The sequence below is a fragment of the Alosa pseudoharengus genome, unplaced genomic scaffold (assembly GCF_046254945.1).
Source record: "Alosa pseudoharengus isolate Yale_2024_CS ecotype anadromous, Long Island Sound unplaced genomic scaffold, YU_APseudo_1.1 YU_APseudo_1.1_scf_15, whole genome shotgun sequence".
Taxonomy (NCBI): domain Eukaryota; kingdom Metazoa; phylum Chordata; class Actinopteri; order Clupeiformes; family Clupeidae; genus Alosa; species Alosa pseudoharengus.
Genome location: NW_027468620.1, coordinates 26050013 through 26121886, shown reverse-complemented (window position 1 = coordinate 26121886; position 71874 = coordinate 26050013). Strand labels below are relative to the sequence as shown.

The window sequence follows — 71874 nt, the reverse complement described above, 5'->3', positions numbered from 1 at the left end:
GCAGTTTGACCAAGTTAATTCAGTGAATAATCAAAGAAATTAAAAGCAAATGTTTGAAATAAAGTCAAAAGTTAAGTATTTGAGAAACTACTTTATGAGGTTCTCATTAACAGAATTTTTTTTTTTTTTCAAGCAAGATTTCACAATTTCCAGTCAAAGGCTTGTCTATTTTTTGTAGACGGTAGGGCTGCAGGTGCTCAGTCTTCTAAAATGATTTACATACATATATACTTTTCCAATATACTTCTGTATATGAAACACACCATTAATTAATATTTGAATATAGTCTCTGTGCCTTTATTGCCTAATGGTGCACTGGACTTGAGAGGATGAGTTCTATAGAAGAGAGAGAGAGATTGAGAGAGAGAGAGATAAAAAGAGAGAGAGAGAGAGAGAGAGAGAGAGAGAGATAGAGATAGAGAGACTTTCTTACAGTTTCCTCATTGCAGGATGAAATTATTTATGTTTTAACAGGGACGACACTGTAGGTGTTGGTGGTCACCATGGAAACTTTACCTGACAGCCTTCTGGAGCAGGGCCCAGCAGTCTTTCACCTCTCCCTGCTTCTGGGTGACCCTGGCTGCCAGGGAAGGGTGGAGATTTGACAGCTGAGAGACAGTCACGTCAAGCATCTGGCGTAAATGAATATGCAGGAGGTCATTGGCAGCACAGTACAGGAACACAACAGGAACACAACATTACATTTCAGAACGCATTTCACAAATGACAACCTGTTACACAAAGTGAAAGCTGATCTTGTCGACTCACCATAATCTGACTGGCTATGTCTCGGATCTCTCCATCTCCACCGCTTGCTTGACCAGGACTTGCGGAAATGCTTCTCCGCTAGGGAATGCATGAGTTGTTAAATCAGTTCCAGGCATGTAATATGCTTTCAAAATGTATACTATTAAAAACATGGCTAACAGCCTGAATTACCATGTTATTGATGGCACACATAATGTTATCTGCCTGTTGATAAAAGGAGGAGACATCCAGTGCAAGCTGCAGGTTTTCATGATAGTCCTTGAGGAGAGACTGGACCTTCAACCACCTAGAATACAAACGTAGGTGGTGAGCTGTGCTGTGACCTAGATAGGAGTGCTTAGCCTGCCATGTGTTTCATGAGGGACTTTCATTACATTACTAACATTTTATTAATGTGCTTCCTTCGAGAAGAGATGTTTCTTCCCTCAGTCTTCCCTTGTTTCTCCAGCTTCAGAGCCAAGTGATTGATTTCTTCATGAAGATTGCGATACAACTGCTCATCCTTGAAAGGGGTTCAAATAAACAGAGCCATATCATTGCTTTGAATCAATTTCACAGTCAGTTATCACGTCATGCTAAAACCATTCTCCCCCAAAGCCTATGAACTCCAGTAGGAAGGTCCTTCCCCTGAGTTTGTGTGTGTGTGTGTGTGTGGGTGTGTGTGTGTCTGTGTAAGTGTTTTTGGAAGCACTCACCTGTTTCAAATCTAAGATCCTCCTCGTCAGCTGCATTTTGTCAATGTTCTCCCCGAGGAGGTTGGCCAGCGACTGCTCCTCTTCCTGCTGACACGTACAGAAAGTTGACGCTTAATAGCTTCCCGTTGTTCTAACAAACCATTGTTTTTCTTTAAGCGCCGCTACTGTTGTTCTAAATTAGCCCGGCTACCATGGGACGATGAAAAACAGATAGATCTCGTTAAACAACATTATCTACTTTGAATTTAATCCCATGACACATGATTCACAGCCACGGTTCACAAAATACAAGTATGTGGCTAAATCAAGGGAAACCATGCCCAATGGCATTTACAGACAAAAGAAACCACATTGCATCCTACATATACTTTAGGGTGGTCCTTATTTTTAAAGTCTCCAATTGTCATGCTCTTAACCCTTCAAATTGTTCCTTTATATAAGAAAATACAGCATGCCAATTTTTATGGCAGTAACATAACTAGATGTACCGCATAGCGGTACAAAATATGACCGCCGCTCAGTCCTGCACATCCATTCCGCGAAAATAAATCATATTAATGAATTTGTCTCCATCTTCTACTCCATCCCCCACTCTTGAAACTTTTGTGTATGCTTGTTTGGAATGTGTGTTTGCACACATTCCGCACACAAAGTAGCCTACTGGCGCTGCAAAGGTGAATAGATTTGTTTCTGGGCCAAAAAATCTGTAACATTGTTATAAAACCTTTAAAATCTCTAAACAATCACAAGTAGGGCAGTTCATCATAGTCCATCCATTGCAACTGGACTGATGAAAGGTACACCTGTAGGCTACATTGTATTTGGGAAAAGCAGAAGGTAGCAGCATAATGTATTTATTTATTTATTATTAAACTAAAACAATCCCTGTCAGTTCCATGCAGTTTTCAACAGCTATCAAGAAGAGAGGTCATGTCATGGATTTTTGTGAATGTTTCTTCTTCTACATATGCATAGGTTTAGTCATCTAGTTCAAATTATATTCAGCTTTATTGTCAATGCACAAATTAAATACCAGTAGTCTAAAACAAAATGCCGTTTTACCCAGTGGTGCAAATAACTGACATGTCCAAAAGGGCCTTCATGAAATGCGTTGCGAGACTGTTAATACACATTTTAACGGGCAAAGTTGAAGAGCTACTCTCCGTTATTGTTTGTGCAAATAATATGCTGATTCATGTTCCCTTGCATTTTGCAACCATGAGGTCCATGGTTAAGCTCAATCTTTTGACGCAATCTTTTGATTTTCACCCAGCCTAGTCCATGGTTGTTTAATTTTGCGATTGAGATATCCACGCACTGGCGCCCCCCCTGCGACGTGTTCGCCCCCCGGTTTTAGAGCTATTCTAAATGCAAAAATGCATAGACATTGCATGCCAAAACCGTGACTGTTAACAAACTATAAGCTATATAAGGTAGGCCCTATGCTAGGCCTATTACACAACACAAATTGTCACCAGGCTATGCTGGCGACCCAAATAAAATCTCCGTTGGAACCAAAAAGTTAATAGTTTTGCATATCAGTAGTAATACATTTCACGTAGCTGTGAATCACGGAAAGGGCGAATGAAGTGGACACTTCTAAATGGAACCCAACCCACTGTACAGTAACTCAAGGTCTGTGGCTAAAGCAGCCATAATGAAAGCGTTATCATTGTTTGGATACTTCACACACACGTGTTTTTTAATCGCATAGACTACAACTACCAAGCTGGAATCAAAGCACATCGACTCCCCTCTCACACCCTAAACACGCACTTCGAACAAACAAAAAGCGCCTCAGTCTCACGGAATAGCCATAGGCAAAACTGTATCTGACCGGTGTAACGTTGGTATTAAATCATCCATCGCAAAGAATGATTTTTGTAGCACGTGCAACAAATATGTGTAGGTACAGCCCTGCCCTGAATACATCTCAACGTGCGCTCTAAAACATCTGGTTTAAATGGAGATGTAGATCATCACGGGATCATAGACAGGTTATCTTTCAGGTAGCCTAGGCCTATATATTTTCCATTTAAAAACCATCACGTAGCGAACGTGTTGTGGCTAACTCACTTAGCTCCTGTTAGTAGCCTAGGTTATGGTCATAAGCAAATGAGATGACAGTCGAAAGATACAATTAGTGCTGTTATCGATTTGCTTGGTAGCCTATAAACGCATTTATGGTTTTCTACAAATACATCAATAATCAAATTGGCCTCCATCACTCAACCATGCTAACGGTAAAATTATTTTACCTACGTTCTGCTATTGATAGGATTAACGTAGCCTACCTGCAGTAAAAAACAAGCATGTCCGATAAACATTCTCAGATTTATTTCGGCTTCAAGAGGAAATGGGAATTACATTTCATGCAGAAATCATCCTACCCTTAGACGTTCTCTGCGGTAAACTACTGTAGCCTACAGTCTTGTCCTTGTAGGAAGCATAGTGTCTTTCTAACCCACTTTAGATTAACTTCCAACAAAATTACGTCTCACTGCAACGATGCGCCATCTAGTGGACAAACGACTACTTATCGCCAATACTGGAAATGCAGCCATGATGATGATGATGAATATTTATTTTGGCTTTCTTTTAATCCTACTGAATTTGTAATTATGTATCAGCCGTTCTAATACCGATAGTATGTGGGTGCCTGTGTGTGTGTGTGCATGTGTATATGTGTGCACCACCATCTACAGGCCAATGAGTGTAGAGTCACTAAATGTACACATAACTTAATTTTTTAGACCCCCCCATGGATGAAATTCTACGAAACTTGGCATACCCCCAGAGAATGTCAGGTTAATCATACACATAAACTTTGGTGCAGTTCTGAACGTCTTTACTGAAGAGAGGGGCGATTAAAGCAGAATGATATTGCATTTTCATTTTTTACCGGGGGGGTGCAAATCACAAATGAGTGATTATGGGCTAAGTTGATGTGGGCCCTTGAGACCAACATACCATAAAAATTTCTTCATCCTCGGTGCCACGGTTCAGGTAGTTATTTAGGAAAAACTGCATTTTTTGGGTTTCGGGGGGCCCAGCGCGGAGGGGGAGTGGCCCCCGGGGACCAAACGAAATTTTTCCGTAAAAGTCTAGTGGGGCTACATACCCACCAAATTTCATGTGCCCCGGTGTTTCGGTGCCCCGGGTATCGTTGACCAAAATTTCAGGAAGTAGATGACGGGAAAAAAAAAAAAAAAAAAAAAAAAAAAAAAAAAAAAAAAAAACTTTGACAATCCCTATATGACCGCTTCGCTAGCTTCGCTAGCGGCGGTCATAATAATTACTGGTAGGTCAATAGCTTTAAACTTTCAGATGATTTTCTGTTTGATGATTTTCATAAAAACAGATAATTTGAATTGGTATTGTAACTGGCTAGTAAAATTCCAAAACAATCTCCATAAAAGCATCTAATGCACCATATATTCCTGAATATGTATTTTAGATACATATTTTACATACACATCTCAGTTTACTTATTGTAGAAACTAAATCCAAATTAATCCATCCATGACCCGGTTTAGCAGATTTACCTTTCCTGGTGGAATCAATACATATTTCTATTGATGATCACCTTGGTTATTGTTTGGGTTTAGAGCACATTTTTTGGTCTTCATTAAAACATTCAAACAATTGTATCCACGGAACCCCAAATATGTGCTACAAAACTGTATGAGGAAAAGGCATCTTCACCATTACTTGCTCAGCTTTGCTTGCAGTTGTGTTGTGTACCAAGAGCAAAATCATGGCAAAAACAAGAAGTGAAGTTTATTTGATTGGTTCCACCATACCAGAATTAGTTGGATCAAATCTGCCATCTATGAATGGAAGATCACTGACGGATCTATCCAGACTGCAAAAAGTCAACACTGGCTACTGAGCATCAGAAATGAGGGATTGTTGAAAACGTTGTGCTTTTTTGGAGATTGTTGTCATTGTTTTGATTGTCTGATTTCAATAAAATGTAGTTCATTTGCAGCAACTTTTAATATTACTTGCATATCACAATAACGCAGCACAGCTTAACATAGGCAATCTTCCACATGATTGAGCTACCTCTAAATAAAAACCTCATTTTTGCATATTTCTAATTTTGAAGTTAAAAGGAACAGTTTAAGAGGTTAAGACACTAACATTTTGCAAAAAAAAAAAAGGACTTGATAAGGACCACCCTAATATACTTGTCAATGCAATGCATAGACATGTCATGTCTATACTGTCCCCACAGTAGCCTACATCTAACTACAAGACTGGAAGAAGAAAAGCCAATGAGAATTGTAATAATGTAAGACAATGTGAGGAACTCAACACAGCAACACAGCAATGGGGAAGAGATGGTGTGAAACCATGGAGTCTACCTTTTCTTTGATCCAGGCCTCTAGACGCTCAACTTTTCTGTTGAATTCGTGCAGGTTCTTGGCGCCTCCCAGAGCTTTGGTCTGATTGGCCGCCGTCTGTTTGAGGGTCTGCCATTGGTCCCTCACCTGACTCAGCTGTTTCTTCACTAGGTCAGAGGTAGGGTTGGTCTTACACATCAACTGCTCGCCCATCTGTCCAAAGAGAATTGATGAGTTCATGAGTTACATGAAAAGATAGACTAGTGTCAGGAATAATTTTGGTGTATGTCACCGACTGACAATCGGTCGACTCAGGTTCGATTCCCGCCGCTGTGAGTCTGTGTCGCTTTGAATAAAATCATCTGCTGTATCAGTCAACTTAACTTAGATTGTGTTTTGAGCCAGCAAATATATACTACAAACCCAAACTTTATTGTTGAGTCATCAGTTGACTGATTTTCTTTTGTAAAAATAAGAATCACACAGATATGTGCACTTCAAAGGCATTATTTTGCATCACTGAAGTCAGTCACAATCCAGTCAGCTAGATAATAATAAGGCTACAGTGGACTAGCATGTTGCAGGGGCTGCTAAAAACACAGAGAAACAACACACTGAAAACTCGGCCAATCACAGCCCTTGCCGTCGAACGCTCCGTCTGGTTCGACCGCGGAACGCCAGAGCGGACTTATGCTGCCCCCAAGCGGCTGCAGTTGTACTTACATTTCACCCAGCTGCGTGAATCACGTTGTTCGTGAATGAAGTGTCCATTCTTAACTACTACCCACTGTACAGTAGCTACACAAACTTAAGATAACATATTTAGTACATAATATTCTCATTTTTCTATCACCACCATGTGAATACAATGAAACAATAGACAGAGGGAGTTTTTAGACCCTAAGAAAGTAATGCAGAAGGTCATGTTAACGAGACAGATGCTGGCAGTCCTCCACCTCTCCTCACACGCATCTGAATCAGTGCAGAGTTCCGGCGTGGCCCTCACAAGCACTCCGGAGTCAAAGAAGGTTAATTATTAGTAATGTACCATTTCCAAATAACCTCTCCAGAGACTACAAGAATAAACAGTGTCCTGGTGATGGAGGCTGGCTGGGAAGAGAGCCTTCTCACTCTCCTCCACTCTTTTGCTCTCTCTCTCTCTCTCCCTCCCTCTCTCTCTCTCTCTCTCTCCCTCTCTCTCTCTCCCTCTCTCTCTCTCCCTCTCTCTCTTTGCCCTCTGAACTTCTTACATTGTGATTGTGCAAGGGACAACAGCTTTACTGAACGCCATACAAACTTTTATTCCAAAACAGAAGATAGCACAAACTGTTCCAGCATACTGGACGTAACTGGTTTGCGACACAGCGTAAACGTTACAAGATGTTTTAACACTCTCTTTCCATCGATTCTTACACTGTGAAGGAACCCCCAGGGCACACTGTAATCCGACTATTAAAATAAGGAACTGTCCAATGTTTTTCCAGGTCTCTTAAGGTGGGTTCAGCTTCTGTGACCACTTGTTCAGGATGATATCCGCAATGTTACATGTTTTGGGACCTTGTGAAAATAGAGCGCTTCTCACCTGGTTCAGCTGAATGAGGGTATTCTCAAAGTCCTTGAGGTCTCTTTGGAGGGTTTGAGACACCTCCTCCCAGTCTGTGAGGGGGGATCTCTGAATATTACACCCATCCTTCAAGTCCCTCAGCTTCCCTTTGATCCACGCTTCAGCCTGAAGGCAAACCAAAGGTGTATCTCAGTAAACGAGAGTCTAATTGAGGTGTACTGAATCTGGCTGGTTGATATGGTGACTGACACAGTTCAACAACAGACAAGCTGTTGTTCATTTGCATATCTTTTTTTTAATCATCGTAGATATTAATATCTCTGAAGTTGAATTACTTTGTGCCTGTTTGGAGGCATGTGAATGGGTTTTTCATTCAAAGATCTTGCAAGATCACTTTCCTACAATATCTTTTATTCAATATCTTATGCTAATTTGCTATGTCAATGTTTTTGTTAAACTTACTTATTCCTTTTTATTAAACTGACTTTTATCTTGTTTAGAGAAATGTACTTTTCTTTATTTCTACAGCCAAAAATGTCCTGAAGTGGAAGTTTTGTTAGAGTGTGTGTCAGATTTCTCTGTTAACTTCTGCTGTACCACTCTCTTCCAGCCTCTGGACACGATTCATAGTTTCCCTCTGTGGACTACTCACTGGAAACATTATATTACCCAAACAGTTTAGGTAAAGCTTTGCTGACTACATCTGAGGTAGCTGCTGCTGCTATGAGACTATGAGCCCACATCACTGGTGTGTGTGTATGTGTGTGCGGGTGTGTGTGTGTGTGTGTGCGTGTGTGTGTGTGTGTGTGTGCGGGTGTGTGTGTGTGTGTGTGTCTGTGTGTGGGAGATAGAGGGAGAGGGAGAGAGGGAGAGAGAGAGATTCAGGCTCTCTGCATTGCCATGCAGGGCAAGAGTATGACTGTCATTTCTCTGTTTATGTGGAGCAACACTTCAGAATCACGCACCACAGAGGTCACCTTTCTTTCCAGTGTCATGCTATCCAAGGCAGAGGTTTCTTTTGGCAAGTCTGCCAAGACGGTTGCATAAGTCTCTAAAACAGCCCTTTTCTGGCTGCATCGGCATGGTGTGAATCGAAAACAAGTGGCAAGACTGGAGGATCAGTGCGTGTTTATTTGGTATGAATACAATGTATGACTGGTCTGTACAGATAGAAGCCCACCCAAGTCAAAATGTCTGTGAGTGCTGCAACGCTGCAGTTGTACATCAAGCAGCCGTTCGCCTGTAAATAGTACAATATCCCTCAATGAAAAATTCCTGTTACTTTAGGTAATGGGACAGAACAGAGAAGATTGTTTTGGTCTTTCTTTTGCGGTTAGGTGAATTTATTCCCTGTCCTTAAATCTGATTTAGTTTTTTTCGGATCATGGCCACAGTTGCAAGGCCAGATATTTTTGTCATTAGTTCAGTAATGTTGCTTTAGATGTGCTGAGACTAGGGAGCACAGTTCAACTTCTGTCGAAAAAAAATCATAGCATAGCTTGGCAACCACACTTGAGTTTTTGCATGAAATTAAAATATGATGTCACCTCTCTAAAGAGAACAGTCATTAACTTTAATAGCTCCCTTGGGCCTCGAAGGTATTTCTGTTTTCAAAGCTTGAGAAAACATGGCCGCCCCTATCACATCACAGTAGTTCCCATGGCGATTTTTGCTGCAAAAAATGACTTCATCCAGGAAGTGAAATGCCTTTGTTTTCTTCCACTTTCCACTAAAACAATGGTGCATTTTTTTTTCCAGAAATGCCATCACTTTCACCATCTTTTGAGGCGCTTAAATAGCTGAACCACTGTCTCCTCCTGGGGCATGTTTGTTTTCATGCAAGGTTCTCAGACTACCATTTATAAAAAAAAAATTTGTTGCTTTGAACATCACAGCCTGAGCATGCTGGAAAACAAATTCCAGGGACCCAACCAACCCAAACTGTGTCTAGGTATCAATTAACTAAACGCAAATACTTTCTGTTGACCATGTGCACTATGATTTGGACTGGACACATAGGCCACGAAAACCATCTTCACTCCTCCAATTCAGCCCAGTCATTTATCTCTTTTTTGGTGAGATATATAATTGAAAAAAAAATGTGAAGAAGACAAGCTGCTTTACAGGATGATCCTCAACTATTTCCACAGAGGAATTTTATCAATGGCTATGTTAGGCGTTGTGGTGGCCTCACTCTCTCTCTGTGTTTCTCTCTGTTTCATTTTTGGAAACCTAGCAGACACTTACATGTCTCCAGTTCAGAGTTTGTACTCGTACAGTTTTTGCACAGCCATGCAAGGCTGCAATAAACAAATTCATCAAAAGCTGCCACTGGACTGCATCACTGCACTGCACCAACAGAGTGCCAGTGGCTGAAAAAAAAACAAACACACTTGCCGAGACGCTTTCCGTGAAAACGCGCAGCAGCTCTGTAAAAACCAATGGTGCTTCAGTTTATTAACACCGACAGCAAGTTATACATCCTCTCCGCACGCATACATCCCTGCAAAGTTATTTCCCCTACTTGCTGTTATTGCAGCTCAATTATCTTGCGCTGGATTGGCTGGTGGAGCAGGCAGACAAGGGCTCCCGCCAGCTGGGCCTGGTGGCCCAGAGCCGAACCCACAGAAAAATGTCCATGTAGGTTGGAGCCCGCATGGCGATGAGATAACACGAGTGCGAGTGCTGCCTTGGTTGGTCTCCGCGGGCCAAAGGCGTGAAGGGATGAAGCCAAACAATGATCTCATCCTCAAATAATTGCTCCTCTTGTGACTATTCCCCCTTTCTCCTCCCTCTGCTCTCAATCGCCTGCTTGCTTGCCTGCTCTGCCTGCTCTCATGCACTGCAACTTAAAAGAACAGAGGCGGAACAAAAGAAAAACAAAAAAGAGAAGGATAACCTTTACACAAGGTCAACGGACAGGGATAGTCTGTTTCCATGTGCGTTTGTGTGTCTGTGTTATTGCGTGTGTGTGTGTGTGTGTGTGTGTGTGTGTGTGTGTGTGTGTGTATGTGAGAGAGCATGACTGTGTGTGTTTTGTTTCCACAGCCAAGCCCTGGTCAACCTCACACAAGACCCCAAAGGACTCTGTGCCAGGAGTCTCATCATGTTAAAATAATGAGTGCTTCACACAAAGGCTTGGCTGGAGGAACTTCCCCTTGTTCTTTTTTTAATTTTATTTTCCACTTAGTCTTTGTTTTCATGTTCAGTCCAAATCTTGGTACAAATAGACTCAGTGGCATGACAGAAAACAAATTCTTCATTACTTGTGAAAATGTACCATGAACATCACTGAGCTAATGCTAAGGCATACACTTTGGGCAGAGAGGAAATATATATAAATAATGCATTAATCATTTTAGTCTGTTTGGGTGTTTTCATATTTATATGGAAGTAATTATACTATGGCTTACCTGAGATATCTCCTTGTTAAAGAGGGCATTGCGCTGGGCGAAACAGTGATCGTTCTGGATTGCTGTGCCTTTACAACTTGGTGGCGTGTCCTTGTTCTCACTCAGTGGACTCTCCCCCTTTGGAAGATCTCTTTTCAGTGACAGGGCCTTAAAGATTGGCGTCTGTGAGAACATCAAAACAGGCACAATGAAGTCATCTGAACCAACCGCTCACAGCACTTTAGAGACATCAATAAAAGTGAATGTTCTGTATATGTCTCGGGTTGCCATTGTATCAGCGAGAGCCTCAGTGCTGCCTTGGGTGAAGTCATGTTGTGTGGTGTGATGAAAACTGATGTGATGGACAGATATGTTAACAAACATTCCAAAGCAAAACTTCAGGGAACATTTGGAAGGGCAGGCTATGCCGGAGACAAAGCCACAAACCACACGGCTAAAACAGAATCAGATTACATCACTGGTGATGACTAAGGTGTGCTAGCCTAGCCTGCTGCACAGCCTTGGTAACCCAGTTATAGCATGCCACCAAAGCCAAGGCATGTCTGAGTCTGTAGCCAGTCACATTGCGGTGACAAAGTATGTTTGGTTTGATTCACAGTATAAAAATCTGTGAAATTCCACCACTTTCATCATTCATACTATGTATATTGATATGTTTGTTTGTTTGTTTTTTTTAAGAAAAAGCTGCTGCAAATATTTAAATAAATGTACATAATACAGTATGTTTTGTGTCCACTAGCATACAATGTACTTTATATATTAAAAGTACTGTTTAAAACTCTGATTATTAAATCCTGAGTAACTGATTGGGGTGTGTGGGGTGTGACATGCATTATCTCTCGTCTCATGCATCCTAGAGCAGAAAAATTGTACTCCCTGTGTCAGCCCTAAAAATGTTAACCTGCCAATTAAATCCGTTGAAACAATAGGACGCTATGGCAACCATGTGTTCATTACCTCAGGCCTCACAATGTCACCCAAAAGTGCACAATCAGCGCTATGCCCTATGGTAATGACATCAGGGACGGATTGAAATGGCGCAGAGGACTTGTGGTAATATGGTTTATTCAGCCAGGAAACATCTGGGAGAACAGGAGGGGACTCGACACCTCTTGGACTCTATCACCTCTCTGCATACAGACCCCACATCAAGCAGAGCCATGCTCCTCCAGAAAATCTTTACATATTTTTAGCAAAATTATTATTATTACTGTAACTATTCCGGGAGAGACACTCCAGTGGAATAAAACACAAATTTTGATGTTTATTTGGCTTTGCTCCTCCTGAGAGAATATCACCTGGTGTTCTCTGCGGCCCACTGTGTGTCCAGTCCTGTCCTGTCATGTCCTGTCCTCCACACTCTGACTTCATGTTTTCCACACGCGGTAAGCTAAACCCAAGGCCCTCTGTGTGTGTTTGAGGCTGATGTAGGCCAGGAGGAGCAGTCCCCATTCCCTCCCTCGCTCTCTCATTCCCTCGCTGACTGCTCCTCGGGATGACTCAAGACTTGGAGAAGCGGCAGTGCATCCAGTTCCACTCCCCCCCACCACACACACACACACACCACCCCCCCACCCCCACCCCAGTCCGAAAAGGCCACAGCATCACATAAATAAACACAGGCCTCACGGCTCAGCCTTATTCGGATACCTCCGACCATACAGGTGGTCGAACCGCAGGAAGGTCCCATTAAAGGGTTGCCCTTCTGTCTGAGGCTTTCAACCCATGCTGACTCTAAAACTCTTATAAAAATTTCACCACTTCTTTCCCCTCCTATTGTAAAACAATAAGCCTAAGCTTGGCGGCTGTGGCTATGACATCACATCCTAAATTCCAAAAGACCATTATCATATGTACATCTGGATCAGGCTAAGCACACGCCACTCTTAAAGTGACTCATGGTGAATATTTAATTTCATTCATCTAAGAGAGAGACTGTGTGTGTGTGTGTGTGTGTGTGTGTGTGCGCACACGTCTCTCTCTCTCTATCTATCTGTGATGTGTGTGTGTGTGTGTGTGTATATGGATGTATGATGGATGAGTGTAAGAGAGAGAGAGAGAGAGAGAGAGAACAGCCCTGCCTTTGAGCAATGCCTGTGGATATAGGAATTATACAGTACTGACATTGTGCATGAATAATTTATCTCTACACTATCGCACAGGTTATCCAGTCTAACAGGGTTATAAAGTTTGAAAAAAGAAAGAAAGAAAAGAAAGAAAAATCTTTGTTAATGTTAGCACTAAAACTACCCTGGAATAGAATGGTTCAGAAAGTCACCTGCTGAACACACTGGTATTTCCCTCTCGTTTCTTGAACACTGTTCTGTTTGTCTTCATCAGAATCTTTCCGAAGCAAAACCTAAGACAGAAAGATAGCCAACTTAAAACTGCAAAATGACAATGCTAACTTAACCTACAATGGAGTAGCTATGTCCAGTGCCAAAATAAATGTAGGCTATCGTGTCAATCGCGTTTTAATTGGACTCACTGATGCTTCTGAAAGTCTTCAGATGCCTATTTGAAAAGAGAGTATTTAACATTTCATATCATCTAACTTGCACCACAATGTACTAACATTTTCCTGTTGCAAGCGCTGACACAAACTTGGATGATGAGCAGAAAAAAACTGAGAATGTGATACAGTCTTATGCAATGCTGCCTTGCATAAGTCAAGTTTAAATGGGATGGGGATGAAGGAATATGAGCTCATCCTTATTACCAAGGAATTTCTCAATAATGCACTCTTCCTGTTCATCATTTAGTAAGCACACATTTCAGAGAATAGTACAATGTGGCCATTGTCCTCTTGACAACTGTTTTGCTCTGCTGTATTTTGAACACAATGGATCTTCAGTTATACATTTTTTAAGATTTAGGACAATTTATGACATCAGCTAAAGCAATAAAAAATAAGCCTATACGGAAAAGTGGATTAACTTTGGTCACGAAATGGTCTGCCATCAGGAAATGTGTATGGCTATGCTTTATGGTGACATCAACCAGCAACGACAAAACAAGTTGATATAAGAAACAACAACCAATTCAATTGACACCGCGTTTATTATCTGATTTATAGTATTTTCCTTTACTCTTACTGGTAGGAGTAAAGAAAACTGGTAGGTAAGAGTGGTAGCCGAGCATGATATTGCTAACAATCAGGTGCAGGAGTGTTGTCAAAACTGCCGACGGAAAGTCCTGACCCGCACGCACTACCTGGGACGTTGAGGGTTTACTTGTTCTGTACCCCACTGTAAGTAGCAAGAACGCACCGTGTTTTATCCATTAGCCTAAACTGTATACACTGTGATTCCAGCACAGCGGTCACTGTTTCCATAGGCGGGTGATTTATCTTGTGATTGTAATACATCTGTTGAGATTAATATGCGCAATACATTTGAGAAACCATGCGGTTACATGCAGTTGCATCACACGTGCATTTGTCTGTTAACAATGGCAACAGTTTGAAAAGCACTGTTTTTACGTAATATAATTACTGTAATATCTATCAAATTGTTATTAATATTAACAACTACTCCCTTTTGTGCCCATTTAATCCAATATCTCAATGTGTTAAAATACAGTCTAGTACATGCACTAGACTCCAAATTTCATTAATGAATTTCTTAACCACAGCAACCTAGATATTCAAGACATAGTTTTCAAGTTGTGATATTATAAACATGACATAAGACACTGGTTATATTGCCAAGTTGTGCTCAGTACCTTGAAATGAGAGCTGGGTTTATTTTCACAGCTCACTCCAACTATCCGAGGCAGTTGTGGGTTGGAGGTGGAGGTTGTGATGTTGTTGTTGTTATTGTTGTTTTCTACCTGGGGGTTGACTCTCACCCGTGGGATGCCTAGTCCATGGTCTGGCCGGGGTGTGTTGCTCTCTGGGCTGCTTGAGATAGCGATCTTCCGGATGGACCTGGAGGCTGCTGAGCCTGGGCTGATGGCGTTTCTGTTCAGATTATCCTCCTCAGCCATGTTTTGCTGCTGGTGTTTTGCCGGAATAACCTGAGTTGTTGTTGTTGTTGTTGTTGTTGTGTGTGGTGAAGTTGTTGTGGGCAATGAAGATGTTGTTAATGATGATGATGGTTGTGGTGGTACTAGCCGTGAGTTCCCAGAGTGCACTTGAGCTCGTCCCAGGAAAAGAGACACATGGTTGTTAAGATTGTGCCGCAGCTTGCAGTTGTCCAGTGCCTGACTGGGCAAGTAGCCCTCTGTAAAGTCTGGACACTTTGGTACGGATGGCACTGAGAGCTTGGTCCCGATAGTGAATGGTTGGACTTTCCTTACAATACTTTCAGACATTGTTCCCCCTCAAACAAATTATTCTTCATGTGTACACAAATATTAAAAACAAAAAACAAGAATATATTATTAATCATAACAGAAGTCCACTCACTTTCATCCTCTCTCTTTTCCGCTGTTTTCTTCCAAAAAATTAAAATATAAACTTCAAAGAGATAGAGGGAAGAAGGTGAGATGTGTCCAAAAATAGAGCCCTCAGTTGTCCACTTTCTTGTGCATGTTGAGAATGCAGAGCACGCAGCCGAGGATGGCTTCCTTGGACTCCTGCGAGCGCACCCGGTCCCAGATGTGACGCAGCGCTGTGCCGAGGTGGGACACGGCCGCGGAGAGGCTTCTGCGGAGGAACTGCGCCGCCGAGCCCGCTAATTTGCTACTGAGGAGCCTGATAACCAGGGAGCGCAGGAGGAGGAAAACGGCTGGCATGCTGCCTGGCTTTACCGTTAGAGAGAGAGAGAGAGAGAGAGAGAGAGAGAGAGAGAGAGAGGGAGGGAGGGAAAAAAAGAAAGGAGGAAAAAAAGAGCTTGGTGGAAGGAGGAGGTTTCGTGAATGAGGGATGAAGTCACCAGGGCTCTCTGTCTGTCAGAGCATGTGCAGAGGGAGCGGAGAGGAGGTTGTAAAATCTGGCTGTCAAAACTTCCTCCCTGAACAAGAACAGAGGGGCTGGGGGAGATAAGAGAAAAGAGTGGCAGAGACAGTGAGAGACCCCGCAGTGACCCTCTCGATCAGAGAGCCTCTATTGAATGAGGTAATGCTCCCAGACAAAAACAGTAAAAAGAAGAAAAGGAAAACACACCATGCGGAACTCACCTCAGTTGTTCTGATGTCCTCAGAATGGTGCTTGTCTGTAAAATGGTCAATGAAGCGACACGTTCGGAGTGTGTTTTTCAGAGATTCATAACCGCCACCAGAAAAAAAAAAACAATCGCAAGCCCCCTAGAGCAACGTCTTTCACACAGCTTCACAGAAATCACAAATAAAAACAAAAAAGCTTTGTGGTCCCTACATGGCTGTTTGCTTCTTTCATCCGAAGCTTCAAACAAAATCTCCCTCGATGATGTAGCTGTAGGATCAATAGGAAAAAAGAAAAAGCCCTTAGGAGTGGAGAGTCAGTGAAGTTAAGCAGCGCTCTGGGATGCAGCTCGCTTCAGAGTGAAACACCCCTCTCCCCAGCCTTGCACCCAGCCTCTGCCCACCACAAACAGCTGTCAGGTACTGGCTCAGGAACAGTTGTCGCCGAGCTTTCTGGGGGCCAAATGCACAAGCTAAGCCCGTAACACATGCGGCTTTTTGGAGAGAAAGCTTGCTTACCCGGGCAAATGTGTTGTGGGTGTTTGATGGCTGTAAGTCTGACCTTTGACCCAGAGATGGCGATGGTGGACCCGTGTGGCTCTGAGCGCAGGGGGGTCAGATGGGAAAGTGTGGAAGAGGAAGGAGCAGCAGGGAAAACAACATGACACAGGGCTGCCACCACCACACCAGAGAAGTCTTGCCCTAAAAAGGAGCCTCAGCTTTCCCAGGAGTGCACTTACAGGGCTGTTTGCTGCCCTTTGACATCAGCTGAACACCTGGTGATGGTATATTGAGCTTTAACAAGGGCTGGTTGTAAATCTATGGTGGGAAAACATTAAGGGGAAAAGATAAGGGCTGTTTTTTAACATATAGAAGACTATATGTAGACATTTTAATTGTATGCTTTGTTTGTCAAAAACAGGATCAAAGCTACAAATCTTTATTTTGTGTTTTATTTTCTTCTTTGCAAAAAAGTATGTCTAGACAGATGTGTGAGTGACAGAGCTGTAATAGAAGATCACTGGTGAAATCTTTCCTTACCTAAACAGTGGGCTTTTGCCAATTGCCTAGCCTTCTCTGGTGACATGCTTTTATCTTACCAAAGATCAGTCAGCAGCAGAGCATGTGGTTCAGTCTTGGTTAAGACACGGTTAATGACGCTGTAAAAAAGAAGCTCTAGTTTCATGATGAAGTCATCCAGGCAAGACGTTTAATGTGTTGCAGCTTGAAATTAGAGATAAATACTGTATGTAACAATAGGGTATGGAGGGTGTGTGCGAGTGTGTGTGTTTGTGTTGGGTGTGTGTGTGTGTGGGGGGGGGGGGGTGGTAGAGAACGGGAGGGTATGGTATTGGACATGGGTGGAGCCTGGAAGAGTCTGAAACATTTTCCTTTTTACAGACATTTGGCCTGACGTGATTGTCCTGCAGCAAAGTCTTCGCAGGAGCTCAGATATGAAAAACACATACTGTGACATTTTAAAAAATCAGACAGACTGGACAGAGTGTTTGTTTACAGAAGTTTGCATACACGTGTGTGCAGATATACATATTGCACATACACTGTGACACACACACACACACACACACACACACACACACACACACACACACACACACACACACACGTAAAGTTTCTTGGGAGACAACCTAATTAGCCAGATATGTCCTATCACGCAGCTGGGGGGAGACAGTCTAGACTTTTATCTCTTGGATAGTCTTGCTTGCAGCATTTTTATTTAATGAGTGAATAAGCATAATTTCAAAGATAAAGACTGGATTTAGCAAGTAGCTTAGTTGATTTAATGAGCTTTAGAATTTCTTTTTCAAACAATATTTTATCCAAACTAAATACCTAAAATAACAAACTTGAAAAGTGCCTTAAAAACACACATACTCATAAAACCTTGACAAATTACAAAAGGAAACATCAAAGGCTATGCTCTCACAGAGATTTTATCTACGCTTTCAGGAAATTAGAAGGCCATTACATATTTTTAAAAATATGAGCTGGGGATTACGTTAATCATCTGATATAACTATTACCACGAGTAAGAGTTAGTCAAAGTCAAAGATTATACAACTCACCACATGTACAAACCTGATAGACAGTATCTGCTGTACACATGGCACGATACGAGTCCAAAAGAAGAAAAGCTGAAAAACTTAATAATGCCTGTCCACCACCCACTTGCCCATAACTGTGCCTTTGATTTCTACATCTTGTTAAAATGCTATTAATGGTATTTTTATTTTTATAGCTATGAGTGTCTCTAACGTCTCTTACCCTCTTCCTCCCTCCAAGCAAAATACAAAAGGCGGACAGGGCAGCTTTAGACACTCGTTGCTGTTGACTGTTCGGGGACGAGTCGGAGAGCCAAATTGTTGTTTGCTTTCAAAGACCCTGTCACACTTGATTTGAACCAGGTGTGATGGGAAGCTTTAAGTGAATGAGGCCATTGCTACCCCTGCTTTTTATTCCTCTCCTCTGGCATACGTGTTTGGTACAACTATCTATCAAGTGCTCCTGCAGGAGTGTCCAACATGATCTAAGCCACTGGAGACTCTGGTAATTGTTAAATCATTAGATAAAGGCAGCATATGGTGTGAGTGGAAACATTAAACCATATTTGCGTATCATATGCATCCAACCACATGACATATCTTAGTAGCCAATAAAACGTTTTCATATTGCAGATTTTATCCATGAGTGCAGACATGATCTAATAAAGTCTGTGTAAAAGTAATGTGGTGACCACACTTCTAAAGGACTTTTTAGACAGAATTTTTGTGTTAAACCGCGTTGCATCTTTAGTGTTGATATTAATGCTTTCAGATGGATTTTTGCAGCAAGCTGTAGGTGGTATGCATGATATCATGCCCTCCCAAGACGATGGGAGGAAATGGGCTTGGGTATACTTTATTAGGCACGCCAAATACACAGTCCTGTGCAGAGAAGGACTGATGGGGTCTTTATAGGATAACCTCACTAAAGAGAATTGTGGTGATCGTGGTGGTTGGAACACAGTTTTCATTTCCTTCAGTTATCAGCACTGAGGTTTTTTTAATTTGTTTTAATTGAGCTCTTTTGCTTCCTCTTTACTTTGTTATTTACAGAGTTCTAAGTCAGTAATTATTTAACAAGCAGTTTTGTTCATAATATATGTTTTGTGCAAGTTTTATCAAACACTATGAAACAAACAATGGTACATGGTCTGAAGTTAAACCAGGCTTATTATATTGTGAGAACTGGGCACAATGTTACTTGACCATAATATTCATAAATCATCACATGTTCTTAACCAGAGGGAACACATTGTGCTGTGAAAGGAAATGACATCACCATGAAACATCAAACCTACACTTACTCTGTAGGAGAAGAAAAGTGGCCTGGTCCTCTGTGACCCAGATGTATCGCAAAACACATTGTCAGAAAACATCAAAAGACTAACTGTAACAAATAATTACGTGTGAGTTTATTTGAAGGACTAAATCTGGCCACAGTTTAGATTTAACAAAATCCAGAAGCTGCACTATGTTCTGTAACCAAGTCATCTCTATTTGACTTGTTTATTTTCTGAAGGGAGAGTTAACACATGTAACGAAGGTATACTTTGCATGTGTAGTCATGTCACATTTTTAGCTTGAATTGGCTGAATCTAGATGACCGGTTTACTTTGCTCAACCTTGCCCACTCACTACATTGTTTAAATGGTCAGGAACTGACAGTACAGTTTAAGTGTTGCCTGCCAACAGCAAGTGCTAACACAACATAGACGAAAAGGGGCGACTGTTTGACTTGTCAAGCTTGTGAATGGTGAAAGCCAGTGAAAGTCTGAAAAAGAAAAAACAAAAGCATGAGCAAACTGAGAAAGCAAAAGGAATACATTGGCGGAGAAACAGCAGAGCCATAAAATTTGTTGAGCAAGTGTCTTGTTTATCTTGAATTCCAGTGTTGTGAGATCATCACAGCATGTCCTTGTCATGACACTCAGCGTGTAGAGGGTTTCAGTTCTCGCCTTTCCTATCCTATAGCACTCCGCCAGGAGGTTTTGTTGCAGAACCATTCATGTGAAAGTGGGGTTATTTTGTATTCACACACTAATGGTTTGTTGTAATAGTTTACATTCAGCGACCTGTGACTTTAGGAGGGATGTTTACTTGTTGTTGTTTTGTGTTTGTGGGTATTTTAAAAATCATACACGACAGCCACTGTCGACACTCCATGAGACTCACACCACATTCCCAGAGTCCCATCCATCCAATCAGAAAACACCAAAGGCACACATGAACACACCCATGATGCACACACACACACACACACACGCGCACACACACACACACACACACACACAAGCACACACACATACCCAAAGCAAACACAAACTGACAAAGCTGTGCTTCTGTGACTGGCTCTGGCCTGCAGGCATGACATCATCCTTTTATCGTTGATTTAATACCCTCAGAAACGTGCAGCAGATATGTGCCATGTGACGCTCCCAAAGCGGAGAGGCATGCCACACGCCTGACGTTTTCACACACACCTGGACCACCGTAGCCGAGGGTCCTGTTTCACCAAGAAGATAGTAAGAAGAGCAGAGGACAGAGAAAGAGAGGGAGACGGAGGGAAAGGAAGGGAAGAGAGGGAGAGAAAGAGAGAATGATGAGGAAGAGAGAGAGAGAGATGATCTCATCTACCACATAATAGCATTGCTGTCAGTCATTGGTTTCTGTTCAAAGGGACTTGATAACAAGAAAAAGGGAATGATAATCAAGGTAACAAATATAGCACTGGCAACCAACGGGGCACAAACTGTGCATATGTCAGTACCGTGGAGGAAACATTCCGCGTATGTGAGAACACACCAAGATCATCTCACTGTGCAATGTGTTCGCAAGAGAACATTTTTCTATGGCGTATGAAAAATCACTGTTTGGTTTACAGATGACATTCCTCCCTGTCAAACTAAACCTGCAAGCAAGCCTCAGCCACATTCACAGTCAGATATTCACTAACTGAAGCGATGCAGGTTGCTTGTATTATCCATGCTTTTATTATGTGCTCATACCATAAACAGAACCTGTAACACAGAAGTCCGTCAGGATAGCTTGAAGTCATGAGGATAATATGTAGTACAACCAGTTTCATTGCATTGCAGTGTTTCTTATTACTCGGTCAGAGAAGACAAGCTGAATTGCTTAGAATCAAATGCCTGCAACCATAGGCTATACTGTAGACCAGTGGTTCTTAAACTGGGGGTCGCCAAAAATGTTGGAAGGGTCGCAGAATGATTTGCATTAAAGACATTTTTCTAAATGTGTTTTAGTCAAAGGTTGCCATTGACATAATGCCTTAGGCGTTGACATGGCTTATCTATGAGAGAAGACATTTTCTGCCTCTGCTTCCAATGCCCATCTCACAAAATTTCGAAAACCAAATTTCGCCAGTTAGAGAGACGGGGGTCGTGAGACTTGGCCCATGTTTTTTGGGGGGTCGCCAGACAAAATTTTAAGAACCACTGTATTAGACTTCCCTTCTAAACACAGTAGGCTTACTCTCTCCACCTGGACCCTGTTGCTGCTGTAGTGAACACTTATACAGTTACAGAGCATGGAACCTTCCAGACGGAGTGTGTCACCCAAAGTAAGCAGTGAGGCGGTAGGTCACACCGGCGGCTACTCCACACACGGTCGTAGAGGTAATCTATGCACAGTCAGCAGCTTTCGACCCCTCTGAGTCACATCGTGGGTCTCGGGAGCGGGCCGGACCACCGGGGGAGATTATTACAGTTTTTCTCAAATGGCGGCGCTAGCGGGGCCAGAATGACTGCTCCATGACACCACTGTGACCGTGCCAAGACACTGACACCGGGAGAGTGTTCTGGAAGAGTTACAGACTGTTCATTTGAGAAATCAGGGAGAGGGAGAAATGGAGAAAAGATAAATAAGGCTAGAACATACTAATGGCTTGAAGGACATTTTAAAGTAGTTTTGAGTGTGGGAATAGCACAAAGTTCTTTTTTTTTAGTTATACTGTACACTGAAATGGGATGAGGAAAACATCTTAGATCTAATAAATATCAGTTATTTTGGTTGTGTCTATTTCTATCTACATTTTACAATGAACAACAAATAAGGGAGAGAGGGTTTAGGGATATATAAAATAGGTCAAAACTGTCCATCATGTGAAAAGAATTTTGTAACATTATGAAGGCATTGCTGAACTCATAAGGAAAAATAATGAAATAATGTTAAGTCTAATTTTACATGATCTAAGCCTATGTAATTCACCAGACCCCACAGTCACACAGGCCTCTGTGTAGCACTATTTCAAGCTGTACAAACCCCCAGTCATGCAACATGACGCAATCATCTATTTTTGATTCATACAGACAAATGGCCAAAACTCAACTTGATGTTTGTCTTGTTTCTGACTAAAGAATCACTTCTGAACAATGTATGCATTTACAGGCACACACAAGTCCCAAAGGGACGTATTCAAGCAACGTTTTCAGCAACTTTGGTCATGGAGTTGACAGAGTTGAGCAACACTGAAGCTAATTTGTCTTCTGGTTTCAAGTACTGTAAATAGTCCAGTGTTTTTTAGCATTCATGCCCTCAGCAGAATACTCAGTCAAACGTCTAAGCAAGCATTGTCCCCTCCCAACTTCCTCTCCATGCAATCGGAAGTAAGCCTCAGGTAGCAATCAGGAACAGAGGAAATTGCCATGGATGAGGTCGCTTTATCATGTGACATCATGGCGTCCAAGAGGTCCAAGTGCTCTGACGGCAGAGAACTATTTCCTCCATATCAAAGCCTTCGAGGACCCCTCTCAAGGAGCTGGGGCGAAAGCTGGACCTTATTTTCTCCATGTTCAGAAAATATCAATCACTTTGATAGGGGGACTTAACCTTCAACCTGTGATGTCATCCCAGTGGCAGTTGGGGTGACGTGATCCTGTATTATGAGGCAAAGTTACGGCGGCCACTTTGATTTATTAGCAACATAAGGGGCTTTAATTAAATGCATGGACACAGCTGCTGGCCTGGCATATGTTCTCAATGTATTTTGCATGCATGAATGGATGAGGAGAAGAAAAACCTCTAACCAGCTCTCTTTTTTTATCTTCACAAAACAGGTAGGCCTGTATATTTGAACACATGCGGAAAACTTTGTTGGTTTGATGTTTGAAAAATTTCCTGCTGCACCATGACACCTCCTGGGGTTAATTTGCTGTACTATCCTTGCAGTGTAATTAACTCTGACGTGTCCGACACCCACATTGTATCTGCTAAAACATTAGCTAAAAGGAAGGAGAGAACACTGAGTAGGACATTCTCACCTGGGCACGAAGCCCTGAATTCGCTCTGACGCAAAAGCCAAGCTGGACGAAGCCAAGCGCACATCTTGAGTCACGCCTGAATGGCATTACCATTAGAAATTGCTTCAATTTTGCTGGTGGAGTCCTTTTCTCCAAGGTGTCTAATGTGAGGTAAACAATCAATTACTTACAAATAAGTGTAGTGGAGGAGAGTCTCAAAGCTTTTCCAGCTGTTTGCCCTCCTCCCTCCCTCTGACAGCCTGAGAGGCCTGCCATCTTTCTTTTCTTGGTTTCCTCCTCCTCCTAAAACTAATCTAGGGCAAGCATAGCATAGCAATACAACAGATTACCTAATGCTTTTTGACACATGATGTCAGCATGTTAAATCCCACCAGAGCGGTGGGCCTTACGTAAGGACATTGGGTTGCAGTTCCATACTCGTTGAATCAGAATCCTGAGTGGCCATCATGTCAGCTAATGGAAGGGGAATGTGATGACCTCAGAGCTGACACCACGCTGGGTCAGTCTCCGACCCCGAAGCCTTCAGCGCTGGAGGAACTATCAGTGTGCAGACTGAGAGACAAAGCGGTGATCAGTGACCAGGTTTTTGTGACCAATTGTGCTTGTCACATCAGAATACACTTAAAACAGCTAAGTGTGAATTCAGTAGTAGCTATGAGTTCAATGTGGGTTGCCATTAGAAGTTCCTACACTTCCCCCCATGGTTTAAACAACCTCAGGGCAGGTGCATTGTTCTCAGTGTGTGTTTGCACATGCAAAAGAGCAAGCACATGTGCATTTGTTTTGCACAAGGCAATGGTGTAAGGATTCTGTCCATCAACAGTCTTGGAGCAGGTGGTGGTAGATAAAAAAACACACACACACACACAGAGCCAACTGTCACCCTGAGAATGAGGGGATGGTTCCAATGGACAAAAAATAGAAAGTGTGTGTCTAAGCATTTGTTGGACTACTGTGGATGTGTCAGTTGTCTTTTCTATCAGATGGTGGGGCCGAGGCTCACGATCAGCTGCAGACTGTTAAAGCTCCAAGGAACCAAGGATTCTCAACAGTGTTCCTGGACCCAGTGTCTGACCACGAAAACACTCTATCCATCCTCACTTCAAGAACACCAGAGAGAAAACATAAACTGAAAAATGGCCCTTATTAGCTAAGTCCGTCGTGGTCAACTAATAAAGAGGGTCACTGATGAGTTCTGTCAAGAGAAAGATGAAAAACATGCAAGGCATTAAGGCCCAGGAGTTAGACTGATTACCTACAGCAGTCATCTGTTGAAATGGGTGCTTTCTCAATTGGGTTGTTCATTGTTCAACTCTGACGCAAAGAAGTGCTTTGTAGCTATTTTGTTTGCAATACATCTAAACCTCAAATACATGTATTAAACATATCATTTGGTGTTAATTAAAAGGCTCTGACACATAATAACAAAATGTCTTTTTTTCCAAAGAAACCCAATGGAGACACGTAGAATGACACGCCACACATGTTGAGTTATAGAGGTGTGATGCCCCCTTTTTTCCTTCGCCATCACCCTGAGATGACGAGAGTGGGCTGAACTCAATCAGAGCGGCAGATGAAGATCAAGAACATACCGATCCCGCATGCTGAAAAAAGGAACAGTGTTCATTTAATCCCCCCCCCACACCATAATCACACACACACACACACCAAATTAGGGGAAAATGTATGATTCAATCATGTTGCCCTGAAATTAGATCATGCTATGTGACATCATCTTGGGTTGCTAGCTCTCTCACTCACTCCTGCTCTCTCTGTTGATTGCACTCTGCTTTATTCACACTAATGTTCACTCAGTCATTCACTCACTTTCTGGCTGTTTCTTTTGCCTTGGCAATATAATACTTTGTACTCGCCTGACCTAATAAAAAGATATCAATAGGCTATGGAGGATAAAATGCCACATGATCAACAGTGTCATAGTATACACAAAGCTTTTAAATGAGTTGAATGCTCATACCTGTCAAGCACGGGTTGCATTTTTGTATGGTGTGCTCATATTGTTCTTTGTGTGCAGTTTTACCAAAGTGATGATGATTGGACTTCATAGTTGCATAGCTGAGTCCTGCAATGATATACTGTAATATGAATGAAATGAAAGGGCATGAAGGAAATGAAGAATGAAATGAGGTCTAATTAGACTGAAAGGACATGAGCAGGACATAATTAATTGGTGTTAGATAGGACAGATAGATAGATACTTTATTGATCCCCAGGGGAAATTCAAGAAATAAACTTCGCTGACAAACTATGATGGTATGACCCACAGAAGCTATGACTCTCTCCTACTCTCTGTGAAAGTGTTTATTTGCCTCTACACAGGATTTACTGCTGCCTGTGGCAAGGCCCTCTTCCTCCATGTCCACAGTGGCTAGCAGAAACGTCAACTAGACAGACCGCTCTCGGGCCGTGGCCGAAGCCTTTCCTGCCACAGCGCATTTCAGAGCTGTGCCATCATGGGGTTTGACCGGAGCGGACGGGCCAGCCCACACTGAGGGAACAACTGTTGGTTTTAGCAGTTGTTTTTGACTCGCATTCTCTCATCACGGTCTCAATCGTGAAGAGGGTGGACAGGACAGGGAAGATTGTGTTCAGAGAAGGCAGAGCCACTGTGTGCAGGAAATAGGAGTGTAGCCACACATAGTCACAAATCCAACTGGGTGTTTCAACATGGTCATATATGGGACACAGACATGCACACACTCAGGCAGGTGGTCTTAAGTGCTTCAATTACATGACAAAAGGAATAACATAACTGTTACTAACATTTTCCTTACATACCATTATTCATAACATTACAGGAAAATATTATAATGAAACAGTGTGGCCAAAAGTAATTCTTCGAGATAACGGGGAGACCAGAACGTGTGTCAGAACCACAACAAGTAACTCTGAATCAAGGGGGCCTGTGTCATGAATGACATGAGTGTTGAGCTGAATATTCCTCTTTTCAATTCAGGAAAACCATTTCCACTATAGTGAAAGATGGTACATGTACACAATACTTTCAATGTAAGGACATTCATCAACAGCTGGACCAACATTTAACAAAGTTTTCTTCCTGCCCTTGGGTTGTCTTGTTACTGAAATAAATGCTGATTGTGATTTTGGTAATGCACCACATGACGAAGTCTGTTGTTGAAAATAGATCCCCTGAGGTTAATGCCTTTATATGTTCAAAGACATCTTGTTTTTAGTTGTGTGGCCTGTGGTTGTCAGGCCAAGAGCGCTTTAACTTTGACTACACTGTTCAGGCAGGAGGCAGCTGTTCTGGGGTCTGAGAGGAGGACAATCTTGCCATTGTCTTGGTGGCTAACAGCTGGCATAGGGTCAGAATGCCTCCACTCATGATCAGCCAATCAGATCTCTCCCTCAGGGAGCATGGCCCTTGGGCATGGACTGTGTGGCATATTTAGGGGCAGCTGAGACCACACCTCTCACTTGCCCCACCTACTAATCACCTGTGCCAGTTGTCTCCTCAGAGAATGTGCTGTCCTACCCATAAGAAACATGGCATATGAATGTCAAAAACTCAGACAGCTGACATTCTTAATGAACAAACTAGCTATATCCCACCATCTCTATGAAAAATGTGCCAGAACGACCACAAATTGATGTGATATGAAATTCAATATGCTAGATATGACAAAATGATATATTTATGGAAGAAATACTGCTCATCTGAACAAATGCTTACACTCAGATACTTTTCAGTTGTTTAGACAGAAAGCGGAGTCTCTTGACATTCATAAAATATTCGCAATATGTTTTTGGAAACTATAAAAAAGGCCTTTCTGATTTGTAACAAGGCTTTTAAATTATTTTCAAAACGTGTTTTGTTATAAAGCATTTAGAATATCTAATAAAAACCTTGGTGTGTTTTTTCTTCCATAACCTCTATTCCTTTTTGAGAAAAGACCATCAACCAGCATCTGCAGTCATTGCAGCTTTAATCCAAAAAGTTGTAATAACATTCCATGCTGTGCCACTCCTTGCCCCACATCACTGTTCTGAACTGCCATTGAGAGCATCATGCACCACTGCATATTAAACATTTAATGATCAAATACTTTCAAATACGAAAACACTGCCTCACAAACTTGAAAATAAAATAGTGGCATAATCACTCTTAAATATAGACACACTGTACATTTTCCTGAATTCTGAACAGAACAAAAAAAAAATCCTCAAATTACAATCCTATGTTCAAACATTTGGAAGAAGCACATTTTTGTCAGTTGCTATCCCAGACATAATGACCTCTGTAGTAGAACCTAAAGGTCATGATCACAATTCTCCCATCAAACTCAGTTGGACAGAGCATGGTAGCCTAGCAACTTGGTGGCTCGGTCACTCTCACAGCCACCAGGATCACATACACCTTTCTCTGCTGCTCTCTGCTGGTCTATTGTGGAAAGCAACCAGTGTTCTGAGACTAACTTGAAACCTATCAAAATCTTAGCCTGGACAAGCCCACCCAGATCTTATGTCAGGGAAATCTAGTCTGGAACGCCATAGTTTATAACCATTTCCTTCAGGCAAGAAAAATGTCAGGCCAATCAGCGACGAGAGGGTAAGACGAAACTGAAACTTATTGTGACAAACAGAAGCAGCAACACCTGCAAACATCAAAAATGTAGTTGGAAAAAAGCAGAAATGTATTTACAGCAAAGGAAGCTCCACATACATTGTTTCCTGACTGTTGATGCTTTGTTGGTTTGTAAAGTTTAGGCGAAGTAGGAAGTAAAGTTAGGACTCTCTGGTGAATGATTGGTATGGCTGGACCAATGATTTCAAAGTTAGTGCCTGCCGCGATGCAGGTGTCACCAGACTATTCACTTCATGAATGAGTTTGGATTATTTCCAGGCTATCAAAATCTATCACCAAGCCAACATTTTTCACAATAAGACCTAAATAGTCAAAATTCTTCATGAAGTAGGCCTAATGATAAGAAATTGGCTACTGATAAATCAGTACATTTGGAATTTTGAAAGATCTCTGTAAATGTAGGCTATGGCAGAATTTGACCATGCATTAAAGTAAAGTCTGAAATGTTCTATTTGAGTATAGTGGCCTATGCTGCAAATAAACAGATTCACCTGAAAGTCTGAAAATTCACCAGAAATTGCCCTCAGCTACAGCAAGTGACAGCTCTTAAAACCTTCCTGGCGGAAATAGACCTAAGCTACATGTCCATGACCAAGAGACAACAGTTGAAACATCTATTTGTCTAAAATTGATTTGACATTGTCATTAGGCTGCACCTGGATTTTTCCTTTCAAACAGTAAAGGAAGAAATCCATCAGCGACCTGTCAGTACCAAATTTGGACACTGTGGGGCAGTCAACCTCAATTTCTAAACGGGCTCTGGTAATGTCAATCTGTAGCCTAGAAATCTAGACGCACCAATTTGGTGTGTAGCCATGAAACTTGTGTAGGTCATACCATGAAACAAAAGACGGTAATGTTACCATTTTTAACACGCAAAACTGGTGTCGAACACAGTAGACTAGGTGTTTTTGCTTGACTGTCTCTAAAAATGCCCTCTATTTGTAAACATATTGCCCTGGAATTAATATTTTTGTGCATGAATTCCAAATGACACTTTGAGTGACTTTAAATAACTTTTCAGTAGTTAAGATTACTTAACAACTAATGTTAACGACACGAGATTCTACACTGCTGATGCTGCGAGTAGGCAAGGTTGCTCTTTGGAGGAGCTGACTTGTCACTCCATCGTAAACATTCTACGTCACGAAGGCCAAGTGAAGTTAAGGGAGTGAATCGTCGTCTGTCCTGTTATTAAGGTAACGTTCACGGTAATGCATTTTCGCTTGGTAACTAGCGTTACTTTCAGCTGGCAAGCTACTTTTCATAATGGCAGATGCCGTATGAATGTAATTAGGCAGTTGTTACGGTTAAGTAACACGTATGAGATAGAGGAAAGTGAAACTGGCTAACGCTACAGTTCACTGACCAATTTAACGTTAGCTTTGGCTAGGCAACGTCCAAGTTGTTCAACGTTGCATCTCATCAAAACCGTAACCTCAGTAACGTTGCATTAAACATAATTTCGCTTTAACGCATTGCATGGTAAACGTTCACGCAAGCCATTCTTGTAAACAAAGCTGTGAACAATAAATGTTGACGCTATGGCATTAGTCTAGCCTACTCTAGCCAAGATTTTGAACATTGCAGGCTAGCAGCTAACGTTAACGGATAGCTTATAGTGGTCAGTTGACGTTAGCTGTCCAATCAAGCAACGTTTATGCTAACACAAGTACACTGGTGACCAAAATTTATTAGAGCGTTTTTGCAGGGGAATCCAAAGCCACTGCTTGTGCCTTTGCAAACAAAGTCGGATTATATCTGTCAAAGGGATTTATGCGGAGAGGTAATGTATTATTCTATCGTTAACGTTACTTTTCCAATGCTAACTAGCTATGGCTAGCCACCTGTTCATACGCTGGGAAAGCGGTAACGTTAACTTAACTGTAAATGTTGTCCCTTAGTCGTTATTGAACTCCGCACAGTAAATTACAACTATACGTTTGGTTTGTCGACTTTAGTTACTGTCAACCATAGATACATTAACGTTAACACTCAACTCGTCAACCGCAGAGCTAACGTTAACGTGGTTGTAACGTTGACGTTATTTCAGCTACATTGGACGTTGTTTTGACAATAATCCATCTGAGTATTGATGAACCCAATATACCGACACTGGCCTTACCTGTTTTTGAACAGTTTGTAACCCAAACTGTTGTTAGCTATGCTGCGCTATTTATGACATTCGACCTCGTAAGCTTGATTTAAAACGGTTATCAAGCAAGTAGCTGCTGAACGTTACAGAATAGCTTTGTGGTGGTAGTTAGCATAGTTAACGTTAGCTTGCTAAACAGACAGTCATGGCGTGTACATTCCTTAAAAATGTACAATTTATAGGCGAACTCATTTTGTGTTTTTAAGCGCACATGTGACTATTGGCATTCCACAGCATAACAATCCAGCATTAATTTCATAGTGTCAAAGGTTAAATCGGAGGACCAGCAGTGTTGTTCAGGTGAAATGCTGCACTGTTTGTAAATACAGGCCTGGTTGAAGTTATCATGTGAGTGTTTTATGAAGGAAACAGAAGGCTGGAGTTCACTTAGAATAGTCGACTATTTTAATTATCCGCAGCTCATGTTTCCAGTGACTGTTATTTTCTGTTAAGCCCCTCAAGAATGTTGTCTCATAGAGGGTCTAATATAGCCAAGTGTATTTGTATCACAAGGCTATGGTAAATCTCTGATGGTTGTCAGGTGTACGTTTGCGTCATTCATTTTCATTTATTTGCAGTTACTCATTTGTTTGCAGTAATTCATTTTCCTGGTCTTTCTTGGTCAGTGAAAGCATTTTTTTTTCTGATTAAGATCTCAAGTGTGCAGTCTAGTCAATCCACTAAGCGAACATAGAATGAGAGAAATGACTATAGTGTTGAGTGCATAAGGGTGACCCCCAGCACTTGCCAGAGGGGTGTCAGGTGAAGCCCGGATGATGTCTATAAATCACAAGCTATCATGTTCTAGCTAAATATACTCACTGGCTCTCTCCAGGGCACACACTTCCAGAAACCCTCCCCTGTGCACCTCTGTGCTTAGCCTACACACACATGCACACATGAGCTAACCTTACAGGGGTGCCTCGGGTTTGTGCTCTGGAGCGCAGCGCACCCTCAGAGTGGGACTAGGAAGGAGCTGGATGCATGACCCCAGCTCTGATCTCAAGTCAAAGGGTGCATAGCATTGCGGAGAACTATCTTAACCTGTTAATGTTGAGTGAAGTGTAAAAAAAAAAAAAAACACAGACTATTCTTGGTTTATTTTGTACAGGACAAAGAGCCCTCTGTGAGGTTGTGTGAAACCAATGCTTTAATGCTGCGGCTTTGCAACTGAGCTGTGTTTTGTGTTGTGGTTACTGCTTTTTTGAAGTATTCATGAGAACAGGTTTTGCCGTTGGAATGTCTGTGTGGAGGCCTGTTTCTTCTCAGGGGACATAGTTTCGTTCACTGCATTGAGCAGATCTTAGATATGACCGCACGTTGGGGCGTTGTGTTGAGAGAGTGTCACAGTGACTCGAGGTGTGACTGACAGGCCTCTGATTCTTAAAATATCCCACCCTGGACCGTTAGCCCAGGGCTTTAGTGGTGTTGTCATCAGCGTCACCCAGCACCAACAACATGGGAAGGCAACTCTGCCCCTCCTCTGTTCAGGTCTCCTGTGTGTGCTTCTTTCTGTCTCACGGTCCCTCCCCCGTCTCACCCAACCCCACTCTCCCCGCCATACAGGGTCTGGCAGCAGGCACAGCTTGATGGGGCTCATTCCAGGCCTGGTGGAGATGGTCTAAGGAGTGGCCGGCCGGCAGGGAGGGAGGTGCCCGCGCGTGGGATGTTGCGCTGGTCGGTGCACCTGGAAGGAGGGCCGCGGAGGGTCAATCATGCCGCCGTGGCCGTGGGTCATAAGGTGTACTCGTTTGGCGGGTACTGCTCCGGCGAGGACTATGAGACGCTGCGGCAGATCGATGTGCACGTCTTCAACACAGGTGAGTGGCGCGTGGATATGTGGTGCCATCCTTACCATTAGTGAAGAATAAATATGTCTTTGACATGAATTGAGTGGGGTACACCCACAATTGTGTTTTCTTTGGAGTTAGGAGAGGAAAGAATGTATAAGTATATTGCACTGCTGTTTTCATGATGGTGTCTTTGTGTTTGTGTGTGTCCTCTGGGTTCATTAAGATGAAGTGTGTGTCAGTACTGAGGTTGTTTTTTTGCATAGTTGGGTAATATGTATGCCATCGCTTATCTATGTGCCTTTAGCACAGGTCAGGTGCACACTGTGGTAATGTGTGTATGATGAAACACATGAAACTGTTCTTTGATGGTCTAATGATGGCCTAAGGTCTTCAGCAGATAACTGAGGGCTCGCATGTGCTTGCCCAGTGTTTGGTTACTCAGAATCTGTACAGGGTTGAAATGTGACCCAAAGATTCTATGGGGTTTTCATTTATCTGCTACCCCCCACCCCCCATGCTGTAGACATAATAGCCTCATGGGTAAAAAGTCCAAAATCCTGTGTTTGCTAGAGGAACACGGAGTACTGCAGTAGGGTTGACAAAGAGGCAGACGTATAACACAGTTTATTGAGTGTTAAAGCAATGAGCTGAAGCAGGTGGTATTGGTAGTGAGGGTTTGTCGCAACCCCTTGTTGCTCTTTTATTTACCAACACATACTGTACTTTGGATAGCACAATATATTTAAATACAGTACTAATTCTATTTTCCATGGTCCAATTTTAGACTCTTGGCTGGTGGTATCCTTTGTGCATCTCTTTTTCTCTGTGTGTGTGTGTGTGTGTGTGTGTGTCTGTCTGTCTGTCTGTCTGTCTGTCTGTCTGTCTGTCTGTCTGTCTGTCTGTCTGTCTGTCTGTCTGTCTGTCTGTCTGTCTGTCTGTCTGTCTGTCTGTCTGTCTGCCTGCCTGCCTGCCTGCATGTTGGAGGTGTGAAGGAAGTTCTTTGCAAGCCTTCTTGACACCTTGATAAAGCACCCCCCTGCTGACCCCGATTGAGGTCTCCTCACCTGTCACTCTGACAAAACCGCTTTTGCTACTCCAGGTGTCCACAGGCCGCCTGAAGCGGTTGTGACCTTGTTTGCACCTAACGTCTCTGGGTAATTTACAGTTTACATTGCACATGCTTGTTGCATCATATGCACCAGGTATATGAGTAATCTAGGCGTTGTATTTATCCCTTTAGCTTCCTGCCGAGGGGCAAGGCATGTGACTACTCCGCACATGGTGCTAGGCTGGATTGGGCCATAGCAGAGTAGTGAGTTATGACTGCATGCTGAAGACTACAGACGTGGCTGCTAGGAGACCAGACCCCACTCTCTGAAAGCAGGAGAGCCTGGCGTTTTAAAGTGGCATGACCCATGAGACAGCAGACCGCTTAGTGTGTGAGAGTGAAGGGAGGATCTACAGTATGCCATGCCACTTCACCTTAATAGGAAGACGGTCCGGGCCGAACTGGGGTCATGTCAATGCTGCAAGTCTGGCTCATAAGATGTGCTGATCTCTGAATCTCACGGTCTTGATACTAGGTCGATGACTCATTTGTATCAGTCATGGTGATTTTGAGCAAGATAAATTAATTAACTCGCAACACATACGCTGGTGGGCCAGTGCACATGTGCTTGTGGTGGGTTTTAAAACGTGTTGGGGCGGTGATGTAATTCTCTCAAGTTTTTTTAATTTGTGAGTTCTTTACTTCAACCTCACCTCGCACTCGGGTTTATTGCTATGTGTTTATTTTAAAAGAGGTTGAATCATGCTTTCTCTTTGTGCGCTTTGTACTTGTAAATATGTGGTTTTAATTCGGAAAGCCAGGGCTCCAGTGATATCACCCCTAGTTGCAGCAGAAATGTCACACACAGTCAAGTCTATTTTCCATTTCCCACACACCCACACACCACTTTGAATGATGATGGTGAGGTTGATTCCATCTGTACACAAGCTGTGGTAGATACGGCAGTGTCCATATAATTCTAAGGACCTAAGTTCTAAGGACCTAAGTCCTAAGGACCTAAGTCCTAAGGACCTAAGTCCTAAGGACCTAAGTCCTAAGGACCTAAGTTCTAAGGACCTAAGTTCTAAGGACCTAAGTCCTTTGTTCCTTGTCTGTTCCTCGGCCAGTGTCTCTGCGTTGGACGAAGCTGCCCCCAGTGCGTACAGGAGGCAGGGAGCGTGCCCGAGAGGTGCCCTACATGCGCTACGGCCACACGGCTGTGTTGGTGGAAGACACCATCTACATCTGGGGCGGCCGCAACGACACGGAGGGGGCCTGCAACGTCCTCTACGCCTTTGACGTCAGTAAGTGGATCCCTAACACGCCTACTTGTCCCCCCAGCTTTTATCTTGAAAGTGTTTCAGGACACAATATGTTTGTTGTGTTCTCTTTGTAATTGTCACATGCTACTCTTTCTTTCTTTCTTTCCTTCTCTCTCTCTCTCTGTTTCTTTCTCTCTCTCATAAACTGATGAACTGTCAGAGGTCCCCCCGAGAGCCTTTATTTAAAGCTTTACACCTCTAACAACTGCATTAGCCCATCTATTATTAGCATATTGAGATTATGCAGTCACTCTTCATGACGTTGACCTTCAAACACTACAGGGTAAAGCACACGTTCCCTCCTCTCTTCTCCCCCTTTTGCTCCAGACCATCACCGCTGGTTCACACCCAAGATCTCGGGGACGGTCCCAGGGGCACGGGATGGCCACTCCGCCTGCGTCCTGGGCAAAGCCATGTACATCTTTGGAGGCTATGAACAACTGGTGGGTGTCACAGCCAATGCTTTTATTACTCGGCCTTTCTCATCTCCACACTTGCTAATATATGGAAAGCCCTTCGCTAATTCTGCCCTTATTGTCTGTGACTAATCGACGTGTTGTCAGTGGCAGACACCAGATACCCTTAGTTGAGTCTGTGTTATTGTGGGGAAGGTGATAATCGTCCAGAAAAGACCAGATTAATCAGGAGATTCAGGGAAGGAACAAATGGAGTGTTTAGCTACTACTCTGTCAGTGTGTGTGCTGCAGCACTGCAGTTGTTTGGGCAGCGTTTATTCTTGGCTGCTTTTGACTTTTACACAACAGTGCACACAGGGAATTTAGCTTGTAGCTTTCAGGTTCAGCTCATGTCTTAAAGCATTCTGTGTGGATAGATTTCAATTCCATAACAGAGTCTGTAGAGTTATGTATTATTCCCTTTGAAGTTGACTTTGATGTCCTTTTTTATGTCGATCTTATGAAGAGGGACGTGGAAAAAAATATCCAGTGGCAAGGAAGTCAATGTCACTTATTCTTGAGTCACTGTGTGACCTGAAAACCATTATTAGATAGTCTAGTTCTTAGTAATTGTTTTCTTATTGAACAGCATAAAGACATTTCCTGTAAATTCCCAAAACTAAGCACCAATTGTCTTACCTCTTTCAGGCTGACTGTTTCTCCAACGACATCCACAAGCTGGACACCACCAATATGGTCTGGTCTCTAGTCAATGCAAGGGTAAGGAGGATAATCACCTGGCGCTTGGTTCTGTTTATTTTAATCAAGGAACACATTTGTATTTCAAAATTCTATTGTACATATTCTAGTCTATTCATAGTGTGTGTGTGTGTGTGTGTGTGTGTGTGTGTGTGTGTGTGTGTGTGAGAGAGTGTGTAATTGAGAGTCAGTTTTGTGTGCGTGTGTTTAGAGTGGACATGGTTGCACATGAAAGAAAACATGATCTGATAATGCTCAGTGCTGGCACAATGCGGTGCCCCCTCCGAACCCCCTGTCCCCCCCCTGACTGGCTAATACAGCACACTGGGCGAGTGCCAAGCATTAAGAGCCTAGAAGAGCCCTGTGCACGGGATTATGGCTGTGTATGGATTTGGACTCCCTCTACAGTTGGCCTTTTGTGCTTATGTTTAGTTGTACACGCGGGCCGTGGGTCTCCACACGTGCACGGTTATCTGCTTTGTGTTGTAAGGCACACAATGTTACACTTTGCACGCTGATTTAGTGGAGTAGCATGACTTCATGGGGGACTGGCCTCATTTCGAAGGCAGGTGTGACCTAAACGTTAAACCACGACCGTCTCAGTAAACATTTGCCAAACCTGGTGTTTTTTTGTTGTTGTTTTTGTTTGCTTGTTTCTTTCTTTCTTTCTTTCTTTCTTTCTTTCTCACCAAACCTAGAACAAACTCTTCAGAGGTCTCCTTGTTTTCTCTCTCTCACACACAAACACACACACACACACACTCTCTCTCTCTCTCTCTCTCTCTGCTGCCCACTCTGCCTACTTCTTTACTGTCTGTCTCATTCTTAAAGAATCCACCATGAGAGAGTGTCATGCATTATTCACGTGGCCAGTGTGTGGAGAGTCCACAGAGCTTGTGTGTGTGTGTGTGTGTGTCTGGGGGACCATGCTCTGAGGCTAGAGACATCTGAGGCATGCGAGAGGTGCTGCTCAGTTATGGCCGACACTCACATGTGGAGAAAAAAGTGCCCAATGCTGCCTCTTTGTTCCTCCAGTCATCAGTCATGAAACATCACAAGAGTGCCCTGAATAAACTTCTTTGTGTGTGTGTGTGTGTGTGTGTGTGTGTGTGTGTGTGTGTGTGTGTGTGTGTGTGTGTGTGTGTGTGTGTGTGTGTGTGTGTGTGTGTGTGTGTGTGTGTGTGTGTGTGTGTGTGTGTGTGTGTGTGTGTGTGTGTGTGTGCGCCTGTGTTTTCAGTATAGGGGTCCACTAGATGGCACTGTCGCTTCAAATCTGAAAGGTCTGTGTTGCCCACAGATTCCTTTTTTCTTAGTTAGAGTTAGACAGACTGGCTGTGCTTTTTTTTTTGTTTACTTTGGCCAACAACACAACCATGTGAACAGCAGTAATAAGCATTGTAATCATTGATTAACACAGAAATGACTTGGCTGAAAAAGATGTACCAGTAAGCAAAAAACAGAAATGTAGTTCTCCCAACTGCCTGTAATTGTGTAGTGTGTTATGGCTGCCTGGTAAATGCCTGACCTGTTTTGTTTGATGTAACTTTTAGGGTACGCCAGCACGCTGGAGGGACTTTCACTCAGCCACTATCATCGGGACGAAGATGTTTGTGTTTGGCGGCCGGGCAGACCGCTTCGGGCCGTTCCACTCCAACAATGAGATCTACTGCAACAAGATCAAAGTGTTTGACACCGAGACAAACTGTTGGCTCAGCACGCCCAACACACAGTTGCTGCCAGAGGGACGCAGAAGCCACTCTGCCTGTGAGGAATACAAACACACACACACACTCTCTCTCTCTCTCTCTCTCTCTCTCTCTCTCTCTCTTTCTTTCTTTCTTTCTTTCTTTCTTTCTTTCTTTCTTTCTTTCTTTCTTTCTTTCTTTCTTTCTTTCTTTCTTTCTTTCTTTCTTTCTTTCTTTCTCTCTCTCTCTCTCTCTCTCTCTCTCTCTCTCTCTCTCTCTCTCTCTCCTTCTCTCTCTCAATGGACTTTAACACTCAATTCTGTGCTGTCAATGAACATTTGTAATTGTCTAAATTTGTGAAAAGTAAGTTGACATTTTTGAATCAGCCTAAAATCCTTTTTACTCTTACTTAAAAATGGCAGAAGGCTAAAGTTATAGGCTTGTCTCACTGGACTGTGGTGTCAGCTTTTAAGATTTGTATATCAGTATACTTATGTTTACCAAGTACCTCAATGGATCACTTCAATTTCTTCTACACCAGATGTCCAACATCCACACTCTCCTGTTAGCCACTGAGTGAGCTAAATGCGCTAGAATTTTCACAACTTGCTCTTGAAACGCTTTATTTGTCACAGTAGCCAGTTTGTCCCTGTCTGGTTATAGAGTCTTATATTAAGTGCTGATTGTAAAAGTGTTGAGGCTGCCCCTTGAAGCTGGGGCGAAAAGAGTAGAGAATGGGATAATGAACTGCCCAACTCAAGTTGTCTGCTCCTCTAATGACTCTGGACACTCTATTAAGCAGCAGAGAATTGACCTGAGAGGAGAAAAGTGTATTTCATATCACACAAAACACACACACACACACACACAGAGGAAATTGAATTTGAGATGACCAGCTTCATTTAGATCACCTCTAGTAGTGATTCACCTCAATAGTTTGCTCTCTTTCTATGTACACACACACACACTTACACACTGAGCCACTGAGGAAATTGAATTTGAGATGACTAGTTTCATTTAGATCACCTCTAGTAGTGATTCACCTCACTCATTTGCTCTCTTTCTATTTCTATGTACCCCCCCCCCCCCAAATATAGTTGCCTACAATGGAGAGTTGTACATTTTTGGAGGCTACAATGCTCGGCTGGACCGTCACTTCAACGACTTGTGGAAGTTCAACCCAGGTGAGTGGGCCATCCAGAGAAGCTTGGTCACGGCCATTTCTCCTGCATCCTCCCCTCAGTCTGGCCTACTTTCCTCTCTCCCTCCAGCACTTGAGCCAGTGAGCCACTAGGTTTCCATGGCAATCGTGGCAGGCTCACGGACACAGATGGCCTCCTCCTGCCCACAGCTTCCTTTTGCTTGCCTTCCTATTTGTTTATCTCCAAGATGCTTTGACGGCAGCATTTAGCTGTGTTTTTGATATGTTAGCTTGGCCAAAAAAATTAAGCCTTTTTGTTTTTCATTCTTCCTCTAAAAGAGATGCAATGTTTTTAGATCTGATGGTGGTGAAGCCAATGTTACATGTAGTACATCCCATAGGCCAGTAGATGGCAGCATGAACGCTTCGCTTTCAAGCTCACTCCTCTGCTTCACCACTTGGTTGCTGAGTAGCTTGTTGCTGTAGCAACGTGGTGATGCTGTTGTCCTCATGAATGGGCCAGTGTAACCATGCACGGCAAAGAGGGCCTGCCTTATATGGAGTCCTCTGAGGCACACTACACCAAGTCTGCATCAGAGAGAGAGATGGAGAGACCGAGAGAGAGGAGAGAGGGAGAGATGGGGGAGAACAAGGGCCCAGCTATTTCTGAATCGCTCCTTTTTGACTTCAAGGGCAAAAAGCTCTCTGTCTGTCCTCTTTCTTTGTCTCTTTTCTAAATGTCGAGGAGGAGAACAGTGAATGGACCACAGCCCTTTAAAGGCTGTAAGAAGAAGTGCTTTTGTATCTGTACTGACGAGACATTGAAAGTAGCTTGAGGAAATAGCACTCTGTACTTGTTCAGATTGATGTATTTTTTAATCTATACACTTATCTGTCACTTAAGTCTGTACTCTTCAGGAAATAAGGATGTGTTTTGTGAATTAATCATATTAATCTATGTCATGTAATGGCATTATAAGACTTATTATTATTATTATTATTATTATTATTATTACTTATTAAGTAATCTCGACAAACCTTACTGAGACAGCCATGCCAACTGAAGGTAGGCCTACTCACTACAGGCAGAAGCATTTAACCTAGCTATGGAGAAGGGCTTGAACTGTACAGTTGTGTGACTGCTCTTTATCTGTATCTTAAAATTGTGACAGAGGCTTTCTCGTGGAAGAAAGTAGAGCCCAAGGGTAAGGGGCCTTGCCCTCGGCGGAGGCAGTGCTGTTGCATGGTGGGAGATCGCATCATCCTGTTTGGGGGTACAAGGTAATTTCTTACACTACAATCCCACATAGGACTCTCTGTCTTCACTGCACTGTCACAGACACACACAATAGCCATGCTCAAACACACATCTACCCCTGCGTTTCAGTGGTGAAGCCCTTGTTAGTGCTTGCATTGAGGTAGCATTCATTTGATTGTCAGCGATGGGAGAATCAAGGTTCTTCTTACCAGTTGTCTCCCATTCTGTCTGTCTGTCTGTCCCAACAGCTCAGTAGCTCAAGTCAATAGAGGCTGCTGAGAAGGAGTCCTCTAACAAGCCATGATATTTCATTACCTAGAGAGAGATAGTGGAGGGTGATGAGTACAGATAGGTCCTGGGGCTTCGTAGTGAGAGATATGTCTTGTGGCTCGGCTGTCCCAGTAGCTGTGTAAATACAGATTGCTGATTGGCTCCGATAGCCCAGTAGCTTGTTGTAGATGGGGCAGGCTGATAGGCTCAGATGGCCCAGTAGCCGGCGTAGCGAGGTGGCTGACGGCGGCTGCGGGGTTTTTGGGGTGGCTGCAATGGGGGCTGGACAGCCAGCTTTATCAGCCTCGGCTCGCCGTTATCAGCCGAACCCATGCTGTGCCTGTCTGATTGTGTGAGAGGGAAAGCCCAGGTTTGGGGTGGTGGGGGGGCAATTGAAGAGCACCAAGGGCCACCCCCCACCCGTCCAGTGCTGTCTGCCCTCTGCAGGAAGAGGTGGCCAGGGCTGGCTCAGCCGTCTGAGGCCGAGAGGGCCCCGGAGAGAGAGAGCGAGAGAGAGAGAGAGAGCGAGAGCCGAGCCAGGCTGAGTAGCTTTGATAATCGCTGGCAGGCTCTCCCACCCCTGTCACCACAGCAATCAGTCTACAAGGGCTCCACAGCAATCAGTCTACAAGGGCCCCTGATGTAGGCCTAATCTCCATCTTGTTCGAAATGATTATGGTTTTGTTTCAGTCAGCAGACTGAGGTTAAGAGAAAGTAGAAGAGAATATATGTGGAGAGTATTTACACCAGTCAAAATAATTTTAATAATAGATCTGATCTAATGCCCCTAAACTTTTGTAGTTTTATAGGATGTGTTGTACAAACTGTGTTGTACACTTGACATTAGTTTATTTTGATTACATTTACTTAATTATTATGAATTTTCATACTATATAAGAACATTACAATCCTATCCAGTACAAATGCTCTGTGTACAAGATTTGCTCATGCTCATGCTGTCATAATAAACTAACAAAAAGCTTAATTAAACATTTCGCAATTGACAGATGCCCATATTGACATGAGCGCATTGCAGGAATGCATCATCATGAACATGGCCAGTCCATCTGTCAGTCTTGGTAATATCTAGGCCACTATAGCCCTTTTGTGATAGTGAATACCCTACGATAACTGTAATGATAACAGCAAAAAAAAGTATTGTTCCAGCTAATGTGAATGACGACGTCGATACATACTATAACTATAGCAATTAAGATCCTAATATAATTTATAGTTATTGTGATGTCTTTATAGTTATCGTTCTTTGTTTGAACAGCATTATGACAGAGAAGTGCAAGGTACAATTTACACTGTTTCTCTATAAAGGCCAATAAAGTAAATTGTATTGTACCTGACAGGTTTCGGCTATCTTGCCTCTGTAGCCTTCATCAGAGGTGTCACGTGATGTTGGCTACAGAGACAAGGTAGCTGAAACTTGTCAGGTACAATACAATTTACTTTATTGGCCTTTATAGAGAAACAGTGTAAATAGTATATCAGTAGGCCTAATGAACCCCTTATCAATATAGTGCAAGGTACACATTCTTCTGAACAGTGCTTTATTAGCTGGTCCTCTGTCCTTGTGAAGCCTTGCCACCAGGAAACTGTTTGGGGATAGCAGTCACCAGCTCGCACTCGTGACTGTGCAGTCACCAGCTCGCACTCGTGCCTGTGCAGTCACCAGGTCGCACTCGCGCCTGTGCAGTCACCAGCTCGCACTCGCGCCTGTGTTTGGACGATGAGTAGGGAAGTGCGATGGTATCGGTGGTGGCGTCTCGGCACTGTCACTCACCCTGGGCCGAGGGGAGCGTTGTGCAAACAGGATTAAGGCTGGGAGTGAGGGGTCTGTTTGCTGAGGACCGTAGGGGGGGAAGACACTGTTGTTATTAATTAGAGTGGACGCACTCCGCGGGATTTTGCCTCTGCCGGGATTAGGGGCGGGATTTCCTCTCCGGAGTCATGATTTCCTCTCTGGGCCGCACAGACTTCTATAAACGAGCATGAAACGAAGGGAGTGAGCGAGGAATTTTGGGGATGGGGGGGCGTGTGTGTGTTTGTGTGTAGGGACTTGGGTGGGAGGGAAAAAAACAGAAGGCAAGTAAGAACCGAAGAAAGAAGGAGAACACAGTAATGCAAAGTAAATGAGAGGGGAAAAGAGCAGTGCTTTCCGAACGGAATCTGGACTAAGTTGTGAATTTGTTAATTGCTAAAATAACTCATTAACATTGATGCAAAACAAATTTGATTAATTTTAATTAAGAGGCTATAACTCGTTGGAGATGTTTATCTAATGCATTTTAATGAGTCCCGTGCCTGCCATTAAACCAGCTGTGAGATGTAGATATGTGTGGTTGAAAAAGAGAGGATGGTTGCTTGTGTCTGTGTGTATGTGTTTGGCTGCTTCCTTTGTTCTCTGTTTATTGATGATTATTGGTGCCGTTAATGAACCAACTGTCTGCTCAGACCCTTCCAGATAAATGATGATAATGATGAATGATTTGCAGTGAAAAGCCAAAGTCTACCTGACCCCCCCACTCATCCCTCAGAAGCTGTGACTCATGGGTGCCGTTTGCTCACACAGATGCCAGTAGCACGCGACAGTCCATGAAATCACAGATATATGAGTGTAATGTTACACACTCATCTTCCCTGAATGGGATTAGTGCCACCCTGTGTGTAAAGTGTACTGTTAAACATTGATTCTGCATCACAGTTTCAGCACATGGGGTGGGGAGGTCGAAAGGTTTGTGAGTTTGTTCAATATAATTCATTAGGTGTTGGTAAGGAACGCCATCACCATAGTTATTGTCTCCATTGAAGAAAGTATAAAACTCCTCCATGCGCGCGCACACACACACACACAAATACACCCACATACCCCTCCACCCCTTGCAGACAGACGTGTGTGCTGGTGCTTCTCCTGTAACGCGTACAGGTGTAGGGGAAGTGTGGCAGTGGATGTGTGGGGCCAGAGGTGGCCAGGGGTGCGTCTGTCGCCCCGCGGCCCTGCAGGCTGCTCTCCCTGCCTGTTGTTGCTTGGTACTGTACAAATTGGAACATGATTCCCTACAAGCGCATGGGGAGGCAGCAGACCACACAGAGGCAAGGAAGCCGGGGGGGGGGGGGGTCCCCCCTTTCTGGCCGAGATTGGAGCCGCCAGCTCAATGCTTTCCTTGGGACGTGGAAACCGTACAGGCCTTGAATCAGTATCTTCTGAATCCCATCTCTCTCCCTCTTTCTTTCTTTCTCTCTCTCTCTCTCTCTCTCATTCTCATTCTCATTTACTCTGGCATTCTCACTGTCATATATATATATATATATGTGTGTGTGTGTATAGAATACACTTATCGCAAGAAGCCACACACACATGCACAAATAGCCAGTGGTACAAAGAATTAAAAAGCGTGTTAAGGTTTATAAATAATCTATTCCATTTAAGGTTCTTGTGTGTGACGGCACTGCTGTCGTTGCTAGTGACCCAGGAGTGGGCGTCCACAGCCTCTTAGATCAGAGACCACCAGCTGCTCCTGTCTTCCTTGCTCTCTCTTTTTCTCTCTCTCTCTCTCTGTCTCACACACTATCACACTCACATGCACACACTCACACCAGCTCCACCATCACAGACACACTTCACACTTCCCTATGAATGTGTGCAAATTTTCACACACATTGCTGTCGCCATTTTTGGAAGTACTACGACTCTGTAATTAGCAGAATGTTGTAAAAAAAAAAAAACGCCACAAGCTTACCATGTCACTCGATTGGATAAACAAGAGGAAGTGTCAGAATGAAATGCCTGTGGCTTGTTATTAAGTGTGAGAATGAATGTTAACATCATCGCTCAGCTTGCGAATTCTCTTGGCAATGCTAATGTCATCTCTGCGCAGGTTGTTTGTTTTAAATTTGTTTAATCACCACCAGCACAGCCGTCACACCGCAAGGCTTATTTGTGTTTGTCTGAGTGACGGTGACCAACATCAGCATTTAGCCACTATGAATCAGAGGCTGGACACCTCGCTTGTGTTTTCTGCCCGGTGTAATTGCTGCGTCAGACGCAGTGAGGAAATGGGACCTGCAGATTTACGGCCTCCATCTTGTTTCCTGAGAAAACCTACCTTTCAGTGTGAGGCAAAGCAGACCCCCAGCCCATGATATTTCTGCCCACTGTGGTATTTACTTAAAGTGGAAGAATTTGCAGGCTGATAATTTAGTGGTTTAGTGAAGCACAATAAAACTATTAAAAGTTCCCAGGCCCACTGTGTTCAAAGGGGTCATATTCAGGACTGGACAAGGCGTCGGGCACAAGGTGTGTGGGAAAGTGCTGATTTCAGCAGCATCATCATTACTGAAGTGCTATGTGTCCCCATTAGGTTGGATTGTAAAGTTGGAATATTCCCACAGAGTGTGTGAGTGTGTGAGTGTGTGAGTGTGTGAGTGTGTGAGTGTGTGAGTGTGTGTGTGTGTGTGTGTGTGACTGTGAGTGTGCGTGAGAGTGAGTGTGTGTGAGTGTGTGTGTGTGTGTGTGAGAGAGAGAGAGAGAGAGACGGGGCAAGTGAGAGACGGAGACTTAAGTGTGAAACTGAGCAGTTTCAGGAGATGGCTATTGGGTATTTGTTTGGGATGGTATAATGATAGTTCGGCCTAGTTGTAAACCAGTAGTGTGATGGAGCTGCAGCATTTCCTTTACGCTTTTGGTTGGATTTCCAGTTTATTTGTCTTTAATATAATTCTATTATTTTTTTACACTTTAGCACAATTGTATAGCTTTAATAATTTTGCTTTCACTTGGAACTATGCAATATTCAGTCATTACTTAAATTAGGGTGTGTGTGCCTGTATGCGTATGTGTGTGGGTGTGGGTGTGTATAGATGTCCACATTCCTCGGGTCTATGGCCGGGGGTTGGTAAAGGTCCATGTGTGTGTGTTGTGGTGTGGGAGCTGACAGGTCTGGTGTTAGTGGCGGGCCATTCAACGCCACTTACAGCAGTGTAAACAGGCCTGCTGAGCTGCGGAGAGGCGTGAAATTCTGCCCCTCGTCTGATTTATGAGCGCTGGGAGCCTCCTCTCTCACCTACGGAAACATGATCCTGCCTCCCAGCCAGCAACACAGAGCACCACAGAGACCCACCCCCCACTCACCTACTCCGGTCCAGCCCACACCGCCAGGAGAGATGGTCAGCCACAGCATCAGAGATGAGATTGCTGACCAATGAAAGCCCAACTCGATGTAAGCATCAGGACATCTGCAGCATACATTTTCCCCTGGGCCCTCCAAAATAGAACAAAAGATAGACGTGGCTTCCAATTTGCACATCAGTGAAAAGACTTGAGAGTGTGTGCATTTGAAGAGATTCTGCAATTATTTAGCACGCCAAGGTTTTGTAGCCTCTGCAACACTATTGTCCATGGAATTGCTCAATTATATGTTTATTAAAAGGGGTATTGAAGAGAGGAGACTGGCATATTCCCTTCATAGACCCAACAGAGAAGGCACAGATTAATTTTGCGTTGTATTTGTTCTTTTGCATTCTTTCATCCATGCTCACAGTTATAGGCAGGGACTTGTGTTAGACCTGCTTCAGTACCTAAGTGCTGCTTTTTCTAAACCGCGAAAGTCTGCAACAGTATTGGACAGAGAGCTGCATCACATGCCTTGGCAATGTGAATGAGAGGGTGGGGGGGGCGGTGGTCAATTTGGATAAATGCTGGCTAGTGGGGGCCTTTCCAGTATCCGTTCGGTCAGCTGGCTGAAAATAAACCTCGGGAAGAGAATGTACCCTGAACGGTGACGCAAAAGCCTTGCTGTGTGTTTACGTTTGTTCCTGCACTTGTATGTGCGTGTGCGCACACGCAGTGGTAGTGATGTCATCAGTGAGGTGACAAGCACGTGCACGCATGTGGTTCCGAGCCAGGAAGGTGTCGCTCACGCGTTGGGCGCGGCGTCAGGGAGGTCGGGAACGGGGACAGGATGTAATCATGTGCCTGACAGATTGGCATGCTGGGACAGGGCGTGCGGACAGCGCGGATTAAGAGTCTGGACGACTGGCCACCCACCATTTTCTTGGTGCCTCTTTTGTGTGGTTCTCCTTATTTATTTATTTATTTATTTATTTATTTACTTACTTACTTACTTATTAATGCCAGTATCCAGCTAGCATACAGGTGATAGGCTTGCTGCCCATCTAAGGTATGATCTGGAGTGGATATGGTCTAGTAGGGCGCACTGCAGGTGTGGCATAGCCATTCCCTGTCACTTGTCAGCAGGCTTATACTTCTGAATGCCTCTGGGATGGCAGCCTGTGAGTCAGTGTGGGTGGGTTAGGTCCTTTTTTTTCTTTTTTTGAGGAGGTGGTTGGGGTATTGCAGAATGGCCTGCCTGTGCTTTGCCATGCTAAGATGACCTTTCTGAATGAATGAAAGCGATAGGCCTTTGATGGTAGTGTAGGGGCAGGAGGATAATGGACAGTGCTCAACAAGAGGAATGGAGGGCCCATATTAGCATTAGAAATGAATGGTGCATACCTCATCGAGTGGAGCGCAGACAGACAATGAGCTGAATCTAACCAACATCTGCTCTCGAGTATGTGTGTTGTATTTGTGCGGATGGGAGCAGTGTTCATTGCTATGGCTTCCACTGTAAGCAGTGGAACTGACTACACCCATTGCGAGAGCGCACATTTGAAAACATTTTTAACCAGTCTTTTTACAAAATAAAATGACACACTGCAAATGGGGCGCTTTAGTGTGGCCCGCCTGTAAGCCCGATTCTTTCTTCTTCTCTGTGAGGTTGCTCCTGTTCAGACACTCAGCTTTTTCTCCTGTCATCTCTCCATTCACAGTTTAAGATCCTGAGGGCTAGAATAAAACCACGCTTCAAAAATGAATTGGCCATGAATCATTTCCTGCACTCCATTCAGCGTTCGGAAATTGCAGTGGTAATTTCATTTCTGCCCTGACGCTGTATGAGCGAACCTTTCTCTCAACCATTCACAAAGTAGATTCCCCCTACTCCCAAACACACACACAAAGCACTCACGCATACACACTCTGTCACACTCGTACACACATACTTGACGCAATAGTGGAAACGGTCCAATACCGTTCTGAGTATCTGGCTTCCACCTGTGTGTGTGTGATTTATGTGTGTGGCTTTCTGAGTTTGTACTTTAAAAGCATTCTGGTGTGTGTGTGTGTGTGTCTGTGTGTGTCTGTGTCTGTGTCTGTCTGTCTCTGTGTGTCTTGTGTGCATTCACTGGCCTGACAAGTGAGTTAGAACTCTGTCCCATGAGATGGAGGTCTATTGAGAGTACAACCGCAACACACACACACAGGCTACACACACATACACACTCACACCTGTCGGTGTACCTCAGTCTCTTTTGGCACAGACTAACCAATTTGTGTCTTTAGAACAGACTTTGTGTGATGTCATAGCTGACGTTTCCTGCAGACAAATATATAAAAAATATATACAAATCTGAGCTGTCCTTTTAGTGTTGGAGCAAGTGATTTTAGTTGTTCTAATATCTATCTGATGGTACATAGCATTCTGTGTCATTGTGTTATATATTCTTTTGGTTTGCTATTGTAATTGGTCTAGTCAGAAGTATAAGGCATTTGAAAGGGTCTGACAATTACATCAAAATGATCAAAGAACAGGATCTGTAGGTAGATCTACCGTAAAACTTCAAATAATAGCCGAGTCCCAAATGGACGCCCGTCTCTTTTAAACGCCTGGCGTGGCTACAGGTTTGGGTTAAAGGCCGGTCTCCAATAGACGCCTGGTCTGTTTTTTTAGTTCCGGGTTGTATTAAAACCCGTCAGATCGTCTGTTTAAAGCCCGTTGCAGAAAGGAGTTCCCAGTCAGCACACATACCTCTCCAAGACCCATGGAAAATAACTGAACAGCTTAATTACATCGCGTTCCATTTAGAACGTCTTATTTTGATCTTACAAACAGCGGCGGCATCTCACTGTCAATGCGTGTCGTAGTTTTACATCTACTGGAGATCTTAATTATGATCGCGTTCCATTTACAACGTCTAAATGGAACGCGGGTGTGAATTAGATGCTGCACGTCGTTGCAAGCCGTCGCAAAGCATTCACCATGTCTAGTCACATTTGCAAGGTTTTAGAATGTTGCATCAAGTTGCTGTAATAGAATGTTGCAGCTCATCTCGTTGCTAATCTTTGGTGTGATTTGGGCTTGAGTATGGTGCAGACTGCGCACGCTAACATTATGATTAGATGGCATTAAAAGACTGCGGTGGGAAAAAAGCTAGAGTTCCAAATTCTATACCTTTTTTCAATATGAGCTATGCCTATATGACTCCGACTTCGTCATCGTTCAATTCATCCCTTGTGTTTAAAATTTGCGGATAGGCCTATGGTAAGCTTGTTTTTATGCTGGCAACAAAACAAAAAGGTTCGCGAACGTTATTCTTTGTTCTAAATGTACTGCCGTGGCGATAAAGAGAAAGAAGTAGGCTATGATTTGAAATGTAAGCTGACTGTTGCCAAATTTGCCAAATAAAATACGGGAGAAAGCATGGTTCATGTTCTCTCATGCTGTTTCATTCGTGCTGAGAAGGAGGGAGAATGCAACATTACGCACGTTCCATTTTTGCATAAATAATTACTGAACGGTTTTGGTCAGGGCTGATAATGGAACTGCATTTGACAAAGGACGAAATAGGCTAGGTTGCTAGTGACAAAATATATGCTTTCAGTGTGATACGATCTCTTTGTAAATTACTTTTGATTAAAAAGTGTTTAATCTGTTCTGGCTATCCCCACTATTTGGATCTTACTGTATCTCACTCAATGAACAACACCTCAACACTAAATGCATGATGATCCGTAATTGTCATTAGATTGCCTAGTCATATAGGTAGACATTCGGTGTGTTTGAAATAATTAATTTGGTAATATTTTCCATCTTTGCAGAGGAAAAGTTTTGTGTAAAGGGAATTAAAGGCCTGTCTCATATAGACGCCTGTCTCTAATACTAGCCGGTGAAATTTGGCGATTTGGGAAAATAAAAGCCAGGGCTATTATTTGGAGTTTTACGGTATGTCTGGTGCTCAGTCATTTAATGCCAGTGCATTTGCAGTGTGGTCATATACTCATTTAAATATAGTAACAAGGATTTGTGTCCCAATTTCCCAAATAGAACAATAATAGTTTTGTACCCGGAGTCTTCTGGTGCAGTATTGCCGTAAATCCTATCATCAATTCATGTAGACATAACTCTCTGTTGACTTAGTTTTCCCGGTCTGTATTATTAAGGAACATTTATTTATGTTAAATACTGTATGTTAATCATAAAGTAATCCTTTAAGCTAATTACCCTTTAACTTATCCATTAACATAGAGTTGATTTGTTAGCAGAGGCCTTTTTTTGCTTTGCTCTATGTAAAACAGTGCATCTATATCAGGTTCACGCTTTCTGCGTTCCTTGGGGAATTGTGTTCATAGACACTTAAGGTTTTATTGAAAAGTTATAGGTCAATAGTATTTTACTGTAATACACGGTGATGACCCCCCCACCCCCCCCACACACACACCTCAAGGTCAGAGGAGAGAGTGCAGAGTTTTCCGGTTGAATATGAATGGAGTAGACACTGACAGAAACTGTCAAGCGGAGTAACTGACCCCAAACAGGATGCGATCATACGGCACGTGGCCAAGGTGAGTGCTACTTTGAAAGAGCAAACTAGGAACATTATTTGTCTCTCCTAGTAAGAAGCACTTTTCTTCTCTTTCCCGTTCAGATGATCCTTATCAGAGACACTACCCATTCCGTGAATGTAGTTGTCTTTTGCAACTTCCAGTACCGGTATATTGGATAGATTTCATTTTGAGGTTCAGCCTGACATGCACAGTTTATTTGTGTGTTCTACCTAACTTGGATACACCACACTTTAACATGAGCGAAGGACAGAGGTTCCCAAATTACTTTAACGGCAGGTCCACAGTTGACAATGGGAAAAAAAGACAGATTATTTTAGTATTTTTCCCTGTGCCATATCACATCTGAAACATCTGACAGAAAATCTACAGTGCAGTCTTCAGCTGACTGTATTTTGATGACATCCTGTGGTAGCTGTTCCATAATAATACGTATGAATGTAAAATGTCTCTTCAGGGAGATGACCAAGGTCCTAAATGCCACTTGATATGTCTGTTATATCATTAAAAAAGGATCAGATGAAAAAGTCAGTTCTCCAACAAATGTTTATTAAAATCAGAACAAAGATTTGATGATCTTATAGTCAGAATCTGAATCTGAAATGTTAAAATTGAAACTATACCCAACTTGGACCCTCTTTGCCCCAGGGGCCTGCCCCACACTTTTGGAACCAGTTTTAGGATGGAATCTTGACTTTATCAAATCTTGGCCATCTTTCCCCCCCATGCATTAGCTCACACTGTGGCCTCAGTGAAAAGTAGTTCAGTTTGTTGTTTTCCTGTGGCTATTTGGGTTGGGCAGTGACAGACCATGGTAACAGCCAAACATTTGTTTCAGTACGTATCAGTACAATTCCCTACTGAAGATCTGGGTGACAGGGTCTACAGGGACCATTTAAAACCCACTCTCAGCTTCCCCCAGAGCCCCCTTCCCTGTTCTTAAGGCCCCCAGATGAATCAAAAAACAGCATTTCCTCTTTTTAAAGCAAGGCCAACAGTCCAAAAGATAACACTTATCATTGTTTTTTTTTTTTTGCCTTTTCCTTTGAGAAGTGTAGGCTAGATATTGCTATAGCCTGATCGACTCCTCCAGTCACCATAACTGGTGTCTCATTTAAAACTTCACTTCCCCTTTGCAACCTGCAGTATGAAGCTTGGCAGGTTAATTCCTAGCTGCCTGTTCGCCTTAATGTGCGCAATGATCATTTAACATCAGCCTCCTGCTGGAGCGAGCTGTCTGGTAGCAAGTTGCAGCGTCTACCTGAGCTTCAGCTCTACATCCAAACTGGACCCTAATCCTCAGTGTAGCTCCCGGGAGGCCCCGATAGCCTAGCAGGAGGGTTTTAGCCCAGCCTGACTGAGATTAGCATGCGGGAAGCAGGCCTTTGCTGGAATGTGAGGATAAGTCGGCAATCAGATGGAGACATGAAATAGATAAAGCGTATTAAAAATCTGAGACAAAGAGGCAGGAACCAGGCTCTGTCTGTCCCATTGGTGAATTGGGTATAGGCACCATGTCTAAGTGTTGTTAATCATTATCTTTAGAGGCTTATCACTCATAATTGGATTAATTATCTCAGCCCCATTTTTAACTGACAGTTAGTATGATATTGTATTCACTAACACTAGAATCAAGGTGATGAGGCCTTTTATGAAGAATCCACCATATTCCTTGTTTATTTATTACTAATGCCAATTCTTTCAATTCATTAAAGGTGAAATTATAGATATTTTGGCAATTCTTCTGATTGTATTTCCTATTGGGTAGCTGCATTTGAAGTTTTTTCTGAATGTATATAAAATGTCTGTGGCAGTTGGCCTGGTCATCCTGATAAGGCGGCACACAGGAAGTCATGTTGTATGATTATTTCCTGTGAGATGAAGTTGTTTCAGAGCTCTTGGTCACGAGGAAGTAGGAAAGGAAGAGGACCACAGATCAAATCCCACAAAGAATGAGGATGTGCCTCTTGGATACACAGATTGCCCTCATGACTTAAGGGAGAGTCTAACGTCAACAATGGTTATGTGACGGACAAATTAGCTGTATGTTAATGATCATTTAAAACATCATTATTTAGGTTTTTTTCTTAAGGTGTGTTTTGTAGGTTTGTTTGTGTTTCTTCGTCACCCATTTAACTTGGTATTTTTAAACACTGAAGGAGTTTGTGTGAAAGAGCATGCACGTGTGTGAAAGAGCATGCACGTGTGTGAAAGAGCATGCACCAAAAGGTGCACGTTAAATGTTTACTGGTAGTCTACTGGTAGTTACTTGGTCTACTTGCTCACTTTAAAGGCCGTTAAGTTGCAAAATTTACTTATCTTGATGACACTCCTCAGGGTTCAGAACAATATGAGATCCTATAAGCACTTCTTTGAGAGTGTTGTGTCGAGCCCGGCAAGTGGTGTTTTCCACAAGGGCCAGGGGTCTATGAGATGGAACCAGAGCATGTCTTTGGCCAGAGAGTTGTACCACAGAGTCAGGGTTGGGGGAGCAGACATTCTCCCCCTCAAAGATACTTTGGTGATCGTGTGACACAAGAAGACAACCCATCAAACACCAGGAAGTCTCATAAACTCTTACCCCTGGATTGCAGTGGATTGTCGGTCCAATCCCAACACCTTCTCCTTCTCCTTTAGCCTCCCTATCCCCCCCCCCCCCCCCAACCTCGTCTCTCTGTTTATTTGCCTCTTTTCCCTCTTGGGGAGTGAACTCTACCGTGACGTTTGGCAGAGGTTCTGCTCAATTTCACATCTAACTGTGTCTTTTATGAGTGCGGGAGAGTCTAAACCCATCGAGCTCTCCCTTATTCCTCTTTGCTTCTGTTGGGCATCTGTTTATTAGGGATGTGCTTCCTCTATCTCTGCCTGTGATCGCTTGGTAATAGGGAAGCTACTGGGAGCCAGTGAAGCTGAATGAACATCTCTTCCACTCCTGGGCTACTGTCTGCTCAGGGGCTGATCACGGATGAGGGACTCTCTGATAAGGGTTAGAACACAGATAAGGTGTTGGGATACAAATGTTCTTGTTTGGCTGTCCAGTCTGCTGAGATGGCAGTAGCCTGCTTGTCAGAAAAAGAAATCAAAAGTAGCAAGAGTTGAGGGAAATGTTTTTTTCAGACTGCTGTTTATTTATCTCTCACTGTGTGCTCTCTTAGTTATAGCCACCTGGCTTATCTTCCCTGAAGTCCTTGGGCTCATCCAGGCTTACAAATTAATCGAGTCAACTCAAATACTGTGAGTCAAGTTGCATCTTCTTCTGCCATGAGCAATTCCTTCCACCAAATTCCTCCTACACCTCATCCTTATTTCTTTTTCTTTCTTTCAAGAGGGGATAAAGGAGAGGTTGTTTTGAGGATTCTGCCACGTTCTCGGGGGCATCAGGCAAGTTCATAGGGCACGTTTTATTAACACTGCACCAGGCGGAAGTAAATAAATAGGAGCAAGTGAGCACTAATGTATCGGCCGGCGTGATGAAGCCTGTCCACCCTCCCCTTGCAGTAATCCGGGGTAGGTGACCCCCTGGGGGGCAGAACTGGGGTGTAATGAGTTCCCCAGCTGGCCCCTCCAGGGACCCCCCTGGGACCCCAGCGCTCGTGCTCCGCGCCTCTCCCACCCGCTTTAAACTGCCACCCTGTTTGTTTAGCCAAGATTAGGAACGTAAAAGCCTTACAACATCCTGAACACAAACCCGAAGGGAGACAGAGAGAGAGGGAGACACCGAGGCAGAGATGTGGAGAGAAGTGTGGTGATGAGGACGACTTTCCATAGCTGAGAGAAAGTAAAAGTAGAAAACCCTAAACCCTTTTTTTTTTTTTTTTTAAACGCTCAAAGCTTGGGCACTCTTATTATATTATTTTGATATCACCCTTCTTGATGAAAGATACTTACTTTAAGGAGTAGCACAATTTGGAAATTAAGTGTATCCCCAGATTTCCGATTACAAGGTTACTTGAAATTACTTTTCTTGGAAGTCTCACTTGAATTCCCTAATTTCTTTGATGGAAATGGTGACTGTCCCTTTCTTAAATATGTTAAATTGAACTAATCCCTATTAGAGGTTACTACAAAGCATGTGATTACTGTAATTAAGTCAGGTTCAATGTTAATATATGTTTAGATGGGATACATTTTCAGGATCTTCATGTGGAATCTCCAGTGAAACTATATTAGCCCAAAAGCTGCCAAAACAAGCCCATCTCAAAATGTCCTTAGAGGGGTATGACGTCTTAGGATGACTCTTCATCAGCAAATGCATTCATATCCCTGTGAAAGAAAACGATGAGGGGGAAAAAAAATATCTACATTCCCACAGGACATTATACAGAATTACTAAATGGTATTTCTAAGCACTTTTAATAGAGTTTATTGGCCTATAATTTTATAGGGATTTTTATTGAGAGACCGTTGTATTTACAGGTGCATGAATGCAGAGTATGTTAAATAGTCTGTAAAATGTACTAGTAAGGCTGACTGAGATGGAACTGAAATGTTGGTGAATTCTGATTGGTACATTGACCCACTGCCCTATGTAATATTAATTACTCATTTCCTTTTCTCTTTAATACTCTGCATTCTTATTATGCAGTCTGAACAGCCCGTTTGATTGCCTTTGTTACTGGATTGGCTTTTTCCTCAATTAAAAGTACATGTATAATATATCTGAGGAGACATGGAAGGATATTTCTGGATACTAAATTTGGTCTTACATAAACATAAGTGGCTTACTTTAATAAGCTTGTCATTCTGACCATTCCATTCGGCCCGAAAAGCATCTTTTGACACGTCATCTGCTGAGTAATGACTAGCCGTACAAAGCTGTGTGATGTGGAAGTTGATGCAATTCCCACTGTGAGCACAAAAGCACTTTGCTGCGATTCAGCTTTTATCATTTTATGGAAGTATGAAAGGACACACCCAAACCACACAGGTGGCTCCTGCCTCCACGAGTGAGGAGTCACTCAAAGAGACTTTCAAGGTTACTAGAAGTCATTATGAGAAGAGAACGTTCGTGGTTGATTTAACCAAGAAAAAGCAAGCTGGACTGATGCCCTCTTGCCCTCCACTGGCCATAGCGCAGGTGCCTGGCTGGTTGTTTGAGGGGCACAGGAAACAGATGTGTGGTGATAGGGCCTGTGGGGGTCAGGGGTGGGGTGGGGTGGGGTGGGGGGGTTCTATCAGCCAAGCCAGTCTGCTGCCACACCGGACCCGTTCATTTCCTGTACCACTAACAAGTGCCTGGCCCTGATAAGGATTTAGTATAGAGACTCCATTTGAACAGCTTGTGTGCGTGTGTGTGTGTGTGTGTGTGTGTGTGTGTGTGTGTGTGTGAATAACTATACTTGAGGTTTTATGATGAAAGAGACAGAATCAGAGAGGATTCTATTACAGGATGCTAGAGAGAGTTTGATGTTGGTCAACACAGAGGGGAGAAAAAAAGGAGATGAAAGACCTTGAAATTAAAAGGTTTAAGTAATAGCTTAAATGGCTGGTTGGTTTGATTTCTCTATAAAATATCATGATATTCATTTTATTTGTACCTTTAAATTTACTTTTTCACCAGTTACCACACGCATTTGTGCCACTTGGTTTTAATGCGATGAAGCTCTTAAAGCTTGGGATGGCATCTGACCAAAATATACACTCATCTGCGCTAGTTACTCAAAAATTACTGTCAGTCCTTCAGCTTTATGTTTTCCTGTATGGCTGGAATTGGTGGGCAAGCAGGAAGTGAGGAGTAAGAGTGAAGAGCGCTCACATCCTGTGTCCGAGGCCATCATGAAGCCAGTATTGCCCGCCCTGCCCTCTTACCACATCCTGGGCCCCGGCACCCAACACTTGAGCGCACACACATGTTAGAAAGCTTCCACTGCTCCTTGCTATCTCTTGGATCTGGTTCGTTGATCACACAGTCTTAACACATCAGTTACAGAAGAAGATCAACATCCAGCTCATGGAAACGGTTTCACTAAAGTTGGGAGTCATGTGAAGCTGTTGTCTTTTTTATGTTTATTTTTCTGGTGGTGTTCTGACTATTTTTGTTCTCCCCCCCCCCCCCCCTCTCTCTAGCCCCTGCCCAGAACAGGGAATGGGTGATGAATTCAACCTCATGGATCACTCAGACCTTTACATCTTAGACTTCAGTGAGTATCAGCATCAAACAGACACTCACACACACCACACACACACACACACACACGCGCGCACACACCTCTACTGTCAGGAACAGACGGGAAAAAACAACATGTGTTCTGGAAAGTGCAATTACACTCTGCAGAAAGTGTTGCGGATGCATTCATTAATGGACCAATGATATTACTAAAAACAAACCCTGCCCACTTCAAGTTCCAAACTTGAAGCCAATGTCTGCCACCCCCGAGGCTTGTTTCTTTGTGTACCTCTGTGTTTAATGACATCACCCTCCAGCTCTCAGCTGGGTTGCCGCGAGGCAGCGCGCCAACGTGCCAGCTCCCGGGGCGCGGTGCCCTTGCAGTGCCCCGTTCTTCCCAGTCTCTCACTCGCCGGCAACAGGCCCAGGCGCACAGCGGGAACATCCGGCTTGAGCCGGCGGGCACCAAATAAAGCCAGCTACTTCCTGTTTGGCTCGCAGGCTCGCCGCTCTGCGCCACGGGAAAGCGAGTGGAAAATAAAACCCGGGGGAAATCGCGAGGACTGGCAGAACCCAACCCTGGCCACCTACGCTGGGTGGTCGCCAGGGCCCACGTGAGGCTGATTTGCCAGGCCTGTCCTCGGCCGGTGCCAGGCCTGGACCATATGGGGGCAGCGTGTGGTGTCGGAGCAGCCATTTTCAGCCCTCGGGCTCATTGCTGTCGCTATTGATGTGGAGATGCGGTCTTAATATAGCCTCATTTAGGGAAGTAATGTTTTCACAAGAAACACTCACTATTTTAACACTATAGGGTTTATAACTGAAATGAGATGTTAAATGGTCTGAATTGCACATATTTACTGGTCCTGTTCTTATGTAGATTTAGCTCTCAGAGCTGCATTAAATGTCATTAGAAGCACAGGTCCCCTTTGAACCAAATATACTGTAAGTGTTGAAATATACACTATTATGTGTGTATATATATATATATATATATATATATATATAATAAAATCATTCGTTTTTAAACATTTTAAAATCAGGTGTATGGTCCTGAACAGACTATGTTTGTTTGTTTTTGTGATTTGCATTCATGCCTCCTTGTCCCTCTTGCTCCTCCTTCTCGCAGGTCCTAATTTGAAGACCTTATGCAAACTAGCTGTTATACAGTATCGTCTGGAGCAGTCGGGACTCCCACACGATATAAGGTGAGCACATCTCCTCATCTAAGAAACTTGTGTTGACTTCTGTCTGATTCAGAAACTTGAACATTGGGTCGAGTCTCTTGGGCGTTTCATAGAGAGACAATAGACAGCCGCTGGTTATACGTGGTTGTATTTCAAGCTTGGTTCAAGCTCTACTTAGCAGATTTACTCTCGCTTAGACTTCATATTGACAGATGCGTGTGTGTCTGGGTTGGATTTATTGTCTGGTAGCGTAAATGGATAGCAGCCAAGCCACCTCACACACACATAGATCTTCCCATCAGCCTCGTGTCAGTGGAACTCCCCATACTAAGAGGCTTGAGGATGGGGGTCAGAGGGCACCTGTTGACTCCTAGGGGCTCTGCAGAAGGGTCCTTTAACATGCTCAAGAGGGCACCGACCTCAGTAACGCGTGCGTGAAACATGCGCGCACACACACACACACACACATTTGCAAAACACATACACAGACTCGCACACACACACTCACACTCACATACTCACACTCACATACTCACACACACTTGCGAAACACATACTGTATCTCACACACACACACACACACACACACACATACACATTTGCAAAACACATAACACAGACTCACACACATACACACACACTCACACTTACATACTCACACACACTTGCGAAACACATCACACACACACACACACACCCACACACACACACACAAACACATGAAGCACATACACACATGCTCAAGCTCAGTCTCTCTCACTGAAGCAGACTTGGTCAGAGTGGCAGGGAGTGAGTGTGAAACCAGAGCTAGAGATAACAGTCTGAACCTCAACCCCTGACCTCTCATCAGGTCAGCTCTAGGCCCAGTCAGCACAGTCTGCTCCTGCTGATCGGGTTACGTGTGTGTGTGTGTGTGTCTGTGTGTGTGTGTCTGTGTGTGTCAGGGAGAGAGAGGGTGGGCAGACTAAGAGCACAGAGAGTTAAATTAAACTAACACCACAATATACAGACACTGGCTGATAAATGCCCTCAAGGTTTTCAACCAATGTTCTACTACAAAATAGTGTATTATATATCCAGTAAATGTTTGCAGAATATTCAGAATACACTGATGCCATTTATGTTGCCAACTTCTGTTAAGATGTCGTGTGTGTGTGTGTGTGTGTGTGTCTGTGTGTGTGTGTGTGTGCGTGTGCGTGTGCGTGTGCGTGTGCGTGTGCGCGCGCGCAAGCAAGCATGGCCAAGTTAGCATCAGTCTCAATAAAAAGTTGGGTCCATCTCTGCGTCTCATTAAGACTGATGGTCTGCTGTATAAAGGCCCTACTGATAGGCATCATTATGATTGCTGTCTGTAGAGGAGACACAGGGTCTAATGGTCCCCAAAAATCAAAAAGGGGGCCCACATGCCTCTTATCTGTTCCCCTCAGCCGTCCCGGCCACTGGCCATCAGGAGTGTCTTGTGCGCCCCTTACTGCACCCCTCTCTCCAAATCACCCCCCAACTCACTCACTCACTGAGTTTGTGTCTTTTGAAGAACAGTCGTTAAGGCTTGGAGTGAACAGTCCATCTGCAAGGTGCTTAGTGCAGGTTACCAGCTACAGTGCAGACTGACTACGTTGTGTGGCTTATTGTAACATTTCGTTGTGACGGCTAGGTTAGTTCAAAGTGGCTACATTTATTCATTATGAAGCCTACGGACTTACTTGATTTACTGAATGTTAGCTACACCGTGAGCTACCATCACCATGGAACAAAACTTTGTGTTGATCATGTGTTAGTGTAAAAAAGTACTGTATATTTTCATGTAAGACACATACATACACCCATACACACACACACTTCTACCTTTCATTTTATATTACTCTATCCATCCATCCATCCATCCATCTATCTATGTATCCCTACATCCCCCTTTTTCAATTAAATTCTATCAAAGTTGCTTTATTAGCATGACTGTTGATTGAGATTGATACAGTGTTACCAAAGCATAAAAACCAAAATGTTCTTTTCTTTCTTTCTCTCTCCCCATCCCTATCCTAGGTGGGAGCTTACGGCCATGACTACCAACAGTAACATAAGCCGACCCATCTTCTCCTCTCACGGCTGAGGAAGGTCGCAGTTCGCCCCAGCCACTCTTATTCAGGAACCTGGTCCTCGACTACAGTCTCTAAAGGAGCTCTACGCTCTACCCCTCCTCCGTTGTACAGTGTGGATCTGGATCTGAGGGTTTTTTTCTTCTTCTTCCTTCTCCGGATGAGTCTAATTCTGATTCAGTGTTGTCTTTTTATCTCATGACTGGTTTCTCAGCATTTTTCTTTTTTTTTTTTGGGTGGCGGTGCTAATGGAAAGATGCCTCTCCGTTTTTTGAGAACAATCGGACATATTGAACGTTTGACGACAGTCTTCTCATCAAGGGCAGAACAACCTTCCCAACACTACAGACACCTTTTAAACAATGTTCAGTGTTTGCATCATTTTTGTCCAAATAGAATTCTTGGAAATAGAAATGTTGGTCTCCTATTCATTTATCCCTTGTAATTTTCTTTCTATACATGGAGGAGACAAAAGGATGTTCAAAAGTTGTTCAACCATCTGCGTACCGCTGGAGCATTTAAAAACCCTGTTCTCGTGCTCATCACTTCCAGCAGCCAAACCCAGTGTTCACTCCCCCTGGAGTCTCCGGCAAAATCACCAAGACTTCCAAGCTTTTTTTGAGTCCGGGTTCTGGAATTTGGACCCTGATTCTGTTTTAGTTTTTGAGGTTTTGGCTAACGTGCCTATGATCATGAGCGCAAATTTGTCAGGTACAGTTGTGCATTTAAACTAATCCGTCTCTCTTCAGAAGTTGGACAGCCTTTCCCCTTAAAAACACTTCTGTTTAGTAAACATGCAAGATGCATAACAAAGTGTGTAATGGACTTATAGACATGAAGACCCTACATTGTTTTGGTTTAATAGCCTTATGAGCAGATCTATCGAACCCTCCCCCCATGCAGCCCTCTCTGAAGTGGTGAGGAATTTGAATATTTGTCAAATGCTGTTTAACGCGGCTGAGTAGCCGTGAGTGCCTTGAATGAATTGCGCCACGTCTCAAGCCAGGACAATACAATACAATTCATGGTCAACCTAGCAGGATGTTTGCCAGGTCACAGAAATGAATAATTTCAGACAACCCAAGAAGTGATGAATTGTAGATGTAGTGACTACACGTCAACTCCTTATTTGTAAACAAACAAGGATACAATACATGCATATTTGGGATCTGCTACAGCACGGGGCATGCTAGACAAAAACAGTGGACAACGCTGATAGGCCAGGCCTCCCAAAAGCGCGCAGCTGTTCCACGCAAGTAAAGCCACACACACACACACACATATTCATCTGGCTAATAGCTGCACGGGACCGCAACATGTGAGGGCTTTAACAGAGGCTTTGAATCCATATTCAAATTTACACACCCACACATATACATGTTAATGCAAGGTCCATGCTTATAAACAGACATTGATAGTGCTTGTCCAGGTTAAGGCTAGGTGCATGTGTGTGGGCTGTATGACGCTGGGTCCAGCTGCTTTGTCCCTGGGCGAATACGTTGATGACTTAAGAGTGGCTTTATCGGTGTGATGACAGGGCCCAGTGGTATTCCTACACCTACTGGCCATGGTTACACAGCCCAAATTCCGTAGTCCCGTTCTCTTCTGTCACTCCAAAAGAAATGAAACCGGTTCAAGTGCTGGATTTGTGTTCAGTGTCATGATGTCTTCAGGTAATTATATTTGATCAACATGTGAATGTGAATGCGGGGTGACTAGATTCATTTTAAAAATAAAGAAATGAATAAAAAATATATATTTCAGTAACAGGATAGGTGCATCAGTACATTTTTGTTAATATCAGATGAAATGATTGCTCACCATGAAGAATTCCTATTTGATATTTACATTTTGGTGTGCATTTCTTTTTTTATTTGTTTTCTATATATCTATATATATTGGATGATGATGAAAATAACAATAAAGTTTTAAAATTGCCACTGAGTAGTGTCATTTTTCTTTATCATTCTTGTATGTTTTTTCACTGAATAGAACTCAGTACTGTTCACTTACTAAATCCCCTGACCAGAACGTTACCTTAATATAACATTTCCAAAATCATGTTGATGTCACAACCTCATAACATGACGAATGGCACTTCTGCCATTGTCTGAGCGGTCCTCTATAGGCGATTACCGCCCTGGACATTTTCTGTGTTACAAACACTTCCCTCCCCCCTCCGAAATGGAAACGAAAAAGAGCTGCAATGCTACAGGAATTCAGAGATCTTTCTACAGACTGCTGTCGGTGTATTCCCTCTATATTATATCGGAGTTATGTTTATACTTTGTTGCAAAATACACATTGAGTTTGTTTATTATTGCGCTTCTCAACTGTGGGGGACCCCGAGAGCAAATCTTGTTAAGTGCTGCTTTGGAGTGTGTTATATGGCCAGGCTTGTTATTTATTTTATCCTTCATGTTTACAATCTTATTTACTGCTGATAACCATACCTAAAGGTGTCACTTCTCTTCCGACAAGAAGTGGTAAATGCTTGATGTAGGTGGTTCAGGGTGTTTCATTTAAATGTATAATCTGCCTACTCTGCAATACTGTATATATTGTCATTACAGTGCTAATGTGGATGTTGATGATGGATATCTCGTGAGATATGGCCCTGGTTGCGGCTGATCAGGGGCCTTTCTATATATGTGATGGGCAACTAATCAAGTCCAGTGCAATTCTAAAGTCTATTCAGTGCAAACTCAAAGGTGGTGTATTATGATTGGAGGGGGGGGGGTGGGGTTATGGCTTATAACCAGGGATGTATTGCGTTTATCCTAAGCAACAAGCCAGAAAGACTTGTACAATTCTGAGAATGACAGGATAAAGTAAAATCACTGGTGGGTTATTTTTTGTAGACTGCAATGTTCTCCAATTTGTTATTTTCTGCATTTCTTGCTCAATTAAGTTTGAAATGTTGATTTTTAGAAGTCAAGATCCATATTTGGCCAAGCTGTTTCTCTACATAAGCACTCAATTAGAAAATCTTGTGCTTGTTCTGCAGGTTCCCCAGGGAGGCATACAGGGTTCCTACGCAGTATGGAAAACCTGGAAAAGTATGGAATTTGATTTTAGTAATTTCCAGGTCTGGATAAGTAGGGAAAAAAGAAACAAGGGTATGGAGAAATATTTGTGTTTCCAGACTATTGCATTTGCAGTACTAATCACTTCACTCAGGTCATAATGAACCATTCCTACTGTTGTGTAGCTTAACTGTCAGTCCCCATCGTCAAGATACAACTAAGATACAACTAAAAATGACCCAGCTAAATGGACAAATATTAAGTGTCATTTTTTAGTTCACTTCAGTTGTCCATACCTTTGTTTTCACCGAGTTATCCCAAACCAGATGTGGCCGCTATGTCGAGAATATGGTCAGAAAAATCTAGCGAGAAGTTTGGAAATTTGAGTATGGAAAAAGTATGGAGATAAGTATTGTTTTGTCTGTTGCATTAAGAATTTTATACACATTATGAAACATGTCCATACTCAACAGCAGTACTAATTGTGCCATTGACTGGGTAATGTTAGTATAGTGTATAGTATCTGGTCTCCACTATAAACTTCCCCACCTCTAAACCTCACTGCACTCCTCAGCCAAACATTCCCCATGATTAGCCCTGCTCGTGTCCACTCTCCCTGCCTGTGACCTTGGTCGTGCTGTGGCCTGGCGGAGACTGCCAAAGGTCAAGTGTTCGGCGTGGCTGCACTGTGACGGACTCCACCTGTGCAAGCGAGCTGAGGCCCCTGCCCTTTTCTCCCCCATGAGCCTCTCCTGGCATCTAATGGCACTGGCCGTCCCTCATTAACAAGAGAGGGTGTGGAGAGAACGAGCTCAATCAGGCCTCCCTGGGGAGACGTGGTGAAGAAGGGCCCCTCCAGGCCTAAATAGAGGATTAGAACCCATGTCGTGTCAATGGGGACTTCGGGTTGTTATGACCTGCAATTCCCTCTACGAGACCGGCCCGAGTCAAAACCATCCTGGATGGGTATTATGTTGAGCAAATGGATGGATTTAGATTGATGACCTCCCCACCCAGGGTGCCTCCACTCACGGCAGTCTGATAGCTTCAGCTGATGACAGTCCGATGGTATTTTATAGAGATGGATGTTTATTTCATTCTGCTTCCTCGTGGGGCGCAGGGCAATATCCCTGGTAACTGGTTTTTATTAGCATGATGCATACAGAATGAGCTCATTTGATTTGGTGCTTGTAAACTGAGTTAGTCATCAGAAGGCACCTCTTGTGTGTAAGTGCTTTGTGTCAAAAATGTGATCAGTTTGATTAATACGTATGACTAAATGGTGAATAAACTTATTTTAGGAAATTTTTGGAACATTTGAATAACTTAGTATAGGAAATGAATTATGGACTAAATAATCAAGTGGATCGTACCTACTGAGTAGTCTGGTCAACCTCTGGTAACCTCGGTCATTCTGTGCTCAAGTAGCCTTTAGTTTAGTTAGAAGGTCCTGAATGTTGTTGTGTTATCTTCCAAAACAACTTGCAAATTGTGGTTAGAAAACTTGACAGAGTGATTTCTTGTGTCTTATGTATTCACTTGTTGACTTTTTCTGAGTTGATTGAAGACTCAATGTAAAAAACAACAACAAAAAGACAATCCTGGAATGGCTGGACTCCACAGCTATCTTTGGCTTATGTGAACTTGATCTTTAAATATGTTGGAAATACATCTCTCAATATATTTGCAATTTGATGCTATAAACTGTAATACCGATGCTGTTGATAGAACATTATTAGTATGATTTAACCACAAAGACCTGGGGGGTATTCCAAGTACATGGTTTAGTGACAAACCTGGGTTGGTTAACTCAGAGTAGGTGGTAAACCTCCTAATAGAAGAACTGTATGGTTTCATTCTCCTAACAGAACAATACCATAGGGCTCTTGTTGTAGGAGGTTTACCACTTACTCTGAGTTAACTTACCCAGGTTTGTCACTAAATCACATACTTGGAATACCCCCCTGGTGAATGCTCCACTTGTATGAATTGACGAGTGGGCCTATGTTATTTGTTCTCTGGCATTTATTTCTAAACTTTATTATCTGTACATTAACTTGACTGTATTTTCACAGTCCGTAGCAATCTCATATTTTTTTTTCTGAGATGATAAATATGATGTAATGATATGCTTTGATTGACTGTTACACATCTCTTACACATGTCACATTATACATACATTATTATACATGTATGATTTTCTCTCTTAAGTCCCTAGAACCCCCCTCCTCCTCTCCTCTCCTCCTCTCTCCCTGGCAGTTTGCTTGTGTCTGTCACCAGGCTGCAGCTATAAAGCGGTGGTTATCTGCAGTGTTAAGTGCAGCCCACAGACGGCAGGTCAGCTCCCTCTGCTCGCGGGCCGAGACACCCAGTCCCGCCAGGGGCCGCCTCGCTGGACACAGGAAGCCACGGCGCTCCAGGGGCCCTGTCTGGCCCCAGGAACAGGGGTCAGTCAGCCCCCACCCCCTGCCCCAACACACTCACCCACACACACACACACACACACAATCTCACACTACCACCTCCACATATTTATGAAGGCCAAGGAGACACACCGGAGCAATTGCAATTTCCCCTTTCTGTCTCAACAAAGTGCTCTGGCTCCTTAAGATCCATCTGCAGATTTGTAGTACTGTTTTTGAATACAGGGGCTTGCCATTACCTATGAGGATGTGTGGACAGGAAAGGCTTTTTAGATATCAAAAGGCATGTTTATGTGAAACAGTGAGGCTCCTCTGCCTTTGTTGCTTCAGCGCATTTTAATAAAATTTTTATATGAGGCCAAATGAGGTTTCCGGAAGAATACCAAGGAAGAATGAACCTGTGAGTGTGAGTGTGTGAGAGAGAGAGGGGGGGAGGGGGATGTAGAGAGATGCAGAGATGCACTTGTATTAGTTAAGACTCACCTCACCAAAGGTTAATCATCATTAAATAACTATCAATCCATTAACATGTGTGTACAATGTATATGAAAGGATACATTGATTCTGAGCAAGCCCACCTACAAACAATATATTCAATTCATTGCAGGTCTTGTGTGGATGACAGAACATTAATGTAAACTGAGGAGAGAAGAGGGAGAGAGACAGGGCACAATATGTTGCTTACACAGAAACACCCCTTGTCCCTTAGTCCAGTGTTTTTCAACCACTGTGCCGGGGCTGATCTGATCGCGGAGGAGATCGTGCAAGCCTGTGTGTATGTGTGTGTGTGTGTGTGTAAACTGTGCTTTAAAGCAGTGTTTTTCAACCACTGTGCCGGGGCACACTAGTGTGCCGTGAGAGATCATCAGGTGTGCCGCAGAAAATTACCCAAATGTCACTCACTGGTCCAGAAAAGCAACTGTTACATCAAAGAATTTATAACCACATGCTCTCATTGATTGTATGATTGCACTATTTGTGGTATGCAGGCATTGTACAACGGGGGCCCCATATCCAGTATTCACAGAATCATCACATATCCAGTTCATAACAACAATTAAATTAGATATAGTCACCTACAAATGAAACATAGGGCACTTGTTTTATTGAGCAGGTCTTGCATAGAAGCCATAATAAGGCCATATCTGTGTATTATTTTAAATTTTAGGCTATGGTATGTTTATTTTTTCTTCACACAGGATGTTAGTGTGCCGTGGGACATTTTAAGTGTCAAAAGTGTGCCGTGGCACAAAAAAGGTTGAAAAACACTGCCTTAGTCATACCCTAACTCTACAGTGTAGAGACATAAAATACATCATCAGCTGTTGGATAGCATAGCCTTCAAGATAGAAAAGAGGAAGTAAGAAATGTGCAAAAAGATAGACACAAATGAAGGAAAAAATGTGTCAATCCACTCTTCATCTGTTTGTTTTAGATTTTTTTTACTGTGTTGTGCCGGCTCACTTCTCCGCTGGGGGGCAGTGTGACCGTCGTTATTTTTAGAATGAAGGGAACCTAAAAATATCCCCTCAGTTGTCATTGCGTCACAGCTAGTAACATTACCCGTTTTTTTCTCTCATTTTAAAACAAGGGTATCGGGTTAAATCCTCAGTTAGGCTATAAAAGGACGGTGAAGACGGAGGCCAGGCATAGAAGCCGCAAGGCAGCCCTAGGCAAAGGTACGGATACCGTAGGCTACACTTATTTGGAAATATTTTACTTTATGTAGCCTTGGTGAAATTATGCTTTTCAATCCAGTAGGCCACGTCTAATTCAAGCCTATTATAATTAGTCATACCGAGCTATTTTTAACATTTTATGAATGGGCATGTAGGCAACTTTGCTGATATTATTAGTTTGTGGTACATTTGTGATAATTAGCAAGTTTATTTCGCCTATAGACTACAATTAAGTATTATGTGGTTTATTTGTGATTTTTATTTCATTCATCTTTTCCTTACATAGGCGGTCTTAAAAGCACCAAGATGACGGTCTATTGTGAATCTTGTAAAAGTTCTGAAAGCGCAAGACGAGGCTCCTTCTCAAGCTCTCCCCGTCGCACAGAAACTACCAGTCAGAAATTCTGCAGAAGATTCAGGTGAGTCTCCCTTTGGCATTTTGGCGCTCTCTCGTGGTTATCTTATTTCTCCCCTATTTCTTATGCCTGCGTTTTTATCTGATGTTCGTAAAAGGGGTTTGTGTCTTATCATGCTTTGTAGAAGAACTAGTTTGGTAATTTGAATAGTTGTTTTTTGAGCTCGAGTTGACCAATTTCTAAAGTGTGTGAGGCTTGTCAGAAGGGCATGATGAACTAGTGAGTTCAAGTAGGCATGTTATAAACAATTATTATATATTTTTTACATAGCAAATTTAATTGAATAGCATTTTCTTCAAGTCCAGCTGTTGGTTTTGAGGACTGTGATATACTCCTCCCCTTTTCATAACTGAACAAAACCATAGAAAGAGTGAAGAGGTCTGTCATTTGTAGTGTCACTGTTTGTGCCAATGACGCTGAGTGCTTCGTCAAGGACTTCCCACTTTATATGGCAATGGAGGGGTTCCATTCGTCAAGCGCCTGTGATGTGTCTGATGCCCACTCCTTCAGCTGGTATAAAGCCTCTCCCTAGACAGAGGCCCTGACAGTCGCTCACAATAGAACCGAGAGCTTTCAGTGCCCTCTACCTTGTTTCTGTGGCAACATCTTTTTACATCTGACAGCAAAAGTCTTAGGTGTTTTTTTTTTTTCAATGGTCTTTCATCAATTGATGAGATGGATGTCCAGGGACAGAGATCTTCAGGAAGTTATCTTACAAGGCATGGCTACTCTTAATTAGCAAACTGGCAATGGCAGGAGCAGTGGGACTTTGAGCTAACTGTCAAAAGAGGCTGAAGAAACTCCATGTTAGAGGGAAAGTACCAGCTCCCTCTTTTCTCCTCTGACTCTGGAAGTGTCCCCATGGTTTCCCACAGGTCCACTAAGGGGGCCTCCAAAGCCCGGCGGGATCACATCAACGGAGAGATCCGGAACATGCGTGCCTTACTGCCCATCCCACAAGAGGACCAGGAGCGGCTGTCCTACCTCCACTCCATGTCTGTCATCTGCACCTACATCAGGAAGTCAGTTCTCTACAAAGGTGAGGGCAAAGTCGGCCTTTTCCTCAATCAGCAGGGCAAGGATCTACCTCTAAAGATCTACCTCTTAACCCTAAGGCCCTGGCTTCCACACCTATGTACTGTAGACACATATTGATCACATACTAATTAAATGTTTCACTGTGTTTAAAGCATTGGATGTTCTTCTGTGTCCTTTGTTTTTTTTGTGAGTGTGAATAATCTGACTCATATTTGTCCTCGTGTCTTATCTCCTGTGCAGTTCGACCAGAAGAGCGTCAGGCTGACCCCTTCCTTCCCTGTGATTTTCTGCAAGCTCTCCCTGGCTTTATCGTGGTCCTAACCAAAGATGGGAAACTAGTGTGCGTGTCTGAAAATGTTTCCGACTACTTGGGCCTCTCCATGGTAAGGCCCTATACGCAGCCATATACACTATGTATATACTTGTTAATATGAAATGAAGATGTGTTTTTGAGTATTGATGCTCATGATTTCATTCTGCAGGTTGACATTCTTCAAGGAGATACGTTTTACGACATGATTGACAGCTCTTATGTGGACCTTGTCAGAGAAAACATAGAGACAGATACTTGCCCATCAAGAGGTAGGCATAACAGTAGACACACACACACACACACACACACTCACACACACACAATGTCTTTTTGTCACTTTTTCTCTAACAAATTCACATTCTTTGGTTCTCCGCAGAGATATCTTTTGTGTGTCAGATGCACACTTCCAAGGCATTCCGGCTCCAGCATGGCAGCTACTGCACTCTATTGGTGCGAGGACGGTTCCAGGCCGACCCGCAGTCCTCCCTGTTCGTGGCCCTGTGCACGCCCACGGTGAACCGGCTAGGAGAGGTCGACCTCCCATGCTGCACCTCCCATTTCCAGACCCTGCACAATCCAGACATGTCTCTCATGCACACCCCCCACAGGTGAGTCACAGGAGCTGTGAACACGACGCACAGATGTGTATTCTAAAAAAAGCAACATGGCCTCCATACAGTAAATGTTTGACAGGTCATCGTAGGGTTTTACTCTAAGACGACTTACTCTCATTCCATATTTTGAACTATTATAAACTGGTAAATTTCAGTAAGGTTGATTTTTTTGTGAATGGAGACAAATAATTTACTTAGTATGCTATTCAAGTACACATGTAGTAGAGGAAAGTCATTGCAGGTCCATAGCTAAACAGTGTATTCAGAATAACTAATAGAACTTTTGTTTAACCCACAGTGTGTTTTTCCACCTGGGCTACACCTCAGACGAGTTGGCTGGTCAGTCATGGTACAGTCTGATTCATCCTGAGGACCTGTCCATCGCTGCCTGTGCACACAAAAGCCTGAGTAAGTCAAAGATCACAGATTAAATATACAGTATTTGATCCATCATTACAGAACATTCCTGAAAATCCATTATTATTACTATGGGGCTTTTGTTTTCTTCAGGTTTAAGGTGAAATATAACAAATCCACTGTTCTCTTCACACAGTTGAGATGATGGAAGACCCACAGGTGGAGATGGTGTTGAGGCTGCAGTGTAAGGATCTCTCATGGACCTGGCTTTACACCTGTGCTGCCATGTATGCTGGAAAAGATGAAATTGTATGCACAAACTACATCATCAGGTAGAGTTCCCCCCCCCCATTTTGTTTTCATTAAAAACATTGTTGCTTCTACAATCTTGATCTTTATAACTTAATTTCCTGTTATTCTATTGTTATTAAAGTATATTAAGCAATTATGTTATGTTTACATTCTTGTCTATTTAGTCATATTTAATATTTAACAACAATCAAGTTATTGCACTGTTCAAATCCCTGCACTTTTGCACTACCACCATTGCACACACTCTACCATATAGCACCTTATCATGGTCAGTGCATCACCGGGTCAGTCATACCAGACCTTTGTAATCACTTCACATGCTCTTGTGTTGTGTTTTGGTTGTATAAGCTACTGGATGCCTAACATTTCCCTCGGGATGAATAAAGTATCTATCTATTTTATTGCAATGCAAGGATTTTATTATTAATTGACTCTAACATGGCATCTACTCATTTTACAGTGAAACGGAGGCCATCTTCCTCAAGCAAAACATCCACAACAATGCCTTGAGAGTCCCCAATAAGTCATTCAGCAGTCCTGCGGCTTCCCAGGCACCTTTGAGCCCTGAGGATTGCGCTAACAGGTCCCCCAAAAGACGACGGAACTCTGGTCAGCTGGTTGAAGAGTCGAGAAAAAGGACTCGGCTATCGGAGCACAGCTTGAATGTCGTCATATGCGACGCTCACCCTGGCAACCGAGACAGCCTTTCTGCACATCTGGGACATGGAACCACAGTGTTCTCCAGCCCTCCATACAGCCCAGCCTCCTCCCAGTCGCCCCCCATGCAGGAGGAGCCTAACCCAGACTACTTGTTGGAGGAACAGTGCAACATCACAGAAGGGCTGCTGTCGCCCCCTAGTGGCTCGCCCCATTATAGCCCTCCTGCTAGCAGTGGCAGCAACGGCAGGGTGAATCCAGAGCCCTCTGGCACTTTTACCCCGACTCTAGCGCTCCAGAGTTACCACAGCGAGGCTTTTCATTCCGGCTCCTTTAACGTGGTGTCCTCCCCGACTTCCCTGGGTCCCCAGCCCGTTTGTGTTTTCCCGGACTGTGCGGGGGACACTTGCCTTGTCCCTGACTACCAGCCTCTGTCGGAGGTCTACGAGAGTCCGGCTGACTGCGTCCTACACCCGGAGGACTTTGGCTTGCTGCCCGGGACTCCACTGGATCTGGGAGCGTCCGAGCACTCTCAGGAACTACCACCTGTGTCGCACCAAGCGACCCCTCTGACCCCAGAGGCTCTCCCAGTCGCACCCCTCCAGTTTCACTACAGTGAGCGTGAGCTTGACCACGACCAGGACCAGGTGGAGATCAGCCTGCTGGCTCGCCAAATCTCCTCTCTGGCCAGCAGCTTCAACGCATACTGCTCACAGGGCCTGGTCCCTGGTGGGAGTGCCTCTCCCCAGCACCAGGACCCTCCGCTGGGCTGGCCCCAGCACACTCTCCCCCCGTACCTCACCGCTGGCGCTGGCTCTGAGCCTGTGCTGGACGAGGGTGCGATCGATTGCATCCTGAAGGACCTGGACGGAGTGCTCGGGAGAGTCGAGGGCTGGACACAGCAGCCAGATGTTACCCAGCTGACCCAACGCACCCCGGTAGCCCAGTCACAGGACTCGACTCTGGCCGCTCTGGTAGACTGTCTCCCCATGGAGGGCTTCGCCTCCACTCACTCGACTGCTGATCCGCTCATCATGAGGTCAGAATGCCAGGACCAAAACAGTGGGTTGCATCAACTCAACCAGTACGCTTACTGCAGCATTTCACAAGGTAACCATGGCTATTATAATATGAACACCACCCATGCACTACACAAAACAGTCTCTTTAAAAACAGCCTTTCATGAGCTTGATGTATTATCAGTACCCTCTTAGGCGAAATTAATTAATCCTTTTGAGATATAGTAATTTAGTCCTTTTGCTAGCACAGCCTCTTAAGATTCACTGATATTGCATGATCCTCAATTATAGCTATTAAGGAAGTGGTAATTAGGTAAATATGTTGCTCCCAATGTCTTATTTTTTTATCTCTTCCTGATTGCAGATGGGCTTGCTGAAGAATCCATGTACTGACTGTGTCTCTGACTACTAGTACTACCCCTCGTATGGCATATTGTCATAAAAGCTTCCTCACTGGACCAGCACATGAGCTTGACTCAATACCGTGACTTCATTCCTTGGGCATACCATATTAAACAATGCTCTTCTTAGAAGCAGAATTGATTTTGTAAACAAAGAAGTTAAGCCTTTAATGAACTGACCTGTCACTAAGTGAAGGAAACTCAATATTTCACTGCTAAAGTTTGCTCATGTTGTTGTTAACTTATGTAAATAGTGTGTCTCTGTTATGTTCCTTCCCTTGGAAGTATGGTACTGCTGTGTGACCCTAACCATTGTTGTTTTCAAGCCTGAATAACCACTAGTAACAGTTGAGCAATTAACACATGTAACGGTACTCGTGTTTTCTGTGAAGCACCTGGTGAGAACAGCCTTGTCTCATTTTCTCCCAGAATTAGTAAGACACAAAATAAGTACGATAACTACCTCAGAGTAATGGTCCTATATTCACTTCGAATGTGTTTTGTTTGTTTTGTATTGGTGTATATTTATTGTGAAATGAATGTGCTTGCAATGTTGTCTTAAAGTGAAAAGCTCTTTATGTGATGAAAATGTTACATTCCGGTATGTGAAAGCTGTGAGTTCTTAACCTGACTGCCGCAGACTCAAATATGAGTTAAACTGAGGTGCAAAGACAATCCATTTTTTGATGATGGTGACCAAAAGGGGTTGGGAAAATATACTATTTCTTGACATTAAGAATTTTGTTTTATTTTTTTAAGCACACCTTAATAAAAATGCCCTATGAAATAAATTCTTATGTCATTTTTCTACATTCATTCATATACATTCCAAACACATTACTACACATCAATTCT

The 71874-nt window shown here is 43.3% G+C and overlaps 3 protein-coding genes across 9 annotated transcripts in view; 1 reads left to right on the top strand and 2 right to left on the bottom strand.

Annotated features, from left to right (window-relative positions):
- The window catches only part of mymx (myomixer), a 42143-nt gene extending 26844 nt beyond the window's left edge, over window positions 1-15299 (bottom strand). Inside the window, exons 1-10 of one of the 6 annotated variants that reach the window (XM_076286046.1) lie at window positions 14513-15299; window positions 13068-13148; window positions 10790-10951; window positions 7395-7541; window positions 5834-6025; window positions 1464-1550; window positions 1152-1270; window positions 940-1054; window positions 769-846; window positions 517-632 (exon numbers count right to left, since the gene is read on the bottom strand). In XM_076286046.1, coding sequence (XP_076142161.1) covers window positions 517-632; window positions 769-846; window positions 940-1054; window positions 1152-1270; window positions 1464-1550; window positions 5834-6025; window positions 7395-7541; window positions 10790-10951; window positions 13068-13148; window positions 14513-15103 — 1688 coding nt within the window. In that variant the 5' untranslated portion in view covers window positions 15104-15299. The remainder of the gene's footprint in view (window positions 1-516; window positions 633-768; window positions 847-939; window positions 1055-1151; window positions 1271-1463; window positions 1551-5833; window positions 6026-7394; window positions 7542-10789; window positions 10952-13067; window positions 13149-14512) is intronic. The other 5 variants (XM_076286048.1, XM_076286047.1, XM_076286050.1 and 2 more) reach the window with 5 other exon arrangements.
- LOC143124477 (protein myomixer-like) lies at window positions 14811-15579 on the bottom strand. Its single transcript, XM_076286052.1, has one exon. It carries the CDS (start codon window positions 15524-15526, stop codon window positions 15299-15301), a length of 228 nt encoding a protein of 75 aa, XP_076142167.1. The 5' UTR covers window positions 15527-15579; the 3' UTR covers window positions 14811-15298.
- Window positions 15580-28954: 13375 nt separating this feature from the next.
- klhdc3 (kelch domain containing 3) lies at window positions 28955-60704 on the top strand. Of its 2 annotated transcripts, none has more exons than XM_076286044.1 (11): window positions 28955-29060; window positions 31583-31836; window positions 33985-34161; window positions 34507-34622; window positions 35283-35354; window positions 36884-37097; window positions 38116-38202; window positions 39332-39440; window positions 55445-55518; window positions 56614-56692; window positions 58712-60704. In XM_076286044.1, exons 2-11 carry the CDS (start codon window positions 31683-31685, stop codon window positions 58776-58778), a joined length of 1149 nt encoding a protein of 382 aa, XP_076142159.1. In that variant the 5' UTR covers window positions 28955-29060; window positions 31583-31682; the 3' UTR covers window positions 58779-60704. The 2 variants fall into 2 exon arrangements, with proteins under 2 accessions (XP_076142159.1, XP_076142160.1); XM_076286045.1 differs by lacking the exon at window positions 28955-29060 and adding an exon at window positions 29126-29647.
- Window positions 60705-71874: the final 11170 nt, after the last annotated feature.

Excerpts from the sequence above, each read along its gene's own strand:
- LOC143124477 (XM_076286052.1), bottom strand. The coding sequence starts at position 15,526 with ATGCCAGCCGTTTTCCTCCTCCTGCGCTCCCTGGTTATCAGGCTCCTC.
- klhdc3 (XM_076286044.1), top strand. The coding sequence starts at position 31,683 with ATGTTGCGCTGGTCGGTGCACCTGGAAGGAGGGCCGCGGAGGGTCAAT. Across the intron at positions 34,162-34,506 it reads CCTCTACGCCTTTGACGTCA|ACCATCACCGCTGGTTCACA; the intron begins GTAAGTGGATCC and ends CTTTTGCTCCAG. Across the intron at positions 56,693-58,711 it reads GGACTCCCACACGATATAAG|GTGGGAGCTTACGGCCATGA; the intron begins GTGAGCACATCT and ends TCCCTATCCTAG.